Source organism: Stylophora pistillata, chromosome 4 (assembly GCF_964205215.1).
Source record: "Stylophora pistillata chromosome 4, jaStyPist1.2, whole genome shotgun sequence".
Classification (NCBI taxonomy): Eukaryota; Metazoa; Cnidaria; class Anthozoa; order Scleractinia; family Pocilloporidae; genus Stylophora; species Stylophora pistillata.
In genome coordinates, this window is record NC_142522.1 from 257,338 (window position 1) to 313,818 (window position 56,481).

A 56,481-nucleotide genomic window follows, 5' to 3' on the forward strand; every position below is an offset into this window, starting at 1 on the left:
TCCTGGTTATGGCTGTACTTCGGCACACGACAACATTACTCGTGCTGGAAGAAAACCGCCCACGTGGAAGCATCCGTGTGGAGTTTGCTCCAATTCTGTTCGCTCTAACCAAAAAGGAATTCTTTGTGATGGCTGTTGTAAATGGCACCATATCAAGTGTATCAACTTGGATATTAGAACATATATTGATTTGGGATCCTCAGATGAAACTTGGTACTGTTCCGATTGTACTTTTCCATTTAATTTCACCGATTCGTTCTTCGAGGAATCTACTATGGAAGATACCAATGGCAGTCTACAGTCATCACTTTCAGGTTCCACTGACGGTGTACGAAATATTTTTCCCAAAGCTTTATTCTTAAATGCCAGAAGTATACGGAACAAAGTTTTTGACCTACAAGCATTGCTATTTATGGATTCGTTTGATGTTGTTGTCATAGTTGAGACATGGCTGGATAGTAACTATCAGGACTTTGAACTTAAGCTTGAAGGCTATAATATTTTTCGGAAGGACAGATGTAATAGGCGGGGTGGTGGAGTGCTTATAGCTATCAAGAATCATATTTCTTGTATTCGCAGGACTGACCTGGAGGTTAATTTAGAGATGATAGCTCTTGAAATTCGTCCAAATCCTACTATTTGTGTACTCCTTTCTGCATTTTATAGACCACCGGACGCAGATGAGTTATTTTTGTCACAATTCAGAGAGTTTTTGGATAAATATTCAGGAACTGGTCTTTCAAATCTTGTTGTAACTGGGGACTTTAATTTTCCACACATTGACTGGAATCTTGGATGCCCTATAAAGTCAGACCCTGGAATTAAGGATTTTTGTAGTATTTTGGATGATTTCTATTTGGTGCAAAAGAACCTACATGCAACTCGAGATCTAAGAAATCCTGGACCTTCTGGCAATATTTTGGATCTGGTCCTAACCAATAATGACATCTTGGTTGAAGATGTAGCGGTGCATCCGCATGCATTTGACTCAGACCATCATCCCCTTACCTTCAAGTTTCGTACTGAGATGAGAAGGCCTAATAACATTCAGCGTAAGGTATATTGTTACAAAAAGGCTGATTTTAAAGGTTTGCAGGAGACCTTACAATCTATTCCCTGGAATCTAGTTACATGCGATAACTGTATCGATACAGGTCTGTTAAAGTTTCAGGATCTTCTGTTTTCTGCTGTCAATCAACATATACCCCGGATAACACTCAAGCGTCGCTCTAGGCCTCCTTGGATTTGCAATGATATAATGAAACTAATTAGGAAGAAGAGGAAATTATGGAAGCAAGTTAAATCTAATGGTTCACCGGACATATTCTTAAAATTCAAGGAGCTGAGAAAGAAAACAAAGAGACTTATTAATACAAGTTACTACAATTATCTTCAATCTCTGTCTGGAAAACTTCAGGACAACCCTAAACATTTCTGGAAATTTTACTCCGTTAAATCTAAAACTAAGAGAATTCCAGATACTGTAATTTATGATAATGTTTGTTCTACAGATGCGTCTTCCAAGGCGGAACTTTTTAATAAGTTCTTCCACTCAATTTATTCAAAGGATTCAGCTGATGTTAGCTGTCCGACTACAGATGTTGTGAATCCAAATTTGTTACTGAACGTTACAACTACACCATTTGAAGTGCAGGGAATTCTAAGTAGGCTCGACATCAATAAATCACCCGGTGTGGATAATATACCATCAAGAATTCTACAAATCTGTGCGAAGGAATTGTCGGTTCCATTGTCGCACTTGTTTAACTTATCCCTAAGCTCAGGAGTCATGCCCACCTTGTGGAAATCCGCTAACATCACTCCTATACATAAGAACAATGATAAGGAATTCGTGGAAAATTACAGATCAATTTCCCTGTTACCTATTCCAGCTAAATGTTTAGAGCGTCTTGTGCATACTGCTGTTTACGCACATATTTCGCCCTATTTATCTGAGTGGCAGCATGGATTTGTGAAGGGGAAATCTTGTGGGTCACAATTGGTTCTCACTCATTATCAGTGGGTCACAGCTTTGGATGAGGGACGACAGGTGGATGTTGCTTTCCTGGACTTCTCCAAGGCTTTCGACAGAGTGAATCATTCAATTTTACTGCGGAAGCTCTGTAATTTCGGAATTTCTGGCTCCCTACTACAGTGGTGTGAGAGTTACTTGAGTAATCGTTGGCAAAGAACTGTGTTGGATGGCGTCTCCTCCACTTGGTTAGAAGTTCCGTCCGGTGTCCCACAGGGCTCCATTCTGGGGCCGCTATTTTTTGTAGTTTTTGTGAATGACTTGCCCGATGTTGTTCTCCCTGGAAATACCATTGCGCTTTTTGCTGATGATTGTAAAACTTCAAGAGTCATTGATGATGTTAGTGATCAATTCTGTTTTCAACGGGACCTGGATAATCTTCAACATTGGAGTATTCGCAATGCCATGGCTTTTAATGTCAAAAAGTGCAAAGTTATGAGATTAACAAAGAAAAGGCAACCTTTAGTCTCTAATTATTCCTTGGACAATTCTCTCTTGGAAGAAGTTAGAGAATTCAAAGACTTGGGAGTTACAACTACTGACAATTTTATCTGGAACTCGCACATTGATATTATTGTGTCGAAAGCAAACAAAATGTTAGGGCTAATTAAAAGGACTTGTAGAGGTCTGGATGATACTACGACTCTGAGAACTCTTTACTGCGCGTTAGTTCGATCGAATGTTGAATACTGCTCTGCTGTATGGTCACCCTACACCAAAAGGAACATAGAAAAAGTTGAAAAAGTACAAAGAAGAGCAACCAAGTTCATTTTAAAGACTGAGGACAATTATGAGACTCGTTTAAAGAAGCTAAATCTGATGTCACTAGAAAATAGGAGATTTCTAGCTGATGTTACTTTTTTATATAAAGCTCTCAATGGAATAAGTAACATCAATATCGATTCATACGTAGATTTTTATTCTAATGCGGATCATTATTCTTTTAGGAAATACGATGATTTATCTCTTAAGAAGAAATATGCAAGAACAAATCCACTTAAATACAGTTTTTTTCACAGAATAGTTGACTCCTGGAATCTTTTGCCCTATGATACTCGTAAGGCAGCAAGTGTTGATGTTTTCAAGCGGGGAGTCAAGAAATGTTTACTGGATCGTGCATTAAATTAGTTATTTTGTTGAACTATTGATTTTATTTTGATTTTATACTTTACTTTGTAACTTATTCTAGTAGATATTCATTGGTGATCTGTTCTTTATGGGGTCCTGGACTCCTTTACAGATTATCCGTATGGCTATTTATATTAGTTTTGTTATGTATTACTATTAATGCCATTAAATTGTAATAAATAAATATTCTGCACTTACTTCACTTGCAGCAGTTAAAAACTGTTCCTGCAGTACTTCCTCTTCATCAAAGATGTCTAAAATTGCCTCAAAACTATCGCCAATCAAAATTAGATCCTCTCCACCATCCGCCATCTTTGAACTTGTGTTTGGCTTGTGCACCGTCGCGGTCACGTGACAGGTACTTTCAACATCGGCGCTGCTCTATAGTATCGCTCTTTGATGCTCGCCGACTTTCATAACCAGTCCCCTCTATTAACTATGCTTCAACAGACGATCCAGAAAACAGGAAACAGTAATTATACCTCTTCTTCCCTGTTCAAGGCGGATTGAGAGCAATTGGGCATTCATTCCGCATCAGCCACGCTCTATAATGTTTCGTCATATAATGCATTGCTAGCTTTGGACCCGACCTTATTTGAGGGGAATAGATCACTATTTGGCTACCTTCTTGGGAAAGAATACCAAATAACTAACTAGTTGAGTTGATTTTTCAAAGCCACTGTTTCCAAAATGCAAGTATTTGATGTAGGTATACCGACTCGCAGTCGAGTCTGCTGTGTCAGCTGGTGCAGTGATTACTCTCGAAGCGTTTCTTGAGTTCCGAGCTACGTGGAAATGGTTTTATTTCCAGATGTGAGCTTTTTTCGGACCGCTGCCGGGAAAAGGTGCGTGCGAAAAATATGAACGTGCTCCGTGAGTCGTAGTCTTACAACCGGCACGAGTAACTTAACAAGGCACAGAAGCCTCTGGAGAAGAAGTAGTATAAATATAAAGATTTTGAACGTTGGCTTTTACAAATATTTCAGCGAAAGTTGTGGTTTTCCAGGTTTGACCCTTATAAAACTTTCTTTAAATAAACAAATATTCGAACACTACACTTTTCTTTGTCGCACATCTGCAGTGATGTATTATGGGCTATGCCCTTTGCAGATCCTTCGCCTTTTTTTTTTTTACCTAAAATGAGCTTTATCGATATCCCCCGAAGTACCATGAACATTCAATTATGAAACATTAAATTATGATAGGAGTTAGATAATTGTTTGCTCCTGTTTCGTATATGTAACAGACGACCTTAAATCTTGAAACCACGTGCTTCATAGTCCAATTTTTTTATTTTTGCGTTTTATCTCAGTAGACCTCATTTGGAATTAACTAGCGTTATTCTGCACGTGAGAATCATGTTTCTGAACTAGCAACATTGCGCTGACATTTGGTTCACGGTTCGGTTATATCCTCAGAGACCCAGGGGCTGAGTAGATTTCAAGTATGGGCATGAAGAGCCCCTGGGGACATTGTCTTACAAGACTAGTTCCAAACGTTCGCAGTCGTTCTGCCATCTGATTGGTGCCAGAAAATCTTTGTTTTTTTTCTGCCCTCTCAGAGTAAAGTGTACTTTAGAAACCTTTCGTGTGTTTTAACACGGACATATATCCTGGTAGCTCAGTTGCTCGCTATGTTTGCTTGGACCGTGCGACGGAGATTTGCTTGAGGTGAAAAGTTTCAGTCTCAACAAACAATGTAAGAGAAATCGATCAGATTGTCCGCGAATATTTTTACCAGAAATTATACTGAATAGTTTCACAGGTATCACTAGAGAACGTGTTTTCAAGTTTGCGAGGTTTGTAAACAACACGATGGTTGCAGTCATTGATATGTCGCTTTAAACGTTAGACGAGATTTAAGCTTAAATCTTTCTAGATTTTTTGCATAATTTGCTATGACTAAAACTTTGCCAATCCCGTGAAGTTATCTCGTCGCACGGGCCACGCAGGTATGTCGAGCAACTGGTACTTGCGTATTTTTCTGTGCGTGCCAAACTCTAATCTAATCTACGCTTGAAAAAAAAGAAAAGCTAAGCGTGGAAACTGTTGTTTATTAGATGTGGGTAGATGACCCTGTACTACTAAGCTAACATTTGCAATAAAGCAAACCCGCCCTTTCCATCCAATATTTCTTGATGTTTGGGTTTGTTTTTCCCATTGAAAGCAGCATCGGATCGATTCCCAATGATCAAAGGTATTTAACTTGGTCTTCAACAATCGACAGAAGAGGTGAAATGACAATGACCAAGGGACTAGAAGAGAATCCGTAGCCTTCCCAGCTCAAGAATTTCAACACTCTAGGCAGCAGTTGAAAGATTAAACTCTTTCCAAACCACTTCGGTAACTGCCCTAAAACACCTCTCCTCACGATGTTGTCGTTAATAATTTTTTGTGAAGGTGTGGTCTGATCGTCCGGGTGAGTGTAGTCGTGAGAAGGACTGTTGTCGGTGGTAGTGACTGACGTTTCGACAACCTGTGCAGAAGTCATCTTCAGAGTCAAGTGAATGATTGTCAAGTGGATGATCAACAATCATTCACTTGACTCTGATGATGACTTCCGCACAGGTTGTCGAAACGTCAGTCACTACCACCGACAACAGTCCTTCTCACGACTACACTCACCCGGACGATCAGACTACACCTTCACATGTTACCCCCGGGTTCAAACCATTTACTGCATTAATAATTTTTTGTTCAGATTTTAATTAGCTAACCGGAAACACAGCTAAGCTTTCTCTTAGCGCTTGCTGGAGGTCGTCCACGAACTTAAGGTTCTCTGCAACCTTGGCCCTATTGTAAACGACTTTACTACAAAGCGAAGATTAGATTTTGGCGCGCACAGAAAGCAGAAAGCTCCGTAGGCGAAAGCGCCAGTTGCTCGACCTACCTGCGTGGCCCGTGCGACGAAATAACTTCAAGGGATTGGCAAAGTTTCAGTCACAGCAAATTACGCAAAAAATCTAAAGATTAAATCTTAAATGTCGTGTAACGCTTAAAGCGACATATCAATGACTTCAACCATCGTGTTGTATACAAACCTCACAAACTTTAAAACACCTTCTCTCTTGATACCTGCGCAAGTATTCCGTATAATTTCCTGTAAAATTTTCGCGGACAATCTGATCGATCTCTTTTACATTGTGTGCTGAGACTGAAACTTTTCACTTCAAGCAAATCTCCGTCGCACGGTCCAAACAGTCATAGCGAGCAACTGAGCTACTAGCATATATGTCCGTGTTAAAACACACGAAAGGTTTCTAAAGTACATCAGAACATAGCTAGCAGAGTCGCGCAATCAAATTCATTATACGTGAGCGTGCTCAAAATCCCGATAGTGCACGCTGATAGCGTCAGCAAATCCGACTTCGCCAGAAATTTTTTTTTCGCGCGAGCGGCCATTGTTAGCGCGGGGAAAAATAATATATTTCGCGACAATAATGGATACAAACAGACACTCGACCTACTAGTCCGAAAACGAAGACAATGTTTGGACCTTTTCCCTTGGGCTAGAGTTCTTAAATGAGGGGCCGTAAGGGGGTTTCACGTGAAACGTGATCGGACTAATTTATTTTCTGTGATCCGTAATCTAAAAGTTTTAAAATTCGTGAACCGTGAATGATATGATTGTCGTGATACGTGAAACAGAGAAATAATTTTCCGATACCCGTGATAACAAACACGAAAACGACCCTTTTTTCCGTGAACGGCTACGAAGACCCCACAAAGGACCTCTCCAGGTGATCGCCGTGTCTGTTTTCTTCAGCTTGCGTGACCAAACAATAGGGTTTCGCATGACCCATTGATCCAAAAATAAAGCTGATGCGACCCTTGACACCAACGATCAGGTCTTCAGATTATTCATTGTCTGACGTCTTGTCTTCATTTCTCACGACCCACAATGTCGAAGAGCGAAGTCAGCGAAGAGCCGTTTCGTGTTTTAGAAGGGGTTGTCTACTTCGTTGATCCCAAATGTCCTGGATCTTTCAGTTTTCTTGGGGGAAAGGAAAGGATCAGAATTCCCCTGAAAAGAGAACATAATTCCCTTGATGCCCTGAAAAGGCATATTGTTGAACGCGCGGGCCTCAAGGCCGAAGCTGAGAAGCGGGGAATAGGGTCGTCTATTGATCTTAAGCTGTGCAGACTAGCCAAAGGCGCAGAAGGCAGTAAAGCTTTCTCAATCAATACACAAGCGCAGTGGAACATGAAAAGGCCGCTTTCTGTCGATTCTGCAGTTTTACAAGGTTAGCGTTTTCATCATGAAAATTTGATAAGAGATCGTAATTTATGACACGTGTTACTTGAAAGTCACGTGTGAAAGGTATCTGATATCCATACTTTCGTGTTAATTGTTTTAATTCGCGTTAAATTTCTTACATCTCTTAGGGCCTGTTTACATGGAGATGGGGTGACCCCCTTAGGAGGGTCACCCTTCTAGAAGGGGCAAAAGATAGCCCCTTTTACATACAAAGTCTTGTCTCCAGGGCTATCGCGATTATTGAATTTGGCACCGAGGGAGATAGCTACGCGGTCGCTAAGTACACAACAACCAAAATGGCGGACAAACGAAGTATTTTGGCGGTAAATTCAATTTTCCTTGCGCTTGCCTCTTTGGCTGCGGTTTTTCAGTGCTGTGGGTTCTTGCTGTCGTATCCCCTAATAGAGAAACGCCGACAAGAGCGAATGGCGCTACAGGTAGCCGCCCAGTACAATGCTGCAATGCGACGAATGAGGCATGTACGAAGGAGAGCCATTTTGTCGCTGAGGGAGAATTTGGGGGAATCCTGGTCGCACAGAGCAGTGGCGAAGGACGCTTTTCGTTTTCCCTGTGAATTATTTGATTTTTCACGTGGCAAGCCTTCTTCCATATCTTTCCGAGTCGAGCGGCTTTCTACGGTACTCTCGTCGACCACCTATTCATGATCATAATAATAATAATAATAATGAACGTTCTTAATACGCATTTAAGAATCTCAATGCGCTTACAATAATTTTTACTAAGGTTGAGATCGGACGTCAGCATTATCAGGCGCCTCTGGCAGCCGCTTTAGTCCATGTAACGACCTCACCTTTTCCCACCCATCCCACCCCAGGGGAGGACATCCATCACACAGTAATCTCGTGCGTGGGAAATTAACGTCTCCTACCCCTAACCCTGCAGGAGACGGGACCTCCATTTATTCGTCCCTATCCGAGAAGACTAGAATATCTAACCATTTCTTGATGTTGAGAAAGGAAGCATATTCTTCTCAGTTAATTTTAAGACCCTGAGTGTTGGTCCGGCCGGTATTGAACTCTCGACCTCCCGCACAGCAGTCCGGCGCTCTCCCAATTGAGCTAACCAGGCGGCGGTCATCTATGTCTTTTTTCGAAATGTCGACACTGTTGTCCTCAGACTGTTTCGAACTCTGTTCAAACAATTTGGCCACCACAGAACGGCGACAATATTCCTCGGGCTTATACGCGCGCGAAGCCATTACAGAGTTTCGCGGCAATCTGACAGTAAACTGAACCCACAAAAGTTGACCCTTCTCGGAGGGTGACCCTACATCAAGTGTTTACATGGCAAAAAGTTGGCCCTCGCAGGAGGGTTACCCCACCAAGCAGATAGGTTGACCCTACCTCTTATGTAAACCAAGCCGGAAAATACAATAGGCAAGGGTTACCCTTCTAAGAGGGTGCCCCTTCTAGAAGGTCACCCTATCTCCATGTAAACAGGCCCTTACAATACTAGAAGTCTAGGAAAGTTTTATTCAGTCTCCCCTACATATTTTATTTGAAGTTTGCTTAAGAATCGACAATTTTCTCAGAAATTATACAGAAAGTGAGTCATTGATGAGAGCCGTGATTTCGGTTAGGGTCGTTAGAGGCGATATTTAAGACACCTCCTGAGATAATTCTTGATGATCCTTGATCGCTCGCTTTGCAAAAAGGGCGTGTTGACAATAATGAGAAGACCTGAGAATAGGAACAACCTAGGAAGACTAGGAAGAGAATATTCGGACAGATTTTTTTTCTCGACTAAACGCAACTTAAATTTAATTTTTATGGACTACGAAAGAGACTGGAGTGAGGTTTGAAACTGCCCAGAAAAAATGACACCAATATAAATGTCAAAGTAGATAGACAAAAGATAAAAAGGACGTAGTCAAAAGATTATTATTTGATTAATTAATTTTATTGTCATTATTTTCTTTCAGTCAATGTTCTTAAAAAGGAAATGGTCTTTTCGAAAGATTCCACGGTGATAAATATCACAGTTCCTGGTGGCGAAGAACAGCAAAAGAGCAAAGTCATCAAACGAAAGCCAAGAGGTGGAAGGAAAAGGTCAGCTTCAAAGGAAGAGGACGACCATCTTGTAAAGCGCCTAAAACAGGGCGAAATTCAGTGTCGAGCGAAATGAACGACAGACCAAGATGTTGGATGATCTAAATTTGGCTATGTGCGACTAAAAGAAATCGTTAAGAATTTTTGTTATTATTAACAGTCATGATTTTTCCTAAAATTTTATCATTTTATTACTATGATGGAGACGATGATGATAACGATGATTGTTGAAATCGTCTTTAATGTATTTAGTTAATTAGCCTTTCAATGTGTTTGTAGCTCTGGCAAGTATGTTCAATAGCATAGCGGTCAATGAATTTACTATAAGGTGTGGTCGTTGCCAGAAATTAAAGAATGTACCAACGGACAGGACTCCGCAGACTAAGGCCCGATACTTTAAAAAAGTACGTAAAATGTTGAGCATTATCCTTCAAGCTTGTCTGCAGAAACATTTCTATTTAAAGCTTCGGAAGTTTCACTTTGAAGTATCATCATCAATTTTACTTTAAAAGAAAACCACTGGAGAAGACCATCCAGAGAACTTCTGTATTGTCAAAGAATAAAGCAGGTGGTTAAAATTAATTGTTTTCTTAAAAAAAGTAAAGATCACTGGAGGTCATATTTTTGTTGCTGCCTTACAGATCACTTTAATACAACTTGTCAAAACGTCGAAACGAGGAAGATAATGCTAAGAAATACAATGCAACAATAGATGGAATGAAAAGAAATATGGATGCCTTCCTGAAGAAGAGTGGAAGCCGCGGAGGAGATCAAGAAAGTCAAAGTGATGGAAGTGTAATGTGAAACGTCGGCTCACCTAAAGGAATATCAGTGGGAAATGACAGTGATCGTGATTTAGAGTTAGACAACATGCAAGAGTCTTTCACATTATTTGTAAGATTGTGATATTATACTAACCAATCTGTCACCATCAGCCTAAGTAAAACATTTCTTTTACTTTTTTTTTTGTTAAAGATCCTCTGATCTATTTACTTCCCGATGTATCTTAAGGTCTTTTGCAAAACGACGTATTTAGTTGTTGTTACACCGATAGTCACAAGACAAGATGAATCCACATTTATAATATCAGTTCTAATTGCTAACTTTCAAGATTGAATGATATCAGTTATTAAAACTTTTAAGACTTCAGTAGTCAAGTGGACCGTGTATTTTTTATACTACCTTGCAATTACAGATTTCAAGACAATTGCCCTGAGGCAGTGGCATCTGCAAACGAGTTTGGAGACGTGTCACAGTGTGACAGTGACAGAGAGATTGAAGAATTCAACGAGAGACTGAAATCTTAAGCGACTGCCTGTCTGCTTCAGAGCAAAGCTGTGAAACCGAATCTGACATTACCAATCACGACACAATCACGAGTTGAGCGCTTTCTGAAATACATTAAAACGACTGTCAACAATATTATATATATAGGGTAAGGCGACAAGTCTTTCTCATGTGTAAGTTTATTTTCCGCGAACCGTGAAACTCGAAAATTAATTATCGTGTTTCGTGATTTGCGTTTTTTGATTGCCATGAACTGTGCGCGTGACCCCCCCTTACGGCCCCTCTTAAATGAGGCAGAAAAAGAGAAAAACAAAGGAAAAGCATACTCGGCATCAGCGCCATCACGATTCGCTTTAACTGATAGTGTTGTCCGTTTTTCGCGTCGGATTTGATGCACAATTCCACTGGCTATGTTCTAAAACAATTAGTTCATGCTTTCAGCTGTGCACTGTCGAGTTATGGAGCACGTGGGAAGTTTGGAGAGCACTCATGAAGCTAGAGTTGCCCTCGGCTATCGCCTCGGGCAACTCTTACGCTTCTTTCGTGCTCTCCAAACTTCACGCGTGCTCCATAACTCGATAGTGCACGCTAAAGAATGAACCAATTGTTAACTTTACTCTGATAGGGCAGAAAAACACAAAGATATTCTGGCACCAATCAGATGGCAGAACGACTGCGACCGTTTGGAACTAGTCTTGTAAGACAATGTCCCCAGGGGCTCTTCATGCCCATACTTGAAATCGACTCAGCCCCTGGGTCTTCGAGGATGGGTTCGGTTGTAGACTTCTATAAGATATCTTACGCAAAGTGTTTCAACGGAGTGGGAATAGAGAAACCCCGAGATACGCTTTGTAAAACAATCATTATCAGGTGTTGACTATCCTGCCAAGTTCTATCGCTATTGAGGGAGCAATGCAACAACTTTAGGACTGCAATCCCCTTTTGTGATACAGCAATATGGACGGTAAGATGATATCATGTTAAATAAGATGTAGATTGGATGTAAAATGCGAAACAATGGAGTTTGTGTTTGAATGTGGACACTTTCGAACAACTGACGGCATCGTCAAATCAGCTCATTTTATCCAACTTTAAAATTTGATTAAATCGCACTGAATCATTTCCCTAAAAAAATCGTTTGGAGATCGAAAAGAACCACACTTCGCCTTCCAAAAGCCAGATTTTCAGTCGATTATTTTGTATAGCACATAGTAAAATAACGTTAACGGGTTAGTTTTTACCTATTTTTAATCTTGTTAGAAGAAGGTCGGTTAAATTCAGTTAGATTGTGTAAATAAACCATCAAGAATTGCCCAAATTACTGTCAAGATATGTATTGATGTTGTTTTCAAGATTTGGTAGTTGTTATCGGTCCAAGTGTTTTCAATTCGTGGCGCGACGCTCCGAGATTAGTCTGAAATTTTGAGCTTCAAAAGCGGCATTTGGTCGAAATTCAGTTATCGAGTTTTTCGAAAATATATCGATATTCAGCCAAACGAAGTATGCAGTGCTTTATTTCACCAGAAGGCCCAACTAACTTGAGAATATGAGACGAATCTATTTTTTGGCTGTTGTCACCAAATGTTTGACCGTTGGTAAGATTCGTTCGTAAGTCGCTCTTACTACAACCGTCGGCGAATTATTTTTAGGGAGGTTTTGGTGGATTTTCCAAGTCATGACCCAAAACCGTCTTTGTCCTTTTTACTCTCCAAGTCTGTTGTATATGGTAGGTTGGCATGTGTCTTAACAATGGTTATGGTCTTACCTCAATCAACTAGGTTTTTCGCTTATTTTTTTACCGTGTTTTGGAGGTAATTTTTATTATTGCCGTTTCGAGCTTCATGGGCTAACTAGAGGAAAAACTTAGGTAAAACTTATTTTTCAATTGGCCCCCAAATCCCTCACTATTGTCAGTTAATTAATTGTTTGTCTATGTAGCTTTCGGTCTAACTAGTCCATTTACCTCCAAAAATTGCGTGGGCTTTGTCTCATCAGTAAAACTGGTGCCGTTTCCTTCACTTTCTTGTGTTATTAGAAACGAATGGCGCAATGAATTCCAAACCAGCTTAGTTATATTTCACTTTGCTGTATGTGTCATGTTCTTGAAGTTGTTGCTTCTTATGTTCTCTTCCGTTTAAGGTAATGTGAAGTGACCCAATAATTGGTACTATAGACAGATTGGATGGCTGTGACATTTACTGTGGCTAGCTGTTATTGAAGAGTTTGTCATTATTCCCAGAAGCTTACTTCTTGTTGAAATTATTAGTGTTTTGTTCTCTGTACACAACTTGTCTAGACTAATATGCTATATAGGATTTGTCTACTGTATTTGTGACGGTAAAATTACCATTAAAGTTTTCAGAAGTTTTGTCCATATTTCAGTGAAAATGAATGTGAGTAGTAATCAGTTTTATCAAAAACTAGATAATTGGATAATGCAATTCAAGACTTTTTATTGGCTTAGCCATTATGGTATATCAGCCAATATACCATAATCTACAAATATGGTAAGCATACGTGTCAGTTTAAAATTAAAAGGGAGGTAAAAATCTAATAAAATTTAATAATTTAATTTAACGTTTTTAATAAAACAATTATTCCACTCGCGCTTGTTGGATAGGAGGTGATTACAGCCAACAAGGCGTGTAGCACCTCGTTGGCTATCAATCATCTCATATCCAGTGCACGCTCGTGGAATAATCGTTAAATATTCCTTAGGAGTGTTAAAGCTTCCAGAATGAGAGCTGATAAATTTCTTGGGAATGAGTGATTCATACATGATTTGCCTCCTGTAAAATTGACACAGCCAAACCCCCCTGGCAAATGTCATTAAATTTCTTTAAATAGCAGTCATGTTGGAGCCCATTACCACTTAATGTGCAGTATCAAAGTCTCCTTTTGACTTCAGTCTTATTTCTCTAAAACCTAATAGGAGTAAATCATACATTTTCATAAAGAGGTCAACAAAACTCTCCTCATTATTTTAATCTGACTTCATTCAGTCTTGTTCCCAGGGGATACAAGCCTTGGGAAATAATTGCTTTTTGTCCTCACTGATACCATCAGCTGTTAAAAAAAACAATAAAAACACTGTGGTCTTGAATTACTGTAAAATATTGTAGAAGTCTGAGCTTTCACCACTCAAAGGCATCATCAGGGACGGATAAGATAAAATATTTCACGAGGGCCGAATAAAAGGGAGAGAAGTGTCACTATACTAATGAGCTAGTGTCACTGTGATTGATCAGCTGTACAGGTTCTCATAAAATTGTAAGATACCTCTTATAATTTAATAAGTTGAAAAGTAAGGTTGTGAAGGGTGTATCTGATGTTTTTGGGTAGCAAGGATAGATGAAGTGGAATATAATTTTTATTGGGATAATAATTGATTTATTTAACTATTATTACAACTGGAGGCTCAGGATGTTATTTGATTTTATTCACCTTTAGGCAACAGGCTGGTTTTTCTTTATTCGTTCACACCTCTCCAGTTATGGTAGAATTCTCATCTGTTGAGGTTTAGGGGTAGTTTGAAGAAAATAAAATGAACAGATTTCAATAAAATTTTTCAAGTCATAAGGCGCATGTGATGATATTTTGAAGACTGACGATTGAAAATAACCTTCTTTCCTCTGATAAAAATTCCCCCAAGTTATGACGATGAAAGCCCTAGTGATAACATTATCTTGCTTTTCTCAACGCGACAGTGACATTTTGTGTTTCAGTGTCGTTCACGCCGGCTGTGATTCGTGAAAAAAACTTTTCAACCAAAACCCAGATTTCTGTGAACTTTAATTTTTTGCTGAAATTGCAAATACATTGCACTGCAAGTTGAAGCTCTCAAACACAAAGGAAAGTGAGTACTACAAATGTACTCGATTTGTTGAGATAGCAGTGACACTACTCAATTACTTTCCAATACGTCTGTGCTCGACAGGCCTCCTGTATCATTAACAAAAAGTATCATCTACATCGATCGCACCAATAATTATTAAAGAGTACTCGAATTGAACTGGATTGTATACCCTTCTGCTTTTGGAAAATCAATCGACTGTGAGTTCCTTTCGCACATGCAACGCACAACGTTATGGAAGACTACGACGCTTCAATTAAAGTTATAGAGGGAAAAATTGACAAGAAAAGCTGTCTGAAGAGCTCGTTCCACTATTGTTTTCCGACGAATTTTCCTCCTTCACTTCTATCGCGGGAAACCCAATCCGGCGCGTAGTGAAGCGTTAAGCCTTGGTCAAACGGCGCATGATAGTCGATGATAGTTAACAACTATTCACCAAAGTGGAGGTGGTTAGTGGTGGATATTTATCGAGCCGCGAAGCGGCGAGGTAAATATCCACCGCTAATCACCGACACTGAGGTGAATAGTTGTTTTAGTATATACTAAAACAGTGGGATGATATACACCACCGTCGTTAATTTGAGTGATTTCTTCGCTTGTCACTGATGCAAACCGGGACGCCATTTTTTCCCGAGTTGCTCGGAGGTAAATAGCAAAGATATTCGGAGTTTGACTAGCCAATCAGAGGGCGCCTTCAACGCTATCCACTGTTTTAGTATATACTAATTGATGTTATTAAAAACTTGATCATTGGATAATGCAATTCAAGACTTTTTATTGGCTTAGCCATTATGGTGTATCAGCCAATATACCATAATCTACAAATATGGCAAGCGTACGTGTCAGCTTAAAATTAAAAGGGAGCTAAAGATTTAATAAAATTTAATAATTTAATTTAACGTTTTTAATAAAACAATTATTCCACTCGAGCTTGTTGGATATGAGATGATTATAGCCAACGAGGCGCTACGCGCCTCGCTGGCTATCTATCATCTCATATCCAACGCGCGCTCGTGGAATAATTGTTAAATAGTCGGTGTTAGTTGAAACGCGCGCTTCTGTTTGACCACCAACTATCATGCACTATCATCGACTATCACCAAATATCGTTCATTTTGAGCTTGTTCAAATTCTTCATGATAGTCGATGATAGTTTTTCTCGTTTGACCACGCGTATGATAGTTCATGATACTTTTTGGTCAGCTGTTTTCCCCGAAAATCGGCGGGCTCGTTTAAAATGGCCCGGTTTAATCTTAGGCCCGATAGCGTTCAATATTTCCTGAAAGGTTTCAACGTTGATTCGCAACATTTCCTTGTAAGCGGCAGTGTCCTCCACTCGCAATTCTTCCACCAATTTCAACATCTCTCTTTCGTTTCTCCTTTTAATCCATTCCTTTGTCCGTCCTCTCTTCCACCAACGCTCTCCAGATTCATTCTCCGTACACTCCTCCAACAAATCGATTACTAATAAGTAAGCTGCCGCCCTCTTTCTTCGTGATAAATTCATACTTCAACAAGTTTGTTTTTCTCACGCGAAGCCATGTTGGTGTTCACATTTTACGCGGAAAGAGCCTGGAACTAGCTGCTCGCGTGACTTTGCTCGCAGGACTGCCGGTGAACTATCATCAACTATCACGAACTTTTTTAGCCGTTTGACCATGCGAATGATAGTTGGTGATGGTTGACGATAGTTTGAAATGAATCAACTATCATCGACAATAATGCGCCGTTTGACCAAGGCTTTAGAGAAGGAATAATAGAGAAAATGAACAAGAGGACACGAACGTCAGTTGACAACGGCGCGCGCAGCAGAAATACCGATAAGAAACTGGATCAAGAATGGCGTCGCGTTTTGTTGAAAAAGTGATGTAGCGAACAAAACCTGTCGCAAATTTCTGTTCTAGAATATCAATTAAGTTTTGTCGTAAAGTTACACTTACAGGTACAATTATGCATCACGAAATTAGTTTTACTATATATCTCGCGTCGATTGCACACATGGATGACTTGGGCAAGATTCATTCATCACGAAGTTGGCCGGGATACCAATTGAGATGACTTTTTTCCACTGGACTTAAACAAAATTTCGGAAGGTAGTGTTCGTTTGACTTCTGTATAATTGAGCCAATTAAAAAAGGTTTTTGTGAAATTTTTGTAATTGTCATCTTTTTGTGCGTGTTGTCTTCGTAAAAACGGCTTTCGTTATCTCTATATTTCGAGTCCTTCGTGGCTTTCCATATCTCAGATCATGGCTGGTGATGGCTTAGGCTCCGTCCGCGATGAACAGAACAAGCTGGGGTCTTATAGTTGTGCTATTAAAGTAGACAAATCAATATAATCGTCATATTTTTCGAATGTCTGGAGGAGGAAACCATAAATTTTACTCTTAAAATTGTATTTTGTATTCTTACGATGTGAGTTCAGAGAATGTGGAGCTGGAGCGACTAGCAATCCGCTAACTGATGCTTTTCTTTATTCTCATCACTTGTCCTCTTGATAAGGTATTGACTTTGTATGGAGAAGTTCTCTCTTGGTCAGGGGAGGCAACACAATTTTTAATTTAGTTCTGAAGCTTTGCGTACAGTTTGAAGACAGTGAGTACATTTTCTTGCTTAGTTTCCTCTAACACCGGAGAAAAACACAAGCCCTAATATAATAGGCGCTTAAACATTTGGACAGAAATCAAGGACCAGTGGAACTTTGAATCCTCCATTATGGCTAAATGCCTATCAAACCAGCGAGTCCAGATCAGACGACAGATGCACATTCGTGATGGTTCCCGCATGCATTCACGGCAGATCTGCAAAGACCGTACGGGGCCCACGCAAATTTGAATCAGGGCTCCTTGTAGCTGAGGAAATAGCAACAGCGAATCGAGAATTCTCTGCAAGTCACAATATAGCCAACCGGTGTAGCCAGCCTTGCAGTTACCACAAATCATGGTCCCGTCCACACTGAGACTTCCACACATATAACTTTATTTAAGCTTGGATTTAGAATAGCTCGAAAAAGAGCTTAATATATTAGAGTATAGTTAATATTTAAGAAATACAGAAAAATGTATAATTACAAATATATATAAATATATATATAACTAACTGCAGACAGTACTGTTTCGGCCTTCTGGGCCTCATCAGTGCAGTGCTAATGCTAGGATGGGGGAGAACCGAGACGGTCACCCCAAACGACCCAACCTTTGTGGTATCGTCTAAGCCATGCCAGAGTGCTCAAACTAGAGTAAACCAGCGAGCATGCGCTGGATATATATATATATATCCATATGTGCGTCACTTGAGTAGTCCATTTGCTACTGTAATCGCTCCTTCATTGTCGAGCACTGTCATGGATCCTACGTTGCCTATTTCGCTTATATATATATATATATATATATATATATATATATATATATATATATAGATATAGCTCTTTGGCATACAAAGCTTTGCTTTCATGTCCAAATTGAGCACTCTAACTAGGATGAGTCATTGCTCTGCAATTGCGCATGCTCGCTAGTGTACTCTAGTTTGAGCACTCTGGCATGGCTTAGACGATACCACAAAGGTTGGATCGTTTGGGGTGACCATATTGGTTCTCCTCCATCCTAGCATTAGCACTGCACTGATGAGGCCCAGAAGGCCGAAACAGTACTGTCTGCAGTTAGTTATATATATATATATATATATATGTGTGGGTGTGTGTGTGTATATCTAAAATTACTACGCACATATATATATATATGTATATATTTATATCACTGTCTTTAGTTCCTCTTGCTTCCTTACAAAATACTTTTCTTGGCTCCGCACTATCTTTCAAGCTTTGCAACCACCTCATTTCATCAAAAAATACTCCACTGTGTTCTGTGTAAAAAAGAAAAACAAAATACAGAAAAAAAGTCAACATAAAATCAATCAATGTAGAAATCAATCGGAATTAACACTTCTTCATCGTAACACTAAAGAGCAATCCGGCCCGACAAGAATCATCGCCAACAATAAATTCTATACAACAAATTCTGATATTGCCGCTAGCTTCATCAATATTTTGATTGTGTAAGCCCTACACTTGCCAGCTCCCTAGGGAATCATGTTGGCAACCCCCTTAAATACAGAAAATCTTCTCCTCCCAGGAGTTTTGTCCTTTAATTAACTCCCATAAGTGACCAATACAGAATTTCTCCTTACAATGTGTATTCAATATCTAGCAGAGAAGTACTGACAATAGCTAAAAACATCAATTGGGGGATTTTAGGTTGATCCAATACAAAACTCTCCAAACCAACTTCATAAGAACTCTATGGGAGACTGTAAGGAGAATCAGTTTAAGGAGATCTCGCTAGTGAAGTTGTAGATAAATGAACAATTAAGATAAAGGCAAAGAACGAAAAATCGCAACATCTCAATAATGAGGTCAGTTAATTCATACAGAATAGGATGATTCCTTGTAAAAATACACTGGCCCAATCAAAAAAAGAAAACATAAATATACATTTATAATGCAGTAAATGTTTTCACATACACCATATACATTTATAAGCCCTACACTTCCCAGCTCGCTAGGGAATTATGTTTGCAACCCCCTTAAATACAGAAAATCTTCTCCACCCTGGAGTTTTGTCCTTTAACTCCCGTAAGTGACCAAGACAGAATTTATCCTTACAATATCTATCTTCAATATCTAGCAGAGAAGTACTGACAATAGCTAAAAAGAGTAATCAGGGGATTTTAGGTTGATGCAATACAAAATTCTCCAAACCGACGTCATAAGAACTCCATGGCAGACAGTAAAGGAGATTCAATTTAAGGAGATCTCGCTAGTGAAGTTGTAGATAAACGAACAATTAAGATAAATGCAAAGAACAAAAAATCGCAACATCTCAATAATTAGGTCAGTTCATACAGAATAGGATGATTCCTTGTAAAAATACACTGCCTCAATCAAAAGAAGAAAAAAATAAATATATATTGATGAGTCCTACACTTGCCAGCTCCCTAGGGAATTATGCTTGCAACCCCCTTAAAAACAGAAAATCTCCTCCTTCCTGGAGTTTTGCTCTAACTGAGATGACTCAAGGACAGGTTTGTAATCTCTTCTCTAAATTAGATGAGAGCAGAACTCAACTGCATATTCCAAATGAATTGATGAGGATTGCTTCTGAGAATCTCTGAAAAACCTTCAAGGCATTTATTTCTATGGAGTCCACCAAGACTAGCACAGTACCAGATATTTTCAAACTATCTCCAGTGACTTCAATCTGTTTATAGACATGGCATATCATCACTGCGCCAGGAGAGAACCTGCCCATATTACAGTTCTATCACCCTTTAGCAGAGTTCTTATTGATCGATTGATTGATTGATGTACTCATTTACTCAACTTTAATCACACAGATCTTCATCCTTTATCATCCTTTATTGTGACCAAGACAGAATTTCTCCTTACAATATCTAATATTCAACATGTATCAGAGAAGTAGCGAGAATAACTAGAAAAACATAAGTCAGGGGATTTTAGGTTGATCCAGTAGAAAATTCTCCAAACTGACATCATAAGAACTCTATGGCAGACAGTAATACCCCATTCACACCAAAGCCTAAATATGCTTTAAAGCTGTTTTGTTAAACATGGTTTAACACAACAGCTCCATAGAAGCTGCTCAAATCAATATTTGGTTGACTTCAAATGTGGCACATTGAAAAAACGGTTTAGCAATTGCTTGAATCTTGTGGAAAATTTAGTTTTTCAGTTCTCTGCTTCTGATTTTTATTCAGTTAAACCTGGTTTAACTAAATTTCTACTGTATTTAGATCATTCTTGAAATACATGATTGTAATCACAGTCTCTTTAATTAACCTCAATTGACATGAATTTTTAATGATTCTGTCATTGTTGTACTATAGTCGTTTTAGCAAATTTTTTCCATTGAGAACTGTTATAATTAGAAATTGAAAAACTTAAAACTGAAAAAAAAATTAGCAGGTCGCTCTGTGCGGGAGCAAGCACAACCTATCTCACAATTAATAGCTAGCTCCCATTAATACTTTTTGTAAAACTGATATGTTGACATATATGCCTCATAACTGCACATAGGTTCCAAATTGCTACATTGGAGACATGTGTGTCATGTATGTGACACATATGTCAGATAAATTATTTTACATGTATGTGACATATATTTTACATATATCTGCTACATATGTATGTGACATATATGTTACATGTATGTGACATATGTCAGACATATGTAGGAGATATACGTAAAAGATATGTGGTTTTGGTAAGGGCCATTAGAAAAGAGAGCCTACACTTTGCTATTTTCAAAATAACCAGCCATTTTAGGAAAGAAAAAAGTCAGAGGTAGTTCAAGTGGAAGTAAGATTCTTATAAAATGTAGCTGCTTGACTCCTCATGCAGGTTTTGTAAGTTTTGCTTTTTGAAATGAAACCACTGAAAGCAGGCGTTATACCTCAGTATGATCATCAATGGTAAAAGTGAGGCAAAACTGAGTAAAATTTTCAGGTGGGTTTTCAAGCATTAAGAGACTTTAAAAAATACTTGACTTAAATATTGTAACCTCTGCAGAGAGTGAAGATTGATTTTTTCTGATGTTTGTTACATGAATGTTTATCCCCTCTACTAATGGAATTAATTAAAGTGCCTATAAAATGTGCAGTAGACCAACCATGAGGATAAAGTAAAACATCCATTTGGGGGGTCTTTTAGCCCTTGAACTCCCAAGAATTGATGATAATTAATTGTGACCTCCAATTGCTACACATTTCCTGGTAAAAAAATTTGGGAGAATTGAGTTTTAGACCAAGATAACTTCTACCTAATAAGTTTGAGTATTGTAGTGCGTGTAGCTTAGTGCCAACCAATTTTCAATTGTGTAGGAAAATGAAAATGAAATTTCATTTTAGTTTTTCGCCGCGCTGTAAAAAAAAGAAGTTGGACTTCAATATTTTCGTATGGAATTTGGAAAACGTATTGTGAAGTCAAGTAGCTATCTTGAAAACAGGGAATGGGGAATCTTTAAAAGCGGGACTCTCAAGTAGCGAGAAACTTTGAAACGAGAAATATTTAGAGGCGTGAAATGAACCCGCCGAAATGAATGAACGGTGTGGTGAAGTTGCTCTTTTATCCAATTTTACGCAAGGGAAGCATGGAAATTCACGACTGTTGACAAAGGTAAAACTAGGTTGCAATTGGAAGAGCAGTCAGCTGAAACCTTGAACGCTCAAAATGGTGAAATTGTTAAAATTATTTAGGCAGGAGAATCTTTATTTTCATCAACATATTTGGTTGCTACAATTCTCTTTATAAGAAAGCGTAGTGAAGGGCTTAATTTGTCGTTGTTTGTTCAAGGATGAAATAAAGAACTTTTTGTGACCAAAATGTCGCTCTTGTTCATTGACAGTCATAGGAAACGGTACTGTCAAGCACTGACTTTAATGAGAAGGTGTGGGAAGGCTTTAGAAACGACTACAATGGGATTAGGCGGAAAATAAAACTTGATGAAAGGTAACAGGTACGTAAAGAAACATAAACATTTCGCGCTTGAACAAAAACGTAGAAAGCTGAATATTGTAACCCAAAAGTACTAACTGTAGCCATAGTTAGTCCCTTCTACTAACTATGCTTTAGCACGCTTAAAATTTGGAAACTTTATACTCGTTGAAGTTTGCAAAAAGTTTTGAAAGATTTGTTGGCTGCTTTATGGTATGATATGAAATATGAACATGAGAAGGACTTTGACTTGAGTTGAAGAATGGAGAAGCATAATATTTTCTAGAAAATTGTAGTTCTTTGGAAAAAAATGGCTTGCAAGTTTAAAGATTCCTAGGTGCTGTAGAAGATTAGACATTTTTGAAAAACTATAAATGTTATAAATAGGTTGTACCCGAATGAACAGCGCGCATTATCCAAATGGCGTTGGTTTATGGCCATGCATATGGAGTAAAGTTGAAGCCTAAGCAAAATTGTTGTAAGTGAGCAATTAACTTACAGAAATCCTGCGATTGGAGATGAATTGCAGCTACTTCTTTGCGCAAGAATAGCGGTCCGGGCCTGTGGATAAACATTTAGATGGCAATATAGAGTAGCGTGCGGATGGTTGCTGTGAATAAATGTGCGTAGCGACCCGTATGTAGGTGATGACGCGTGAAGGCATGGTGACGTTGCATTTGAGCGGCAAAGTGTAGTGAAGTGAAGTGAAGTGAAGCGAAGTGAAGTGAAGTGTTAGTAATGGCGGGCGGGTTGAAAGCAATAAAGGGTGGAGTTATGTTGTTTTGGTTGATTTAGGGCCGCCTGGTGACGGAAGGGCATCATGAAGCCTGGAAGTCCGTAAGCCTTGTGTATCATTCAAAGAACGGAGTGATAGAAGACGGGGGCCAGGTGGAAAGTGTAAAAGCAACTCTCTACGTTTTTTGCGCAAATAAATAAGCATGGCGCGTGGAGTTTTTGAGCTTGTAGAGTGGGGGTTTTAGGTGTGGTGTTGAAGAGGCGAGTTGCTTTTAGACTTAGTTTGTGGTTTGATATATCCTGGAAGTGGTACGGGTGCTCGCGAATGGAATTTCCAATATGCAAATATAAAAATGACCTCACTAAGATCAGTAGGACTGATATCGGTACTCTAAGAGAGCAAAGTATAAAAGAGATAGCTACCCAGTGAATGTATTTCCACAAAGCAGAAAAGTAGACGACTTGAAGGCAAAAGAGAGCAGATATTTTTCAAAGCAACAAAGTAGATGATCGATCGATTGATACATAATACATACGAAATCTCGACTCTCGTCCAAAACATCTTACATGAAGTATAGAAGTGTCTAAAGAGAAAGCAAATAAGGTAACAGCAATAAAATCTAAGAAGGAGAGTTAAAAGTTCGAAGGATGCAACCAATGGAGTTCGAACTCCGATCTTGAGATTACTAGTCCAGCGCCCTACCACTGTAACATGAAATTTTATAAGCGATACCAACAAACGCCTGCGCATGCGTGGAATCAGCATGTTTATGTTGTAGTTCGCGAGCCGTTCGATCGTTTGATCGCCGATCTAAATCGCGGATATACTTTTCTTTTCAAACTAGGATGTAAGTGCGCTACCTAGAATGTAAGTACGTTACTCAAACGAACGTATTATTTTTTGTAAATGTTTATTTGCTTGCTCAAGAGCCAGCCAACAACTTTCAGTACTCGATCGATAACCCGTCAAACATAGTGATGCATTCCATGCCAAGGCAAGCTTATTACATTTCTTTGAGTATGTATAATTGACTTCTCAGTTTCAGATAATAAGCTAAGATTCAAATTCATACAAGGTAAACAATGCCATGCCTTCATGCCTTGGTAATTAATGGTAATAATTTGGTAATAATTTCGTAATCATCTATCTTAGATGCTGTTACATGAACAAATTGGTTTGAAATCTGTCCTGAGAGTGTATTGGTAATGAGTTATTTCCATATGGCATGAGAGAGGCTCCCGGCCATGAATTTGCATGAATTGAAAAATTGATGGCAACAGCTGCAATAAATCCATTGCTCTTGTGGATGCATGCAGGTGCCATCAATTGAAAAAGAAAAATTCCTAGTCAAGTTGGAATAAGTACAATGGTGTTGGAACTCGAATGAAAAAAGAAGTTGGAATTGCTTCAGGATTAATGCTGAAAGGGAGTTCCGAAGCGACCCATCCATAGTGGTTTGGTCGATTATATTGTTAAGTGCTTTTTAAATTAGGGAGGGACTTGCAGAGGTTGGTTCAATGTAGCACATGCACCAAAGAACGACCAAAGAAAGGTTTCAGGAGTGTTTTGTGTGATTGAATAACAGATCCTCTTGCCTCAAGTGAGATTCCTTAAACAATTATCTGGTACACCCATGCCCATCCCTGACTCAGTGGAATATCCTGACTCACTGGAATATCCTCATTTGATGAATGAAAAAATTTGCTCACCAAAAAGTTGCTTCCTGTTCTGCCTAGAATTGTTGACTGTGTGAAATAGTGCTAAGAAAGAACAAGAAAGTAAAATTGACTTGTTTTAAGAAATGCTATAGATTTATCCAGCAACCTTTGAAGGAAATAGTGGGTTCATTTACAATAATTGCTAATAAGGGGAAAGGGAGGGTGTTGAAAGTGTGAAATGATAAGAATGAAATGTTCGTTGTTCAGTAATTGAAGAAATTGCCCTGCAAATTGACATAACTGCAAGGCAGTTATGTCGATAATAAGGCAGCCAGCCAGCCAGCCAGCCAGCCAGCCAGCCAGCCTTAAAAAAAAAGATCATTACTTCTATTTTATTTTCCTATATATCTACAAGATATTCCTTTGAGATACGAAACTTTGGAAGGATGTACAGGGAAGAAAGAAAGCTAGATATCAACCAGGGAGCAAGTGGTGGGTGTAACGCCTGCCTGCCTGCCTGCCTGCCTGCTTGCTGTTGGGTCAAACTTTACTTCACTTAATATAATTCGATTGGAAATAAAATGACATTAAAGACAAATAGACATATATACATGAGAAAAGAATAGAGGGAAAATAAAAGATTGTAAAGGTAAAAAAAAAAAGACCTATAAAGAGTTTCTAAGTTTCCAAAGAATTATGTAGAACTGGTTAATTTTGCTATAACTTAGCTGCATTCCAATATCAGGCGCCATATAGCAATCCTTAGTCTCCATACAATCGAAAAGACAACTTTCTCCTTTTTTTTTTATTTTTAAGAGTTTAAAACTGCAACACCTAATTCAAGGCAGTGCAAAAATTTAATAATAGTCAAACTGACTGCGAAGCTGTGCACTATGAGGCACATGTGCGAAACTAAGGGTGAGCGTTGCACCCAGGGGAACCTCGGCAATAGACGCGCAACTCCGGGAAATCACGGGCGACGGAGTGGCATGCGTGAGAGTGAGAGGCTGTGCAAGAGGAAGGGGTGAGCCTTGTACTCACGCCTGCTACTTCCACGAAACACATCACCACGCGGCCAAAACGGATTCCCGGGTGCACTAGATAGTCCCAGGGGAGTTGGAGTAGGCGCGCACCTCCTGCCAAATCACGGGAGCCGTAGTGGCACGCCTGCGAGTGAGAGGCTGTGCACTGTGAGGCACATGTGCTAAAGAAGGCGGTGAGTCTTGTACTTACTCCTGCTACTTCCACCAAACACATGACAACGCGGCCAAAATGGATTCTCGGGTGCACTAGATAGTCCCAGGGGAGTCGGGGAGTAGGCGCGCACCTCCTGCAAATCACGGGCGCCGGAGTGGCACGTGTGAGAGTGGGAGGCTCTCCAAAAGAAGGGGGTGAGCCTTGAACTCACGCCTGCCACTTCCACGAAACACATTACCACGCGGCTAAAATGGATTCCCGCGTGAAGTTGAAAAGTTAGAGTCAAGCCCTGTGTTCACCTTGACAAATCCCAGAATAAATATCTTGTGTCATGACAGAGTGGCTTACCCCCAGTGTTAACCACACAAAAACTACGCTTAGGACCCCTACAATCTCAATGCATGAGGTCTGGATTGATGTGGCTACTTGTTCCAATAGTTGTGGTGCATTGAACAAACATGCATGAAAGGATAGTGCCTCACAATTTGTGGCTCATTTTAATTTGCTGTTATAGGTATTTAATACTTTGGTAAATTAGTCTCTCTAGTCTTGAGAACAGACGGTTACAAGAGATACTAATTTTAATGTATAAGGTTAAAAATTCACTAGCTCCAGAGCATGTATGTAATATGTTTTTACTGCAAGATAAGCATCATAACTAACGAAGTGATTTTCCTGTTCCAAGATATAATACTGTGAAGTATGGCAAGCACAGTGTCAGATATTTAGGCCCACACATATGGGGCAAGATAAGCCAGGAACTACGCAGTAAGACCAGTCTTCAGGCATTTAGGAGAGGGGTGCGTGCTCTCAATGTGCTTGGCTTGCTGGATGGCTCGTGTGGCTGCTGTGCATGCTCATCTTAAAGAGGTGAGTATGCATAGTGGCTTTTGCTGTGTGGCTGCCTGGTGTATTGGGAGTGTGCTCCCCTACCCTCCATTAAATTCGTCTTATTTCAATTTTCTAGACCTTTAACTTTCTAATTTCTGTATATACATTCTATTGCTGCTTATATGATTGTCTGTAACAATTTTATATATCGATGCTTTTTATATGTATTAACGATATTTTGAGAATATATCGTTAATATTTTTTACATATACTCTATTTAATCTTATAATTTTTTATTATACTCATGTTATTCATTTATAGTGTCCACAATTAGCTTTTAGCTAAATACCTTGACACTTCATTAAAGTTTATGTATGTATGTATGTATGTATGTATGTATGTATGGATGTATGGTGTGACTCTGAACTTGTGCCTTTTTAGTTCAACATAAATTATAGCTCTTCTCTTTCTTCCTAATTTTTATGGCCTTGTTTGCCTTGTTTACTGACCTTGTAAACAGCAGTTGATTGGTGAATCTTGCCATCATTAGCCATTCAGAGAGAAACTTTCAATTAGAAATTTAGCTTTGAAAGTGATTCTATTGGTCGGAGTGCTCTGTTATGCCAAGGATCATACATAATTTGCCCAACATATCACACATAGTTGATCACAAACACTTAGGGTATTGAGCGCGGGTATTTCTTTAGTCCGCTCTGTTACTTGCACTTTTGTGCAAGGAACTGGTTTTCAAGAAAAGCCCCTCTATTGAATAGTTTGATAATTGTTTGGATGTACAGGCATTCTGTTCACAACCAAAGACACAGTTTCCTCTCGTGAACTCTAACTGTCAGTTTAGACTGCCTGCAGCACAGGCTTTATAATGGAACACTTAAAGAGAAGCATAATTATATCTTCAAGGTTATTCAGTTGTTAGTAATAACTCTCAGTCATCAGATATTAGTTTTATCATTCAGTTATTTCATGAACCAGGGAAACACAAAAAAATATCAGTTGCTACTTAATTCAAGTAAAGAGGTGATTGCACTAAAACAAGTAATGTTTCAAAGCATTAAACAAAATATAGTGTGACCATGTAGGAGCCCGCTTCTCGAAAGTCCTGGTAAATTAACGGGCCTGAAGCTATATTTTAGAATCAAAATTTAAATAATAGAGAAGCAGTTTCTGGCATCTTAACCAATCCATATTGTTTTTTTAGCTGAAAGTTTTACTGTGTAATTCTAATTGCAACCTTTCAAACTCTCACCTTGAATGAAAACAGAAGAGATTTACAGGCCCGATAAAGTCACCGGAACCCGCTTCGAGAAACGGGCCCCTGGGCCTCTATAGTACATTATGCGGTATGCTCGCGGAATGACGTGAAAAGCCTGTGCCAGTTTGATTTACATTGATTAACTTAGATTATGAAGAAGTCAAGTTCTTTCGTCGGTTTAACTGTCGTCATCATAACATACTCTGACGAAGTCATCTTTTGACCGGAGGACTGCGGGTCATACAAGGTAGTCATGTGATCCCTTGGGTTGTTGAAAATCCTTCCTAAGTGTGTATTCCAGCGACAGCAGAAGATACCGTTAAGGACTTAACGTATTCAGCGCGAAAATGTTTCATGACTGTGCCGTAAAACAAGCGGATTTAAACAGCTGTGGAAAACAGCGAAAATTTCGGAAATATGGAGACTAGCCTGAATGCATAATTAATGTATGGAATTCATGTATGAATGAAGGTATGCGGAATTCTTGCCGATTTTTGCCTTTTCCTCGCCAATTTCTCCAAAGTAATAGTAAATAGAGGCCAGGTGTTTCGGAAACATGCAAATAGCGAATATAATCACAGTGGTTGCTATGGTCCGCACAACCTGTGCGTTTTCTCCCGGTCGCGTCTGGCTAAGGGCTTTGGGAAGCCTTGAATGCTTACCGTGATATTTAGATCGATTTATGGCTAGTCCAATGCGTATGTAGGCGACTAAAGTTATTGTCAATGGAAAGAGATACTGAACCACTACCTTGAAAAATCGAAATGCTATGTGAGCTTTCACAGATGGCCAAGCTACGTAGCACCATCCTACCGGATTGACCTCAGCGAAAATCATTCCAGGTAGAATACAAACCAACGACATTTCCTCCACTTACTTTGAAAGTGATAGGATTAACAATCATCCTGGAACGATCAACAGCTATAGACGTGATGATAAAAATGCTGGAGACATACGAAATTGTAATCAAAGGCCATATCAGTTAGCAAAATGTTCTCGGAGCCTTAAACTTTCCTACAGCGTAACCAAATTACATAGCAAAGTATGTCAGGAGACAGATTAGATCAGACATTGCAAGATTGAAGATGAAGATGTCATGGCAGGTGCGAGAAGACCTCTTACTGGCCACTACTGTGACAACCAAAGCGTTCCCAAACAATCCAAGGACAAAAATGCCCGAGTAAAGCGCTATCTTTACCTCTGATGGGATAAAAACTGGATTGGAGGTTGACGAGGTGTTGGTAACATTCATGGCTTTCTTATTGATATTATTAACTTGTTTCACAAAATTCGTCACTCCACTCACACACTGAAAAAGAAAATAGTTATTTAGTAGGCAATTCGTGTGTCGGTGGTGTTTGTATGCTATCCTGGGTAAGCACATGTTTCAAATAGACGGCACTTCAGCTGACAACGTTGTTTTGAGGATACATGGAGACTGTGTACGGTCAACGATCTTAAGGTTTTACTGTAACTGATTACCAGCAGAAAGATAATAACCTCGCCATTTCCACGAAACGCAATATATTTAACTGTAAACAACGGGAGACAACTAAGCACCAGCTAGCGACTACTCTTAGAACAATCCAACTACACATATGATACACGATCCTCGCAGTAGATAGCGCTATTTAAGCAATAGCGAAAATCAGACCTGAAAAAAATCAGACCTTTTTTTCAGGTCTGATTTTCGCTATTGCTTAAATAGCGCTATCTACTGCGAGGATCGTGTATCATAGGTATCTCATACCGCAGTACAAAATATATGAGCTTGATGTATTTGATTGTATCTCATTTATCACTTTCACGGGTTTATTACGAATCAACTTAACGGCCTGCTCCCAGTTGGCTTGTTATCTCAATTGGTAGAGCGCTGCACTAGTATCGCAGAGGTCAGTGGTTCGAATCCCGTACAGGCCTGATTTTTTTCAGGTCTGATTTTCGCTACTGCTTAAATAGCGCTATCTACTGCGAGGATCGTGTATCATATGTATCTAATACCGCAGTACAAAATATATGAGCTTCATGTATTTCATTGTATCTCATTTATCACTTTCACGGGTTTCTTACGAATCAACTTAACGGCCTGCTCCCAGTTGGCTTGTTATCTCAATTGGTAGAGCGCTGCAATAGTATCGCAGAGGTCAGTGGTTCGAATCCCGTACAGGCCTGATTTTTTTTAGGTCTGATTTTCGCTACTGCTTAAATAGCGCTATCTACTGCGAGGATCGTGTATCATATGTATCTAATACCGCAGTACAAAATATATGAGCTTCATGTATTTCATTGTATCTCATTTATCACTTTCACGGGTTTATTACGAATCAACTTAACGGCCTGCTCCCAGTTGGCTTGTTATCTCAATTGGTAGAGCGCTGCACTAGTATCGCAGAGGTCAGTGGTTCGAATCCCGTACAGGCCTGATTTTTTTCAGGTCTGATTTTCGCTATTGCTTAAATAGCGCTATCTACTGCGAGGATCGTGTATCATATGTATCTAATACCGCAGTACAAAATATATGAGCTTCATGTATTTCATTGTATCTCAATCCAACTACAATTAACTATGTACTTCTCTACGCCTATATGACCACAGGCAAGATACTTTCCTTCTCTTTGACGAAATCTCCTGAAGACTTCCTTCACAGTATTGCACTCCACGGAAAACAACTCTGGACCACACCGAAGAGTGTCAGTATCACATCCGAACGGGAAAATCCCTCCACTCATCACTTGTCACACAATATCACTTGGAGATCACAATTAGGGAACGAAGTCCCAAATCACAACAACTAACCTGACTAGCGAGCCGCATCTATAAGTATCCGAAGAGAGTCTAGAAGTATCCAGAGGTAACTTCCAGAAAATTATTGAAACAACACATTGCGTGACATTGACTTTCGCGATTCGAACTTTCCAGACAATTCTGATCGGACGTAAAGTCAGCAGAGTGACAATAACTCTCAAAAAAGAAACGACAACTCTGAGTTTAAATTTACAAGACATGTTTCCACATTCTCATGTCATCTTCAGTTGCAAATGAGCTTTTAACGGGTGTACATTTGAATTTATATTACGGTACGTTACAAATTACGTGTCAGGGCTTACGTTACAATTTGAATATTAAGAGGCTGTCTGTCTTATTTCCACCCGGTCAATTTCGCGTCAAAAATAATTTTGCCTGAAACTCTGTCAACAGAAAGACTTTACTTAGGAAAGAACTAAACTAGGTTTGGTTTGATTCGAAATAATTTTCTGACTGCGTTAGGGGCCACAGTTATTTCCCAGTCCATAGGGACCGTGGCAACGTCTCGAAAATTGAAAAATAGACATATATTTTGTAACATCGTAAAATACTTGATTCGCATAGTTAAACCACAGAATTTGTATCAGATTGCTTAAAAACCTTTCTAGTTTGCCAAGAAAGTTAGAATTTTCCCTCTCCATATATCTGAAAAGGCGAATTTTAGCATATTCTGACCGCTATAAATCGCCATCGGCCGATGGCCGTAAATAACCTTGATTTAGACGTTAAGTTTTGGGATTTGGGACCTGGTTGACAACTCTATCCTACACCGCCGTTAAGTTTAAACCTTTATAGGCCAAAAAATGCAAAAACCCCCGTACGTTTTCAATTTTTCAAAAGTTATGACCGTTTGAATCAGCACATGAACAAACATTCGCGATTTCATCACCTACACCAAAATCGAACTACTGGAGTAGATTTCGTCATAAATACAACTTACCCGCTCTGCAGCCCGGCTTCATGGCTAACTTCAGTAATTTTGTAATAACCAAATTGCTGAAATCCATGACAAGCTCAACAAATTGCTAGGTATTGCCTTTGAAAAGTAGGCTCCATCCATCGTGATTCGACCGTGGTATCAAAACAAATGGTCGGAATTATGGCCACATTTCGCAGTTAATTACACATTTAATATCGCTTCCGAGGTGCACTTTTCCAGAATCAGAATATGAACTCTCCATGTCTGGAAGCTGAGGGGGAAATGAAGATTTTAGGCGGATGAAGTGAAGAAAAATCGCTTAAATTTATATCACGTCGATCCAGTTCGATGTTGTACTGTTCTCACAAAGGTCCGCACAAAAGAGAAGACCGCTGATAGCTTGTGCCGTACGCTGTGTCGTATGATTTTGTTCTATCCCAATTTACACCTCAATGTAATATCTGGGGAGAATATTGTGGCTGAAAAGAATAAATGCTTTCAAGCTGGAGTGTGATATGATACCATTAATAAATTAATTTCAAATGTCCTGAGCTTGCTTCTCTCGGTTCCGCGTCGATTGTGTCCACAGACCAGCAACTTGTCAATAGCCGGAGAAATCGGCTACAAACGTGATAAAAATTTTGACACATACTTGGTATGAACAGATCAGTGTTATAAGTGTTGCTTCTGGTAAATTTTCAATCGTTTTTATAAAAAAAAATTCACTGATTGCGACAAGCTGAACACACTTATCCCTGTTTCGTTAGAAATGATTTTGACACGAAGAGCAAGACTCAGTACGATGCCTGTATCGTGTATCAGACACTGCTTGACAGGTCGTCAAACTAGGTACTATCTTTCACTGATTTAGTCCTGAATTCTAAGTGAATAATTAAAGCACGACAAAATTTAATGTCACAGATATCATAAGCTTTGAGTATTACACTATGTCAACGCCGTTAGAACTTGATATCGGAACTAAAGGAAGTTTGTACCTGTAGACAATATTCTACACTTTCAGCAACTGTATAGGACATTGTTTAAATAAGTCTACTGTGAAACACACTGACAATCCTTAATCACCTCGGACAGTTTGTCTACGAGGATCTGCTTTTTGTCTCTCAGTTTTACAGGGATCTCAAAATGACTACAGATGGCTTGCAACAAAACCACATTGAATTTCTGAAGTGTGTTACTGTGGTAACGTTCACAGAAGTCATACGTGTCGTTGCAGACTGGATGCGAGACTTTGATCTCTTTGTTAACTTTTTCTACCAGATCTTCTCTCTCGGAATTCTCCTGGATGCATTGGACATCTTCCTGCTCGTCCAGGGATATCCCGATCACACCCTGATCCTTGCGTCGCATTGCTGCTAGCCGGGAGAAAAAGCTCTGAACTTGGCTCTTTGTCAGCCACTGTTCTCTAGTGAACAAACGTGCATTTGATTCATTTTTCGCATTTCGCATGTCCACTGCAACTTGGGCGGGGTCTGCCTTTCGTCCAGTTCTTTCTCCAAGTGTAAACCGTGCCGTTAGGTATTTTTTTACATTCTCTGAAAATCTAACACTGCCCCTCGGTTTGCTTACGGTCCATCCTGTTCGTAGAGGCGAGAGGGGCGAAGTATCCCCAGGAGAGGTGAGTGGTATACTGGAATCCGACGAACAGCTCGAACACTCGATACCAGCGGTATCAATTGACGAGAACTTAAGGGCCCAGTCCCTTTTGACTGCATCATACTGGCTTAACCTGCTGACTGTATGCTTTCCAACGTCCAGGTGGAGCTCTAGTTGCGAAAACGTTTCGAACACTTCAACACACCCAAGCACAGAGCATTCAAACAATGGCGTTGTACTCTCTGTTTCCTTGCTGTCCTTTGAACGACGCTTGACCACACGCTTTTCAGGAGGATCATAAAACCCTTGAGATTCTATGGTTTGAAGGGACGTTTCACCTTGGTGCTTGATATAAATCACGTCACATGGGATGTACTTCCCTTTACCGATGCCATAACATTTCCAAACTCTCAGGCCAGTATCTCCATATTCGAAGTTGTGGAAGCTACTGAAATGCTCAATCTTATTTATACAGAGAGTATTCTTTGATTCGTCGACTATACTAACTGCAGCGGTTGTTCCCTTCACTGGGTGTTGCGTCAATCCATCTCTCATGTCAACGGCAGTTAGAACATCGTGCCCTTCGTTGCAGTAAGCGCGAATAGAGGACTTCATTGGGCAGAGGATACGATCGTAAATGTCTTTACCAGACTGCGGCTCCGAGTAGTGATAACTATGAACCTCAACCCCAACTTCTTTTGCGACATCTCTCACAGCGGTTACTAGGGAGCTGTTATGGTAGCAACCGGCTTCATCTGACCTCAGATGAACTTATTGCGGCAAAGGATTCTTAACTTTCAGCTGCTTTGGAAGATCTTCGAGAATTGACGTAACTGCATACCAGTCCTGAGTACACTGATCAAAGAGGTAAGCGTACGAGATGACTTCCGTCGTGTTAGACTGGCTTCGAGATACAACGCTACTAATGTGCCAACTTAACCCTCTTTTTCCGTACCAGTCACTTTGCTTCTCTCTATAGCGCAGCTGCAGAAACTTCATGGCCCAATCTATAACAAGAAGATAAGAAGTCTGGTCAAGCTTTGCGATGATATCTTGCTTTGCACATTCCTGATTCACGGACCTCATAATGTGAGCTTTCCACTGAACGATAGCCTCCGAAGATTTCTGGATATCGTACAACAAGTCATTTTTTTGGTCCTCGCTGTAAAAAACTAAGGTTTTGTTATCCTTAACAATCTGTTGCATCTTCTGCAAAACGGAAGTAACTTCGTCGCATTGAGAGCAGAGAAGCATGTGTTGATGTGAGCATTGTTCCTGGAAATCTGGATCGTTTGGATCGCTGAGACCAAACTTACGACAGTGGTCGGGACATTCGCTCTCATCTTCCTGACAGTGACTCTGAAACTGGATTTTTAGGTACCTCTTACCCTCGCTGAGGGCTCTTCGCAGTTCGTCTGCCGCGTTCTTTGCGAGTCCAATCTGATCAAGCTCGTCCACTATTCAGAGGAGTTGCGCGAACCCCGCCGACCCATCAGCTGCTGTGTTATCCAAGCCGCTGAGGGACTTCTGTTGAGAGGCTTCCCTTACCTCGAGGATGCGAAATAGGGTTGAACGGCTCAGTGGTTCAAACTACTCTTCTTCGCAGAACTGAAGGTACTGCTTGACCATTGTTGACCTTGTGACTTTACGATTGACATTTGGCATTGTGATCTTCTTCCCACTGCTGAGCCTGAGTTTCCTCGTACTAAATGACACGTCTTGATAAAAGTAGGGGCGGTTCGCGAACTCTAAGAAATGGTCAAGCTTTATTGCTGGCAGTCGAACTCGATCACATGGCGACTTTTCGACCATAGAACCTGGACCACATTCTCTTGCATTAGCTCTAGCGCATCTAATTTGCCACTCGCTTAACTTTGCGTATGGCTCGTGGATTTCCTGAAGCGTCTTCACTGGATATCGATACGCATACAGGCTAAGAATTTGGGTCCTCAACATAATCGTCATGGCGTTGCTGTAGGCCTGCATCAACGGCACAAGGTCCATGTGGCTGGTCCCTTTATCGGGTGTGAAACAGGCCTGAAATAGCTCTTGTCCAGCCTTCGGCGCTATGACGTCACAAACGAGAGTACAAGCTTCCGTAGACTTGTCGATGCAAATCTCTTTGTCGTGTTCTTTTGCCTCCTCCCAGGTACTTTTCAGCTGAGAGGTCAAGGGACTGACGCGGCCACCACCGGTTGCTGGTGGGTTCAGTTTCTGCATGGCATCTGTAAACGCCGACATTGTAAACTCGCTGGTACTTTCAGCTGCCTCGTCGTCTCCAGAGCTCTGGCTGTCGGTCCCAGATCTGCATCCCAGTCCAATCAGAGGTAAAGGCATTCGCTTTCGGTCGAGGCGGTGTCGCGGCAGGCGTTGATGTGAACGTTGCAAGATTTATAGCTGCCATTCGTTTGGCGAGTCTTGGAGTTGACAAAATCAAACAAAAATTAAAAGTCCTCCCGCCATGTGATTAACTGCATAGTGTGTCCACCACTGAAATTTTTGAGCGCATTGTTGCGAAGGTAGAATTTAGTTCATCTTCGTCAGCAATACACGCAAAAAATTTCCGTTCTGTTCACAATCAGCATCACCGCGTGCAATTGTATGGTACATTATCAGCCATTTTCTCTTTTAAAGTCGTCCAATTTAAAGCCAAAACGCTGTTTGTCATTTTTTCGAAAATTTATTCCCATTTTGGCCATGCACCAGTAAACATAATTTGCTTACTGCATCAGCAATGTTGCGCGAAATATTTTAGTGTGTGGCTACGCCGAGGAAAACAATTTTGCTTGCATGCAACATTTCCATTGAACATTTGTCCTTGAAAGTTCTCTAGGTGTCAATGCATATCATGGTCTGCTTTATTTATAGGATCAGGTAGCGTTATATCACCCATAAGGTTCGCCCTTTTGCTGGTTACTCTTTACGGGACGTTGCCCTTGCAACAACGTCATGTTCTCCGCGAGTTTGATCTTGTGCAGCTTGTAACAAGATACACAGATTACTGAAAAGCACGAAATACAACAATAATGCAAAACGATAATAAGTAGAGTAATACTTATAGATAACAAATAAAAACAGTTGCACTATTATCACGTGACCCCTGGGTACTCTCTTAAATTTCCAATAGGGGTTGTGCTGCAAAGGTTGTTAAACTCGACTCTAGGGATAAAAGGACGAAAATCAATGCCTCCTGGTTTCTATATCAATGACGTAAAAGGGCTTTGTGTAAATGTATAAACGTAAAAAACAGAAGGAATATTATCTTGCAAAAGCGTAAACATTGGTGTCAAATAACTCTCCAAGTTTATTTATCTGGTATCTCGCCTTGCGTGTATGACATAAAAAATGATTTTGTAAACATGTAGATGTTGAGAGATAAGGTAGGGCAGAAAAACCCAATGCAATACGCATTTTTCAGTACAGTTGCTGTTTCCCGATTATAAACATAAAAGACTAACGTCACAATTTTGTAGTGTTGGAAACTTTGGTTGTAGATTTCAAGTTTGCTTCAGCGCATTGTTACAAGTCGAAGTGTGATTTAAGTTATCAAGTTGCACTGGCTGCAACATGGCCTCCATGTGGAATGACGGTACGTATCTTGCGACGAAATCACAGAAGCTGTTTTGTTTTATACTCACTTGCGTGCGAGCTTTGGCCCAGATGTTAATCAAATCCAAAATACTGAGTTCTGACATTTAATGCACCTCAATATATGTGTAGATCTTATCTTAATTTAAACCGTGGTCCACATTTCAGGACAATACCTTATTGGTAAGCCATAATTTACATAATCATACTTACGAGAACCTTTTGGAACGAGTTCTGAAAAGATAGGATTAATTTCCCTTGACATGTCAAGATGAACTGCATTTCTAGTATTTAGCTGCTTTTTCCGGCCGTTGTGCAGCGGGTACTGGGAAGTGCGACGTGGTCGCCAGTTTTTACCCATGTTTCCTCTATGCTTTTCGCAGATCCAAAGTTTTTGAAGTTGATCGGGGGAAAGGTCGTGTGGCAACCCTGACCAGTTAATGATAACCTCATATTCTTGTACCTTTCCTCTAAGCTGACCTAAGTGACATGCTTGTAGATGATCACTGATGTCACCTCTACATTCTGAGAGCTTTATCAATCTCGCTGAAGACTCACTACAGACTGAAGCCTTTCTGATTTCGAAAAAGCACTTGCATGCCATGCTACACTTGCAGGCTATCCAGAAAAATAAAAGGCCAGTGGGTTCACCGACAATGGTCAATGCGGACCTCTGTGAAAACAGAACCACGGCTGTGCTCGATAGTGCGATCGTTCAGCCTTAAATTCCAAATTTTAGCCCCCAAACTGCGACAAATAGACTTGTGGAGTTCTCTGACTGATTCTTGAAGAGAATGCAGCAGTGATCCAAAGTTTTAACAGGACATTAAGCGCGAAACATGGCTTTAGTTTTCGAGTTTAGTTCTCAACAACCAGTTAAAGGAGAGTGTCGATACACGCCGACCGCTGAAGTTTAGAGTTATTTGCTGAAGTTATCATTAAGTTCACCAGTTTGGGGAGTGAGGAACATCTGAAATCTCACATAAAGCCAAGGTGCGCCGAAGGTAAGCTGTATTTATGACGAAATCTGTTCCAGTGGTTCGATTTTAGTGTAGGTGAAAAAATCGCGAATGCTCGTACATGTGCTGATTCAAACGGTCACAACTTTTGAAAAACCGAAAACGTACAGGGGTTTTTGCATTTTTTTGCCTATAAAGGTCTAAACTTAACGGCTGTGTAGGATAGAGTTGTCAACCAGGTCCCAAATCCCAAAACTGAACGTCTAAATCAAGGTTATTTTCGGCCATCGTCCGATGGAGATTTATAGGGGTCAGAATATGCTAAAATTTGCCTTTTCAGATATATTGAGAGGGCAAATTCTAACTTTCTTGGAAAAGTAGAAAGGTTTTTAAGCAATCTGATATAAATTCGGTGGCTTAACTATGCGAATCAAATATTTTACAAAGTTACAAAATATGCCTATTTTTTCAATTTTCGAGACGTTGCGATGGTCCTGACTGGGAAACAATTATGGCCTCTAACGCAGTCAGAAAATTATTTCGAAACAAACCAAACCTAATTTAGTTCTTTCCTAAGTAAAGTCTTTCTGTTGACAGAGTTTCAGGCAAAATTATTTTTGACACAAATTGACCGGGTGGAAATAAGAGAGACAGCCTCTACGCGAAAAATGTAACTAGCGCGCGTTTGACTAGATAAAAAAAAAATAATAATAATAATATTGATAAAATAAAAGACCAAGGAACAACATAATTAAAAGGAAAGAGACAATTCTAAATGCTTCAATTGCGAATTAAGAATGGATTTTTCCCACTTAATATGCTACGCCTCTTTGATCTTAATTTGGTATTTTGAAGCGGCAGAATCTAAGATCGTGAAACGTTCAATATCACAAGAGTTAAGACAGGCCCTTGATGATTGCAGGTGCCTGTAAATATGCGAAGTTTTGTCCGGTAAGAGGTGCTCACGAACACGTGTACAAATGTGATAACGATAATACATTAATGATAACGATCCTACATTACAAAGGGAGGGTAAATTACAACGTTTGTTTAGAGCGCTTAAAAATAAGGGACACTTAGACAAAGATACCTATGAGAGAATCTATCCAGTTGGTTCTCAACCAACCAGGTTTTATGGGCTACCTAAAGAGTAGCCTAATGAAACACCTCCTTTTCGACCCGTAGTATCTTCAATAGGTACCTACAATTACAATTTATCTAAGTTCCTTTGTAATCTTCTAGAGCCACATGTCCCGCGTGAATACAATGTCCGCGAAACGTTTTCTTTTGTACATGAAATCAACCAGATATCAACCTCGGGGAAGTTCATGGTATCTTTCGGTGTTGAGAGTTTGAATGCATTGATCTGGCGATCAGATACATTTATCAAGGTAACCCTGGTCTTAAGATAAACGCCGCTGACCTAAAAACGCTTTTTACCTTCGCAACAGCTGAGACTGCTTTCTTGTTTATAATTAAGGGTGTGTTTTATGATCAAATAGATGGGGTTGCCATAGGGTCCCCACTTGCTCCAGTACTTGCAAACCTCTTTGTGGGACATCATGAAAAAAACTGGCTAGATAACTATTCATCCTCTGAAGTTCTGTTCTACAGACGCTATGTTGATGACACCTTTTGTTTGTTCAATAGCGAGGAGAAAGCGCTCGTGTTCTTTGATTATAACAACGCCATGCACCCTAGTATTCGTTTCACAATGGAAAGGGAAATTGATAAGAAATTATCGTTTCTAGACATATTGTTAGACAACAGTCATACATCCATCGTCACTAGTGTATATCGCAAGAAGAAGTTTACTGGTCTTACTATTTATTTCAGCTTCGCCCTTTTGATTTACAAATTAGGTTTAGTCAGAACATTGATTGACAGAGTATGTAAGATCAATAATTCCTGGGTTGGTTTTCATCTGGATGTCAAGAAACTCATTTTCCCCAAACGCAGCCCCAAAAAGTTTCTTTAGAAACTATCAGCCTTTATTCGAACTTCAAGTTTTCTTGCTACGAAAAAATTGTTTTCTATCTTGGGTCATAGACAAGATCATTTACAGGTATCTAACTAAAAAAAATAATCCTTCTCCTACTGGGCAGAACGCCTCTTCTAACTCTGGTAAACCTTCTTCGCACTATTATAAACTTCCCTATGTTGGTCGGTTTTCAAACATCGCTCAGACTAAGTTAAGACAACTACTCAAACGTTATTGTAGAGCTGATTTAGATGTTAAGGTAGTCTTCAGTACGGTTAAACTCAGAAACATGTTCAGTGTGAAAGATACAGTACCGCTTGGTCTACGTTCGCGTGTCGTTTTTAAATTTTCGTGTGCTGGCTGTAATGTCAGTTATATTGGTGAGACCACTCGCCACATTTGTACACGAGTTCTTAAGCACCTCTTGTCGGACAAAACTTCGCATATTTACAAGCACCTACAAACATCAAGGGCCTCTCTTGACTCTTATGATACTGAATGTTTCACGATCTTAGATTCTGCCGCTTCAAAAGACCAAATTAAGATCAAAGAGGCAGTGGAAAAAACCCATTCTTAATCGGCAATTGAAAAGTGACGTCAGCCTTGTAACCTCGCAACGCAAAACCAAGGGTGGTCTTTAGGATATTGTGGGTTTGTAAAGAAATAGGCTAAGATCGACGCGATACGAAGCGTGTGACGACTAGAATAAAGATAGGAAAAGAAAACTACGCGAGTGACTAGTGTTGCTATACTGGGATTTCCAACACTAACTGGCACCTCCGACGGGACTGAGATCGAGACATGGAACTGGAGGCACTTCAGAAGAATTTGGACGCAAAACTCAAGCTTTTGGCGTACAAGCAAGAAAAGGGAAAGGGCATTGTGGACAAGGCAAACGCGACAACTATTGGGAGACACCGTGACGCGTTGGTGTGTTTAGCAAAAGAAGCGGACGAGATCAAATTAAAGATCGAAGAGAAGAAGATTGCAAAGGGTGAGCAAATGGACGAGGTATGTGCATGGAGCAATGAAATAGACAAAGTTATTGAGGGTGTAGACGCGGAGATCGAATACCTTGGGAAGTGTTTGGGGGAGGTGAAGAAAAAATCGCAAATGGCCGAAAAAGAAAGCGAGAAAGCGACAATCGCGAAGGAGAGAGAGGAGCAACTCGCGTTTGAAAAAGCACAATGGGAAATGAAGCTTGATTACGAAAAAAAATCAGAAGAATTAGGTAGCAAAAAAGGGAAAGGGTTATCAGGCGATTCCGGAATGCACGCAAAGTTGCCAAAGCTATCAATAACGAAGTTTGATGGGTCCTTCGAACAATGGCTCTCTTTTTGGAACAAATTTTCCGCGGAAATAGACGCGACAGATCTGTCAGCAGTGACAAAGTTCGCTTATCTAAAGGAACTCCTTGTTACAAAGGTACGAGCGGACATAGATGGACTCCCGTTCAATCTTGAGGGGTACGAAAGGGCGAAGGCCATCCTAAAATCGGAGTACGGGAAAACGTCAGAAATTGTAAATGCATATGTAAACAACATCATGGGTTTGCCTACCATCACAAGCGCCAGTCCAAAAGAAATTAATGAGTTTTACAAAAAGCTTCTGTTCAATGTACAAAGCTTAGAGACGCTCGGGAAGTTACGTGAAGTCTCCGGAAATGTGAGGGCGGTGTTAGACAAACTGAAAGGAATAAAGGGAGACTTAGTCCGGGGACACGAAGATTGGCGAGACTGGGACTTCGCTAAACTGATTCAGGCAATTAAAAGTTGGAGAGACATAAATTCAGAAGGAGAAGAAAGCGATGGTGCGAGTGTGTCCAAGAAGAAGAATGATCGCAACGACTGGAATGCCCGCGTTCCGCCGCCACGCGGAAGGTCTTATCAGGTCCAACAACAAGCAAATGGAAGACAGATGCGCGGATGCGTCTATTGCGATGACCCGAACCACACATCCGCTAATTGCACCAAAGTTGTCGCGGTCGGAGACCGCAAACGAATTCTGAGCCAAAAACAGTTGTGTTTTAATTGTACAAGTGACAAACACAGAGCAGACAGCTGTAGAAGCCGCGGGTGTCATAACTGTCAACGCCGACATCACACGTCAATATGTGATCACCCACCAAGCGGTCACACAACGAGGGGAAGATTTATGACGGCACAAAACAAAGGAACAGAGAGAGTCGTGTATCCCGTTGTTGTCGTAGAAGTAAATGGAATCAAATGCCGCGCACTCCTAGACACTGGGGCAGGCAGCTCATACGCGTCGTCAGCTATCCTTGAACACCTGGGAAACAAACCACTACGAGAAGAATTCAAGCGCATAGAGATGATGCTTGGGTCAACAAACAAGGTCATCGGAGTTCATAGCGTGACGATTGGCAGCCTTGATGGAAAATTTCGATTGGAAACGGAAGTCACCAGAGTGGACCGTAGTACATTGCTATCACTTGACAACCCAGGATATGCTGAGATACTGGAGAAATATCCCTACTTGGATGGGGTATACATGGACGACAGAGACGAGAAGCCTGAGCTACCAGTCCACATTATCCTGGGTGCGAGCGAGTACGCGAAAATAAAGACAGAAACCATACCAAAGATCGGACGTCCCGGCGAACCTGTTGCAGAGCTAACAAAGTTCGGATGGACAATTATGTCACCAGGTAAAGAAGTTGACCTCTCTAATATGTTCTTGACCCAGACGACAGCGGCAGATTACGAACAACTATGCAAATTAGATGTTCTAGGATTGCGTGACACACCAGGCGGAGATCAAGCAGATGTTTATGAAGAATTCAAGGAACAATTAATACGAGGGCCAGAGGGGTGGTACGAGACGGGGCTACCCTGGAGGGGAAACCACCCTCCACTGCCCAACCACAGAGCGGGAAGTTTGAAGCGATTGGAAAGTACCATTCGGAAACTGGAGAAGAACGGAATACTCCAGAAGTATGACGCCATAATTAAAGACCAGCTTAACGAGGGAATAGTGGAGCGAGTGTCAGGCCCACCAGTGGGAAAGGAGTTCTATATTCCACATAAAGCAGTGGTGAGAGAAGCTGCAGAGAGTACCAAACTTCGAATCGTGTACGACGCCTCTGCCCGAGCTTCAGAGAAGGCTCCTTCTCTCAACGAGTGCCTTCACGCGGGACCTCCGTTGCAGAACAAGCTTTGGGCTGTTCTTGTCCGTGCACGTTTCCACCCAGTCGCGTTAACAGGTGATATCAAGCAAGCGTTCTTACAAGTACGAATACGGGAAGAAGACAGGGATGCCATGAGATTCCACTGGATCACGGACTTGCAATCCAGGCGAGTGGAAATACTGAGATTCACGAGAGCTCTGTTTGGTTTGGCCCCATCGCCCTTTCTTCTTGGGGGAGTTATCAAACGACACCTGGAAGCCTGTCGCACCGAGAATCCGGACCTGGTGAGGGAAATAGAGAAGAGTCAATACGTCGATGACCTTATTAGCGGGGGACCCACCGTAAAAGCTGCCCTTGAAGTCAAAGCAGGCGTTACCCATGTCTTTAACCAAGCCTCATTCAAGCTGCACAAGTGGCATTCAAATGTTCCGGCAGTGGAGTCCCCTGGTGAGTCTCTTAGCGAAGATACTACATTCGCGAAAGAACAGTTGGGTGCACCTCAAGAAGGAGGGGGATCTATTCTCGGGCTTCCATGGAACAAGCGACAAGATACCATTGAAATAAATTTCCCAACTGACCGCACCCAAGTGACAAAGAGAGGGATACTAGCGAAGATAGCAAGAGTGTATGACCCGTTAGGGCTCGCAGCGCCTATGACATTGAGTGGAAAACTACTGTACCGAGACGCATGTGATTTGAAAGTCGGATGGGATGCTCAACTTCCTGGTCAACTGGGAACCAAGTGGTCAAGATGGGAAGCACAGCTACCAGTGAGCATTTCCGTACCCAGAGCCATACCTCAACACTTTGAAGAGATCAGCAACATTGAGCTACATTGTTTCGGCGACGCAAGCGGACAAGGCGTTTCTGCGGCAGTGTACGGTGTCATATCTCAACCATCCGGTGATAGTGTTGGGCTGATAGCAGCCAAAGCTAGACTGGCGAAGCAAGGCCTCACCGTCCCCCGCCTCGAGTTGGTCTCAGGTCACATGGCGACCAATCTCATTGTGAACGTTAAGGAAGCATTAGAGGGTTTCCCAGTTGGAAATATGTTTTGCTGGTTGGACAGCAGCGTTGCGTTACATTGGATCAAGGGAGCAGGGAGTTACAAGCAGTTCGTAAGCAATCGAGTGCAGAAAATCCAGCAACACCCAGAAGTAAACTGGCGTCATGTGGGTACAAAGGACAACCCAGCTGACCTTGGCAGTCGGAGCGGAAGCGTGGAAAATGAAGAACTATGGTGGAGAGGGCCTGAGTGGCTACTAGACCGAGAGCGATGGCCAGCCGATATTAAGACAACGGCCACACCAGACAGTCAGGCGGAAGCAAAAGTGATACGGGAAGTATTCGCTGTAGCACAAGCTAAGACAGACATCCTAGACGCCTTGCTGATCAAGTTCAACTTATGGAAAACCCTAAGGGTTTGTGCGTGGGTGACTCGATTCATACATAACCTACGGAGCGAAAAGACGAGAAGATCTAAGGGACCACTCACGACAGAGGAGATCGAGATGCAGCGACACCTGTGGCTAAAGCGAGCACAGGTGAATTTCAAGAGAGACGAGCGGTTCGAAGATCATCGTGTTCAGCTGAACCTACAAGAAAACGCAGACGGGTTACTGGAATGCCGAGGGCGGATTCAGGGAGACTATCCCATTTACTTGCCTGAGTCTCATCCGTTCGCGGAGAAGATGGTTGCAGACGCACATATCAGGACACTCCACGGGGGAGTGAGCCTCACAATGGCAAAGATTCGTGAAAGGTACTGGGTTCCCAGGTTGCGTCGCCTTGCAAAAAGAGTCGTTAAAGCTTGTAACGGCTGCAAGCGGTTCCGCGCCACAGCGTTCGCGGCTCCGCCACCAGGACAGCTACCAAGGGATCGTACCGAAGGAGAAAATGCGTTCCAAGTAGTCGGAGTGGATTTCGCAGGACCACTGAAGTATAGAAAGGGGAGGAATCATGAAGGCAAAGCTTACATAACGCTTTACGCCTGTAGCCTGACCAGAGGTATTTACCTTGAGCTACTACCCAGCCTAGAAACGGGAGAATTCCTTCGATGCCTGAAACGGTTTATCGCCCGACGTGGGCGGCCAGAAAAGATTTACTCAGACAACGGAAGTACCTTCGTGGCAGCAGCTAAGTGGCTGAAACAAGTGATGACTGACGAACGCCTCAACGAATTCCTCTCCCGTCAAGAAATCAAGTGGCAATTCAACCTGAGCAGAGCACCCTGGTGGGGAGGGCAGTTCGAGAGAATGGTTGGATTGGTGAAGAGAAGTCTACAGAAGACCATTGGAAACGGGTTCCTAACGTGGACCGAGTTAGAGGAGGTTATACTAGACGTAGAGGTTGCAGTCAACAACCGACCTTTAAGTTACGTGGAGGACGATGTGCAGCTACCGATCTTGACCCCCCACTCCCTGTTGTTTGGTCAACCAAATGCACTACTCGAGTTGGAACCGCACCGCATAGAAGACGGTGAATTACGCAAGCGAGCAAAGTATCTCAGACGATGCAAGGAGGCCGTCTGGAAACGATGGACGGGGGAGTACGTAAAGGGGCTGCGCGAACGCCATCGTCTAAAGAATCCTGGAAAGCCAGACAATCCTAGTGTGGGCGAGGTCGTGCTGATCAAGTCGGACGACAAGAATCGCGGGAAATGGAAGGTCGGGATCGTCACGGAACTAATCAAAGGGCTTGATGGTGTTGTCCGGGGAGCAAAGTTGCGCACAGGGACCTCACATCTAGAGCGAGCAGTACAGCAGCTGTATCCGTTAGAACTGTCATGTGATCGACCGGGAGACGGCGACAGACCTCCAACGACCGAGTTGCGCATTGAAGCGCCAGCGTTCAGGCCTTCCCGTGATGCAGCCGTCGCAGCAAGATTACGTATGGAGGATCTTGCTCACGATGAGGAAGGGGATTGAACTTTGAACGAAACCGAAACAGATTGGATGACAACAGCGGATCGGATGCTTGAACATTCTACTTATGAACTGAACATCTGCCACTATGGTTACTGATTGATCAATGATTAGTGTGATTAGGAAATCGATTGAGAATTCTAGATGATAGATTCGTTCATAAAATTTAAGCGATAAGGTTCATTTCTCGACAGACATTTGCTCTCCGAGACAAATGGGGGGAGGGTGTCGGAAAAGTGACGTCAGCCTTGTAACCTCGCAACGCAAAACCAAGGGTGGTCTTTAGGATATTGTGGGTTTGTAAAGAAATAGGCTAAGATCGACGCGATACGAAGCGTGTGACGACTAGAATAAAGATAGGAAAAGAAAACTACGCGAGTGACTAGTGTTGCTATACTGGGATTTCCAAGAGCATCTAGAATTGTCTCTTTCCTTTTAATTATGTTTTTCCTTGGTCTTTTATTTTATCATTATTTTCTTTTTTTAATTTTTTTTTTTATCTAGTCAAGCGCGCGCTATTTACATTTTTCGCGTATTTAATATTCAAATTGTAACGTAATCCCTGACACGTAATTTGTAACGTACCGTAATATAAATTCAAATGTACAACCGTTAAAAGCTCATTTGCAACTGAAGATGACATGAGAATGTGGAAACATGTCTTGTAAATTTAAACTCAAAGTTGTCGTTTCTTTTTTGACAATTCCGATCCTTGTAGCAAAAGCGACTAAGATGAAAGGAAAACTTTATTTCATTAAACGCTTAGCATGTCAAATTTAATGTCCCCGGGAAACAAGGTCTAACCGTCTTATCGGTTCCCATTGATGCCGCGAGTCTAACTCTAACCCTCCGGCCACTGGAGGGTGTAGAGTCCGTAAACACTTGATAAATTATTGAAGATATTTTAAAAAATGGATTGAGAGAGTTTTTGCAATAATCAGAGACTCACTAAACCTCTGTGGAACTCTTTATTCACTAAAATTCCATAAAACTAGCCTTAATTCTGTGATAAGATTGCGTTTTGAACTAAACCTTTGAGAGTCATTGCTAGAGATCAACTGGCTTTTTTCTAATACTTACTGCTAATCATAGTCCCTCACTGGGACGTCACGGTAGTGTCAACTGCAAAGATTAAGACCACGAAGAACTTTGAACTAAATTACAAATTCACTCCTCTCACCTCACTGAATGACCAAAGTTTCCTGAATGACTATTTTATCATAGAACTGTGACTTTACTGTGGCGTGAGTTTAAAAAAAAAAACTCCAAAGAAGCCGAAGTAGGTGAATTTAAAAGCTATGATTACCCGATATAATGCAAATTAGAAACAATGCAATCTGAAAAAAGGTGAACTGTTTCAGACTGTTAGATACACTTATCCTCACTTACCTATATTAATCTTTTATCCTTTGAGTTTTTTTATCCTGCGGTGCTAATACCTCCCGACCGATCAAAGTCTGTGCAAACAAACGACAAGCTGGTAATCCAAAGCAAACTTTTTGAAAATGCAAATGAAAGATCTTATTTTGCCTATCGTAAGAGAGCAGCCCTTAATTTTCACTTACAAAAGGGCTCTGTTTGACTTTCATAAAAATAGGATATAAAATGCTTTTTTTGATTGGTTCGTTGACCATACCAGGTGACAGCCAAGGTAAAAATGGTGATTTATATCACCTCGCCATGGAACAAAATTAGCAAGAGAAAAATGGGGCATACTTGTGCTAGTAAATAAACCAACAAACTATTTACTGTTTACACTGAAGATTATGCATTCTGAAGAAGTACTTAACGAAGTTTCTACTCTGTTCCTGACTTGCTTACATTAAAGTAACACAAAGCGCGGTGTAAATTTTTATTGTCAACCTTGAAATATTAAAAAACAAAAACAAAAACAAAAAAAACAAGTGATTCTCACTATTTATTGAGCGGCAGGTGTTCATGTTGGCACAACTGGTAGCCTGTATGTACAGTTCAACGACGGTGTATTTAGACTGGCCTGTTTTAATTAGTTCTGAGATAATTGAACTATCTACTGGCCTATCTAACTAAAGAAAATGGCTATAATTCTGCACAAGATGTATTTCAGCTAAGATTTGATGCCATTTTTCTCAAATTTAGAGAAGATTTTGCAAAATCCTTCTGTCTCCTTCAATCAAAATATGCCGATTCGCTCAAAGGGAAATACGAGTCAAAAAGAGAAAGAAGTCAGGACATCAGAGCATTCAGAGTTTTACAAAACAATAATTATACCAGCAGGAGTGAATGTCGTGTAGTCTTATAAAAATACAGCACTCAATTCAAACCTTTTTAAATTTTTTTAAAAAAGCAAAAACTGACGCCAGCTTAAAATTTTCAGTAACACCATTTTACCCCTTATTATTGCAAAGAATTGTCGCCTTAAAAAAAAAAAAAAGAAAGAAAGAAAGAAAGAAAGAAGAAAAACTTTACATCATCTAACACATCTCCGTTTTCGGTCAGCTATCCCTTAAATCATACATCTTCATGCGTATATACTCATGTGCAAACGCAAACCGAATAAAACGAACTAGCTCTAAAAGGGGGAGGGCTATACCCGCTATTAAAAAATATAAAAATATCTCACAAAAGAACGCACTTTATTCGAGGGGCACAAAGGGAACCTCTCAGCTGATTTCAGAGCACAGACAACTACTGATTACAATCGAGAAACTTATGAAAATAAGGGCATTTGTCGGTCTTTAGGGGAAAATTATTGCACAAAACCACGTAAGAATGCAACAAACTGAAGCAGCCGATAACATCGAGCTACCACCAAACAGGTCAGTAAACCAGTTTCCCGAGTCATCTGGAGCGCTGTCTTCTCCAAGTTCCTTTCGAAAAGGTGAATGTCTAATGAGCTCCTTGTTGCACAAGTCGCTTTGACACCACTTTACGCATGTAGTTCCATGACATCCCGCTGGTTTGTGCCAGTCGCGACCGCAGCCCATGTTCTTCATTCTTCCTTGGTATTCAAAGAAGCAAGCGTTTTCATATTTTTTACACTCCTGGGGCGAGTGTGCGATACAAGCGGATATATACTGCCGCTCATTAGGTGGACAAACGTGGCAGCGAAGAAAGAGACCTGAAAGTAAAATGATGCGAAGTATAGGGGTAGCTCCACCAAGATGGAATTGAAAACATCAAACAAGGGCACATTTTATTTAACAATTGGTGCATGCTTGAGCGTGCATTATCGAGTTATGGAGCACGTGGGAAGTTTGGAGAGCACGAAAGAAGCGTAAGAGTTGTCCGAGGCAATAGCCGAGGGAAACTCTAGCTTCTTGAGTGCTCTCCAAACTTCCCACCTGCTCCATAACTCGATAGTGCACAGCTAAAAGCATGAACCAATTGTTTTATAACATATGAATAAAGGCTGATAGTTTCTAAAGAAACTGTTTGGGGCTGCGTCGGTGGGGGTAAAGAAATAATTTGGATATATCAACGAAGTTGAAATGGTAAATTGGGGTTCTGTCCTCGTGTACCGGTTCACGAGAGCCAATACAAAAGACCAAACAATACACAATAGCTAACCGATAACTCCTAAACAAAGAAAGAACAATGGTAATTCCCTTGTGAACCGGTACACCAGGACAGAACCTAAATTGGCCACCGTAACGATTACAAAAGCTGACGTTTTGAGCGTTAGCCCTTCGTCGGAGCGAATTAGCCGGTAGAATTGTGCATCAAATCCGACGCGAAAAACGGACAACAATATCAGAAGTGATTGTTCGCGGTAAGCGAAATATTAAGCAAAGTAGGAATTGGTTCTCCGTTGTTTTTCTCTTTTTCTGCCTCATTTAAGAACTCTAGCCCAAGGGAAAAGGTCGGAAAATTGTCTACGTTTTGGGACTGGTTGGCCGAGTCTCTCAATGGTTGATATCCATTATTATTGTCGCGAAATATATTATTTTCCCCGCGCTAACAATGGCCGTTCGCGCGAAAAAAAAACTTTCTGGTGAAGCGATTTGCTCACGCTATCAGCGTGCACTATCGGAATTTTGAGCACGCTTACATATACTGAATTTGATTGCGCGGCTCTGCTAGCTATGTTAAAGAAGATGCAGTTATAAGTTTCCCTTTTACTGACTTCGGAGCAGAATGACTAATGCACGCTGCTACTTCTGGTCCCCATGAACAACCGTATAGTGAACAGGAAGTCAATAAAGGTTCATTACAACTGATTAGACTGGCAAAGGTTGATAACTTACCATACAGGTGCTTAAGGCTGAAAGTTTTTCCTTCAATTTAAAACTTTGTTTCCTTACCTGGGAATTTCATAACCTCTCTTCGTTTTGGGGAAAACAAGTAGGTTAACGTTCGCTGACATTTCTGCTAAAACTAGACAGGTAAATGCTAACAACCCTACTAAGAAATAAGTAAACTTCCAGGATTGCACTTCTTACCTGGTAATATTAACACTGACAAGCATATTAAGAAAAATAGTTTGCCCATTGTTTCCTTTTCTTTATCACGATATTATGATTTAAAATTTACGTCACAAAAGGTGTTTAGATGAGCACCAGCTCGTGCGCGCCAAGTTCTGCGGAGAGGCGACTCAAAATAACGAAAAATAAGAAATCACAATATCTGTATTGAAAACTAGATTTTCTGTTCTTTTTTTAAGTTAGTGAAAATTTTAGTATTTACTAGCTTACTTTAGGTTTATGATAGATTATATTTAAAGTTGAGGCGCAGCCAGGATGAGACACATTAAAATACAGTGAAAGCGTTCTCCGGCCAAACGTTTTAGAAAACATAAGCTTTTATCCGTGGAAGGCTATAGATCGACAGCCGAAAGCTTATGTTTTCTAAAACTTTTGGCCAGAAAACGCTTTCACTGTATTTAAGATTATTTTTAGTTTCCAAATCTTTGTAGTTTTTATATATTATCCTTAACTATCTTTTCTTAATTGTATTTGGCCTGAAAAGCCCCTTTGGAGAGACTAGGAAGAGTCCAATAAAGGGTTTGTAAGTTTGTAAATATTGCTAATTAAAATGGAACGTAAGTCTCGCCAAAAATAAGAAATATTTACATAGAAGAGGTTTTTTTTGAAAGAGCTCGAGTGTAAAGACTGGATCTTCTTTTCCATAAGTATCTTACTCAAGAACAACGTTTTCTCAAGACTCATAGCCGGGGTTTAACTAACTGAAAACAACTCCTCTCTCTTTCTTTTTTCTTTCACAGTATACTTTCCGTTTACTCGATTGCGCGATACAGCGAATGACTCGGGTCTTAAAAATAACTGAGGAGAATGTGCTGCCTTTGCTATGACATCTACAAATTGTTAGACATTCTAGTCTTCTCGGATAAGGAAGAAAAACCGTAGGCCCCGTAACACACGACCCTAGTTTCTGCAGCTACGTGCTTCATAGTCCAATGTTTTATTTTTGCTTTTTATCTCAGTGGCCGGCCTCATTTTGAATTAATTAGCGTTATTCTGCACGCGAGAAACATGTTTCTGAACTAGCAACATTCCGCTTACATTTGGTTCACGGTTCGGTTGTAGACTTATAATTAAACAAAGATCTCTTACGCAAAGTATTTTAACGAAGTGGGAATAGGGAAAACCCTGAGATACGCTTTGTAAACAATCATTATCAGGAGGTGTTGACTATCCTGCCAAGTTCTATTGCTATTGAGGGAGCAATGCAACAATTTTAGGACTGCAATCCACTTTAATTTTGTGATACAGCAATATGGCCGGTAAGATGATATTATGTTAAATAAGCTGTAGATTGAATGTAAAATGCGAAACAATTGAGTTTGTGTGTGAATGTGAACATTTTCGAACAACTGATGGCACCGTCAAATCAGCTCATTTTATCCAACTTTAAAATTTTATTAAATCGCACTGAATCATTTCCCCAAAAAAATCCTTTAGAAATCGAAAAGAACCACACTTCACTTCCAAAAGCCAGAATTTCAGTCGATTATTTTGTATAGCACATAGTTAAATTACGGGTTACTTTTTACCTATTTTTAATCTTGTTAGAAGAAGGTCGGTTAAATTCAATTCGATTGTGTAAATATACGATCAAGAATAGCTCAAATTGCTGTCAACATATGTATTGATATTGTTTTTCAAGATTTGGTAATTTTTGTCGGTCCAAGTGTTTTCAATTCGTGGCGCGACGCTCCGAGATTTGTCTGAAATTTTGAGCTTCAAAAGCGGCATTTGGTCGAAATTCAGTTATTATAGATTTTTTCGAAAATAAATCGATATTCAGCCAAACGAAGTATGCAGTGCTTTGTTTCACCATTAGGCCTACCTAACTTGAGAATATGAGCCGAATCGATTTTTTGGCTGTTGCCACCAAATGTTTGACCGTTGGTAACATTCGCTCTTAAATCGAACTTTTAAACCCGACCTCGCCTTGGTTTGAGTAGTCATTTCATTGGCTAGCGTGGCTGCCTACTAACACTTTGCTAGGAGTTATGATATTTGCGCTCCTCAAGAAACCAATTAACGAGACCGACAACATACGTATACAACAAAACCTTTCAGAACTAATGGTTTTTATTTCATGAATTTAAGCTACTTTTTTGACTCTCATTTGTGAATTTTCCAACTGCTAAGAGTACAAGTTGATGTAAAGCTAGTTTTATAAAGTTTTTAAAAAGTTTCTGGGTTTCATTTTTATCCGACGGTGAAGCCTGCGCGTAAATTTAATTAATAAGACATGGGACGAAAACAGACACGCACAAAACGATTTTCATTGGTTGCAACTGAACTATAATGAAATGAAAATTAGTGTTTTTCAGTTTCAAAATAGGACACGAAGTTTTTTGTTCTTGTTTAATGTTTTATGTTGATGTGCAATCGGTTAGTTTTAGAGTTTGTTTCATTCAGGCAGCTGAAAATAACTATTACACTTAAAAAAGATCTATTACCATATCTGATTACAAGCAAATTGATCAGCTGTCCACTTGAAGCCGAAATTTCCCATTGATAATACTTTCTACTCTAAACATTGTTATTGCCAAGAAAATTAAATTATCCTTCAATTACGCTTTTATATTAATTCCAAAAAATATCTTATTTTGTCGTTTGACAGAGGTTAAGCTGGTTCACAGTTAGGCCCCCTCTCCATGTGAAATAATGGTGTATATGAGGTTGAGCTGTGCTGCATAAGAGAAGTCAACAAATATAGTGTTTGATAGTTAGAAAAGGTTTATTCAAATCTGTCAAGAGATCTGCGCTTGGCATAAGATAGAGGTTTGGAGGCCAGTTCTGGTTGTATACTTCATCAATTTTCACTGGATTGTGCTCTTTTTATATTTGTATTGTAAAGGCGTTGACGCATGGCAATGCGGTAAAATCAAATATAACACGGCATATGGTTCTGTTCTCTGATAGCTGTAGGCAAGTGAGTACTGTGCTTTGACCCAATACATTGTATAAGATGTCAGCTCAAGCTTTTCAACAAAGCTCGTCCAGTCTTTTTCAAAGACCTATTTTGCTGAGAGCCAGTTCTTACAGACGATCGTTGTGACTGACTACACTATGCTTGTGCGATAACATTAGAGAAGTGACGTGGGCAATAAGGTGATCGCAATCGCATCCAGAAGCAGAACTGGACTCTGACCCAGACTGGACCCGGCTGACAAACTATCAACGGACAGGCACTCTGACAAGCGGCAACATTCTTCTTTTTTCCTGCGTGCATGATAGCTATGGAAGGAAGTTGATCGCTTCGATCTTTTCAGTTGTTAAAGAATTCTTCTGGTGATGGTCACCCATAAAGTGATGTTAATTATTTCCCCGCTACAGGAGTGTTGCGTCAATCGACGCAAATACTTCCACCAAAAATTACAGCGGGAACTGAGTGAATCATCAGATCAACATCCAGCAAAAAAAATATATATATATCTTTACAGTAAAGGGTGGAACCAAAAGTCAAAGATTGTCATGTAGATTGTAATGATATTTAAATATTTCGCTATAATTTTTTATGTTTCCAAATAATGTTACCCTGATTCATGTTAAATAGATCATGAACCACAAAAAGACACGTAAACATTGCTTATGCGCATGCATGAACGATGCACGACTGTTTCATCGAACAGCAAATGGTGGAGCGACGCAAAAGCGTAATGTTGTAAAGAATATGTAATTTCCTTAATACTCTGCCATTAAATTAGAGACATAGCTTATAGAAATTTTTAAATAAAATGCCAGGATAGTGATTACATCTCCGAAACCAAGCGCAATTCACAGCACAGGTGTTTACAAAATTTGATAAACAGCAATTCAGCTTTCAACGGTTGACACTATGATTGGTGCAGCACTGTCGCTACTTTGGGAAGAGGTATTACGGTAGAGACACTACCCCAATCCCTAAGAATACAGGTAATGTTTTGTATTTACTGACATGCGCTTGGTGATAACGATGTCTTTGCACTGGTAGTTTTTAAGTCGTTAGGTTTATTCAGAAGCCACAATTCACTCAATTTGATGCAAACTGGTGGCTCTGGATTTAAAATGTTCGTTAGCAAATTATAAACAAAGGTCAACAAAGACTTTCTGAAATGTTTTTGCCTTGATGCATTTACTTCTATTAATTACATTACCATTATTGAATGGTTTGGTTTTTTATGTATGCCGCTCGTGCTATCAATAGAAACACATGAGTGATTTATTAGTATTATTTGTATTTCGGTCTTCTTAACTGTAATGCTTTCTTGAATAATTTCCGACAATATTAAGGATTGAAAGGAAACTACGTATGAACTTTCAGTACACAGTTAACTGGACTATGACGTGGAGATTGATCGCCTCAAATGGACAGTGAATTTGCCATAATGGCTGGCAAATAATTGCTTCTTTTGGTCTCGGGAAAATGTTTCGCTCTTGCATTTTTTAGGTAAATTTTTATTGCTGATAATAACCTATAAATATTGTTTCATCTTTTGCGGGGTACTAAAATTTGAATTAAGTATTTAATTCAATAAAAATAATCTACTTCTTTTACCACATGTAAACATACGTCGATTTAAGACCCGACAAAACGGTGATGTAGAGGTTTATTTTGTACTTAATTCCTGATATTTATTTTTTTTGAACAGGGTACAGAGCTCAATACGTTTACAAATTGAACTTTGTTTTCTGATCTCGGATTTAGAATTTATGTTTACCTTTTACTTCCTACATCCCCTCAGGTTTTAGAGAAGATCTGAACTTCTTGTTTAAAAGACTGTTTAAGTCATTGCAAGCATGTAAATCATTTAATATTTGGGAATGAAACTCACAAAAAGCTTAAACGCTTTTGATTAAGACGACGATTGGGGAATACGGGGATATTAATCGCAAACAGATAGAGAAGAAACATATTCTTGTCTTTAACCTGATCCTATTTTTTTAGTCCTTTCTTTTTATTTAGCAATAATTTCCATAAAATCTTCTACAATACAAAATATTAACAGCGTAAAAAACGATCCAAAATAACTCACTTTCGGCTCACATCTACTCCTTTCTTTTTTTGTCAATGCGTCTGGAAAACTATAAATAACGGAGTCAAATCTGAACAGACTCAAAGTCTAATAATCTGATAAGTAAAAGCATATCTAAAACTATACAGAAAAGAGAAAGGTGATAATGAAAATTTAAAGAAAAATTAAAAGAAAATTAAAGATCGAAGTGCGAACGCGGTTAAAGTGAAGATAACATATGTTTATTCCAATCATTATGATTTTTACCATGCTTTTTTAGGAGGAAAGTCGACTTCTTAGTTTCTCTCTGATGTTTTGATTTTTCACAACATATGAAAATTAAAAAATCGAACTGATTAAAAGAGGACGCCATCGATTGAAAGTGAAGAAGCGTTTGATAAAGCTAAGCGTGTAAACTTCCGTTAACTGGTCGGGTTGAAAGTATTCCAAATGCCATTTGAACAGATAACACTGTTGATTGTCAGAACTGTTATACTTTTTTTCAAACAAGTTACTCTTTTTCCCCCTTTTCAGTGCTTCAAAAGCACAAGTTGAGTTTGAAGGCTTTACGAATTCGTCTTTCGAGAATTTTCTTACATGCGAATGAAACTCATTTGGTGTATTCAGTTAGATTTATGCAAAAGGAAAGGATTTTAAGCAAATTTTTTCAACAGTTTATGTCGGCTAAATGCAAGTGAAAACTACATAGAATATAATAGTTGGTGTATATATCGGTCGCCATCGAAAGTTTACAGGAAATGTAAATTTTTGTTTCTTCTTCCCTTTTCAGTATGTAAGTTAAGAAGGAAAACTCCTATCAAACAACTGATTAATGAAATTACAATTAGTTCAGATTATCGTCAGATCTGTATTTATTAATTTTTGCAATGTTTTCGAGGAGTGCTTAGTTAAAAGTATCTTCATGACGGTCGAAACTACCAATGGGAACTTGTTAAAAAGAACTGGCATGCATGAAGGTTTGGTTTCAGTTTTACTTTTCGATAAACATGCGCTTTATCCATTACATGAAGAGTACTTCCCAAAGAAACTGTCAGCATTATCTTATTGAAGATGACTTAAACGCCACCAGACCCTGAATTAAAACGTGTTAAAATCGTCAATGTACATTCCAGATCCAAGCAATTAGCTCATACTGCACCGAACATCAACACTTTTGTCTGGCACGAAATACCGACATATTTAAATGACTGCTTGTCACAAGATTCTATCTACAAGTTACTTTAATTATTTTCATTTTTCATATTTTGTCA

General features: G+C 40.1%; 2 protein-coding genes, 3 long non-coding RNA genes and 1 pseudogene across 6 annotated transcripts in view; 3 read left to right on the plus strand and 3 right to left on the minus strand.

Moving 5' to 3' along the window:
• LOC148731951 (uncharacterized) overlaps positions 1–3,512 on the minus strand; it is a 5,468-nt pseudogene extending 1,956 nt beyond the window's left edge. Inside the window, exon 1 of the transcript XR_015999986.1 lies at positions 3,359–3,512. The product of XR_015999986.1 is annotated as an uncharacterized LOC148731951 (transcript). The remainder of the gene's footprint in view (positions 1–3,358) is intronic.
• Positions 3,513–9,235: 5,723 nt separating this feature from the next.
• Positions 9,236–10,638, plus strand: LOC148731952 (uncharacterized). Its single transcript, XR_016000683.1, has 2 exons — positions 9,236–9,486; positions 10,128–10,638. It is a non-coding gene; the product is annotated as an uncharacterized LOC148731952 (long non-coding RNA).
• A 424-nt stretch (positions 10,639–11,062) lies between these two features.
• On the plus strand, positions 11,063–13,149 carry LOC148731953 (uncharacterized). The gene is made up of 2 exons (XR_016000682.1): positions 11,063–11,737; positions 12,913–13,149. It is a non-coding gene; the product is annotated as an uncharacterized LOC148731953 (long non-coding RNA).
• A 3,928-nt stretch (positions 13,150–17,077) lies between these two features.
• LOC148731954 (uncharacterized) lies at positions 17,078–22,969 on the minus strand. Its single transcript, XR_016000681.1, has 2 exons — positions 22,632–22,969; positions 17,078–18,486 (listed from the first exon to the last, which is right to left on the minus strand). It is a non-coding gene; the product is annotated as an uncharacterized LOC148731954 (long non-coding RNA).
• A 17,313-nt stretch (positions 22,970–40,282) lies between these two features.
• On the plus strand, positions 40,283–46,132 carry LOC148731955 (uncharacterized). Its single transcript, XM_088758704.1, has one exon. It carries the CDS (start codon positions 40,492–40,494, stop codon positions 45,763–45,765), a length of 5,274 nt encoding a protein of 1,757 aa, XP_088614830.1. The 5' UTR covers positions 40,283–40,491; the 3' UTR covers positions 45,766–46,132.
• Positions 46,133–48,056: 1,924 nt separating this feature from the next.
• LOC111320332 (uncharacterized) lies at positions 48,057–50,431 on the minus strand. The gene is made up of 2 exons (XM_022923042.2): positions 50,184–50,431; positions 48,057–48,862 (listed from the first exon to the last, which is right to left on the minus strand). Exons 1-2 carry the CDS (start codon positions 50,230–50,232, stop codon positions 48,480–48,482), a joined length of 432 nt encoding a protein of 143 aa, XP_022778777.1. The 5' UTR covers positions 50,233–50,431; the 3' UTR covers positions 48,057–48,479.
• Positions 50,432–56,481: the final 6,050 nt, after the last annotated feature.

What these genes read in the sequence shown, in the direction of transcription:
- LOC148731955 (XM_088758704.1), top strand. Translation starts at nt 40,492, where the DNA reads ATGGAACTGGAGGCACTTCAGAAGAATTTGGACGCAAAACTCAAGCTT.
- LOC111320332 (XM_022923042.2), bottom strand. Translation starts at nt 50,232, where the DNA reads ATGGGCAAACTATTTTTCTTAATATGCTTGTCAGTGTTAATATTACCA. An exon ending in GTCAGTGTTAATATTACCAG is followed by an intron (nt 48,863 to 50,183) that starts GTAAGAAGTGCA and finishes TTTTACTTTCAG; the next exon opens with GTCTCTTTCTTCGCTGCCAC.